Source organism: Chinchilla lanigera, unplaced genomic scaffold (genome assembly GCF_000276665.1).
Source record: "Chinchilla lanigera isolate Chin_1 unplaced genomic scaffold, ChiLan1.0 scaffold00004, whole genome shotgun sequence".
Taxonomy (NCBI): Eukaryota; Metazoa; Chordata; class Mammalia; order Rodentia; family Chinchillidae; genus Chinchilla; species Chinchilla lanigera.
In genome coordinates, this window is record NW_004955405.1 from 40,048,140 (window position 1) to 40,118,186 (window position 70,047).

At 48.2% G+C, this 70,047-nt stretch overlaps 2 long non-coding RNA genes across 2 annotated transcripts in view; both read right to left on the bottom strand.

Moving 5' to 3' along the window:
• The window catches only part of LOC106149746, an 11,303-nt gene extending 2,250 nt beyond the window's left edge, over positions 1-9,053 (bottom strand). The window contains exons 1-3 of the long non-coding RNA XR_001236105.1: positions 8,451-9,053; positions 2,349-2,409; positions 1,900-2,116 (exon numbers count right to left, since the gene is read on the bottom strand). This is a non-coding gene — a long non-coding RNA (uncharacterized LOC106149746). The remainder of the gene's footprint in view (positions 1-1,899; positions 2,117-2,348; positions 2,410-8,450) is intronic.
• A 24,219-nt stretch (positions 9,054-33,272) lies between these two features.
• Positions 33,273-52,971, bottom strand: LOC102019237. Its single transcript, XR_259450.2, has 3 exons — positions 52,119-52,971; positions 51,882-51,947; positions 33,273-33,376 (listed from the first exon to the last, which is right to left on the bottom strand). It is a non-coding gene; the product is annotated as an uncharacterized LOC102019237 (long non-coding RNA).
• Positions 52,972-70,047: the final 17,076 nt, after the last annotated feature.

Genomic DNA, 70,047 nt, shown 5'->3' on the forward strand with positions numbered 1-70,047 from the left:
TCCTATGAGCATCTAATGCCATCGATGCTCTGACAGGAGGCGGAGCTCGGCTGTAATGTGAAGGATGGAGAGTTGGTTGTCCCCTCTTCACCTCCTGCTGTGCATCTGAATAGGCCATGGACTGGTACTCCTCCCAGGCTGAGGAAGCCTACAGGATACTGGCAGTTTGCAAAGTCTCAGCAACAACATGGCAATGGAGACTGTACTAGGGTGGGCTTGGAGCTGAGCTTAAGAGGGCCATAAATGTGAAACACTGCATGTTAGTTCAGTCAGCACACATACCCTACAACTACACCAGAGGAAAGGAACAAACGCAAATAAAGACACAAGCATGGACAAGACCACTGCCTCTTCACTATTTTTAATAGGAAGTCAAGAAGCCATCCAACAGTGAGAGGTCAGAAGTGGTAGTATGGTCCTAATTCTTAGGAAAACCACAGTGAAAACAGACAAAGGGACCCAGGAAGAGAAGATAGGTGAAGGAGTTTGCTTGGCTTCATCAATAGGCTTTAAAGTTCTATTACTTTTTAAATTACAGCCATATATTTGACCTACATTTTCAAAAAGTTAAAAGCATGCCAGTAAAGAAAGACAGATTCTAAGGTGGTATTTGTAGCTTGGAAAGAAAAAATCAATTATTATAAGGCAATTTTTCCTTTGGAAAGTGAAAATAAAAACTATTATTTTGATAACAAAAGTTCCCCAAAGTAAAAATAATGTGAACTATGTATACATTTGGTCTTTGCCCCTGTTCCCTGATACCTTTGGAATCTCCAGTGTGATGCTGTCCTTGGCACACTGTGAGATGACTGATGCCTGGGGACCCTAGGTGACTTCAGGATGACAGCTGGTCACATGGAGGACTCTCCAGGCTCCTCTTCCTATTTCCCAGGTAAGAGAGCAGAGCTGAAGGCTACACAGCTCCCCAATAACAAGTAATTTAACCAATCATGCTTATGTCATGAAACTTTCAATAAAAATCCAAAAGGGCTAAGCTCAGATGAGCCTGCAGGTAGCTGACTCACGGAGGTCCCTGGACACTGGACCTCCCTTGTCACAAGCATCCCTTCTTTTCCACCGCTTCTCCTCTGCTGTTCATCTCTGCCCTTCATAGCGGTCTTTGTGATGCATGGGTGAACATAAGGCAGGTGGCTGTCCGAGTCCCGTGGGCTTCTCTAACAAACTTATCAAACCTGAAACGGAGGTCTCAGGAACCCCAATTCACAGCCAGTGTGTCGAAAGTACAGGAAACAACCTACCACTTGTGCCTGGTACCAGAAAGGAAGGTTTTGTGGGACTGAACCCTCAACCTCTGAGATCTGATTCTACCTCCAAGCAGATAGTGTCGGGGTTAAACTGAATCACAAGGACCCTCCCACTACCCATGGGTTGGTGTACAGGGAAAAAGACACCTGTACGTTTGGTGGCAGAAGTAGTGAGGTATTGTACTGAAAGGCTTTGAGTAGAATGGATGAAGAATACTTGGTATTTATGGTGTTTTGTTTTTCCGCTCTCTCCAGGAAATGGAAAATCTATTTGCTGTTAAGTAATAGACAAACATGATCCTCAATCCTGGGTTCTGCGAGGGCAGATTCACTCTCTGTTTTATTCCTCAACTAAATTTTATGAACTGCTAAATGAAAGAAAGATTGAACAAAAGCACTCACAATAAAAAAATCAACCAGGCCTGGGTATGGTGACACACGCCTGTAATCCCAGCTCTCAGCGGGGCTGAGGCAAGAGGATCAAAATTGCAAGCCCAGTCAGGACATTTTAGCAACTTAGTGAATCTTGTCTCAAAAGGAAAAATTAAAAAGAGCTGGCGATAACTCACTGCCAAGTCCCTGGGTTCAATGCCCGGTACCACAGTACGATAGAAAGAGCACCGAGCACACTTACCTCCACCACAAAGCAGCCTGAAGGCTCAGAAGTAAACTCATGTCCATTCTGCACTTGAGCTGCTCAAGCAGCCGCTTTCAAACGGGTGACCAGGTGCTCATGATGGTTCCATGGTGTCAGCAGCTTTCAGTCATGGGAAATAAAAAGTGTAGGTCCTAGAAGACGGGCAGCGTGGTTCCACCCAGCAGCAGCTGAAGGGGTCAAGGCCATTTGGAGTCTTCAAGGATGACAAAGAGTTTGTGAGGGGAAGAAACAGAAGGAAGAGCATGAAAGAGGACACAGGCCCTGGTGTGTGCCAGAGACGGTCGGACATCCCTGGAGATGGAGTGGACATGTGGGAGATGTGCCCTGGGCTGCGAGACCGGAGAGGGGGAGAGACGCTGAGGTCAGCCCATTGGGTAAGTTCTGTGTATTATCCAGAACTTAATTAGAAGTTCTTTCTGTCTTACCTTTTGGGAACTAGGGGCTTGCTTTTAAGGAAGACCATCTGGTACAGTGTGGAGGAGATACCTAGAACAAAAAAGGGGTGGGTGTGAACCAGCAGGAACAATAATAGAGCAATACTAGAACCATCAGAGAAGTTCATGCATCCTGCACAGCTTATGGTGAGCCTGGTCAGTGCCAAGTCTTTGGCCGCACGGTCACACTCCTTCCCGAATACTATGCTGAGAGGTGGGAAGTTGCATCCCAAGGCACAGACGTGGACCCTGGAAAGCAGAGGCTGGGCTCGTGTGAGGAGGCAGTTGCTCCCACCTGTGAAGTGGGCTGTCTGCCTTCACCTGGGCAGGAGCCATCTGCATGCCAACTGGCCTCGCACCAGCAAGTGTGATCACCTGGCAGAACAGGAAGTGCTGGCCAGAAACGAGGGCAGCTCCTGACAAGTGCGGAATGACGTTTGTTAGAGGAAAGTGGGGTTCATGCCCTAATATGGTTACTGAGGAGCAACTCGGCAGCGTGAAGTCAGAAGACACGTGACAAGGCTCCTGCCATCCATCCTCCCGGAGTCCTGTCCACTCCAGCCCCAGTGACTTCATCTCCCCATAAACCGCGACCAATCTCGCCTCTCCGTCAGCAAGCTTCTGCTAGTGCCCTGACACGATGCAGGGCGCACTACCTGTTCCGCCTCATTTTCTCTCTCCCACTCCCCTCTTCCTGGAACTCCATCCCCTTTTTCCACATGGCCGCTCTCTCATTCAGCGAACCCATCCCTTTCTTTCCAGCAGCGCCTTCATCCGCTTTCACTACTGGTCTCATCTGTCCAGCCGTGAACACGGGAAAAGTCTCGATGCCAGTTCTTGCTGTTCTTCTCCATGCTTGGTCACCAAGACTTTCACGACTGTAGTTCTGACGCCGTCGACTCCCCTCTCACCTCCTCTGACCACCTCCTCCGGAGACTCCCTAAGGCTAGTCATCCAGCTCCAGTCCTGCGCATGCTAAGGCAGGCCACAGCCGTTGTGACCGGTTGGATGGTGCTTGCCAAGGGTAAGGACGTCCTTTGCTATCACTGTGGCCTTACTTGGACGCCGGAAAGCAGAGGCTGGACTCGTGTGGGGAGGCGGCTGGTCTAGTTGAGACGCAGCCATGAGGATGGGCCTTAATCTAATATGACTGCATTCTTATCCCCGGATGCCAACAGCCAAGCACATCTCTGCTGTGTGCACAGGTGGGAGGAGACCCGGGTAACTCACCTGCAAGCTAAAGAAAGCCACAGATTACCACCAAGCCAGCAGAAGTCAGAGAGAGACACTGAACAAGTCCCGGAGCCCTCGGAAAGAACCGGCCCTGGTACTCTGTTAGGGGAGCCCTAGCAAACCAACCAGCTGCTAAGCTCGAAGCGCACATCCAACCACACTCATCTCTACCCCAAATCCCCGCACAGTAACACTGTTTATGGAGCACCTTCTGAGGGCCGGGAGCACCAGCTCTGCTTCTAATCCTCTCCGTATCCCTTTAAAGAAGACATTACTACTCCTTATTTACCAGCTGGGAAAAAACCTCCTCACAGGCTAAGTCACTGACCCAAGGCCATTAGGTAGTCAGCAGAAATACTAAATTTTATTCTTGGTCTCCTTGATTCGCGAAGTTGAGCTGGCACACGGTGCTTGGCGAGCTCCCTCTGTAGAGGGCCGGACAGTAACTATCTCGGGCTCCGCGGGGCCTGTGGTCTCTGTGCAGATGACTCAGCTCTGCCGTGGTCGTGCAAAAACAGCCACGGGCGGAAGGCAAATGAAGGGCGCGGACTTGTTCCACTAGACCTTTATCCAAAAAAACAGACTGCAGGTCAGATGTGTCCGTCCCTCTGGTCACGGTTCACCACCTCCGCCCTCCAGCATTATCTGTAGGATCTAAGCCATGCTCTGGGCTGTGAGAACAACTAACACAGTGAGCTCTCTTTATGTTAGGACCTGCTCATGTGCTCATTTATTGACATTCTCACTGCTATTACCCATATTTCCGAGGTCGCCATCTCACCAAGATAGCAGAAATCAGGCCCAGGTCCTTTCTTCCCCCAACATCCTGTGCTTCTCCTGCGACCTGTCTGCTCTGGGTCCGCAATGCCCACAGCCAGAGCCATGGATTTCAGCGTCCTATGCTGTCAGCAGGGATGGGAAGTGGAGATCACAGGAAAGAACTGTGACGCTCGGGAGCTTGGGGGAGGGGCGGGGGTGGCGCTCATGTTCCACCCTCTTCCAGAGAGATTACACACAGTAGAGGGGAAAACACCAACAGTGGTGCTGGCAGATCGCCTGGACTTATGTGCAGATGCTTTCATTATTCAGCACACCTGAGCTGGTACTGCAGCCGCTTGCAACAACTATGCTCTCCTTTCCGTGCACTAACAGAACAGGTGCCAGGTGGAATTGACCGCTGTGTGATGCATTCCTGACCAGGAGCATCAACAGTAGTCCATTGGGGTCCCTAGGAAGGTTCTGTTGTTCTAACACAAGTAAGCTAGCCCTTTCCTTGACTGCTTTCTCCTCCTCATCTATCTCTTCTATTTCCTCTTCCTCTTCCCCCTTCTCTTCCTCCTCCTCCTTTTTTCTTTCTGGAATGTGGCCAAAGAATTGGAACTAGAGCAGACATCTGGCATCCACAAGGATGAAAATTCTTCACCAAAATTGGTGGGGCGGGAGCACAGCAGGAGCCTAGGCCAGAGGGAGCCAGGGAGGCTCCACAACCTGCCTCAGGCCCCTGCCCCGAACTGCTGGTTGTGGGGGAAAACCATCCCCTTGGGTTAAGCCAGTGTAGTCTGGTTTTCAGATGCAAGGGGACTTAGCAGTTCTAACCAAAGGCTTGGTTAGCAACAGGACCCACCCGCCACACAAAACTCGGCTTCCAGAATGGGGCCAGCGCTCCATGCCCAGGTGACAAGTGAGCAAATGAGTCGGTGGGTGTGTTGACAACAGACGGGGCAGTGCTGTGGGGAAGCGAAGCTGCCGTGGCTGCACTCACTTGCTCAGCACCTTCTCTGTGCCCTCGTTCTCTCGGTACCCGTCAGACGTTGGGATCGTCCTTCCCAGGTCACAGGTGAGAACCTGGAGGTCCACGGGGCCCAGAGAGCAGCAGCCCATCACAGCGCGGCTAGGATCTGAAGCCCAACCTGGGTGATGTTGAAGTTTCTGTTCCTTCTTAGACCCAGCTGTCACAGTCAACCCCTCACTGGGCACTTGGACCTGGAAGTCCAAGGAAGATGGACACTGAGGTTGGACACGAGCCCCACAGCTCAGGCTCTGTGAGCTGGACAGTGCTTTCCTCGATGTCTTATTTCCTTGTTTGTGTCAAGGAGAGCAGTAGCACCTTCCTTCCAGGCTGTGTTAAAGGTCCCATGTATATATTAGGTGGTTAGCAGATGCTAGCACTGCTCAAAAATGTCATCCAGCAGAAGCCTTACCACCATCACCCCTCAAAACCCTGCAAAAATCAAAGACAGCAGTGGTTTCCCCTGAATAGAAAGCCCAGATGAGGTGCTGGGGCAAGCAGCTGCTGCAGCCTGGGGCACCAGGGACCCCACTTTGGAGACCTCGCTTGCCTTCCACTGCTGTAGCCCTTGGCACCCCTTTGGAGCACAGATGCCCGTGGGCCTCAGAAATGCCCGTGCGACTGCTCGTCCACACCTGAAGTTCCGCTAACCACTGGATTCATTGTCACTCAAGGCTGCAGGAGCAGCCCTTGGAGCCCGAGGCTGTGCCCCTTAATCCCACACAGGTGTCAGACAAAGTCCCATGGGCGGAGAACACTGTGCACGGCTCCCTGGCTCCCTGCCCGCCCCACCTCATCAGGGAGCAGCCTGGGAGTCTGAGGCGAGGTGCGGGGGTGGATTTGAATCTCAGACGCTAGCCTGCCCAGCTGAAGGTTTTGCCTCTGTCTCAGCTGGCACGGGTGCACACACACACACACACATCCCGACACACACGCACACGCATACACACAGACACATGCACACACACATACTCAGGATCAACAATACAGTCAGCTGCAGCTCCGAGCAGGTGGGGTGGGACCCTGGGGTGTAGAAGACTGGCAGGCTGGACCCCCACCCCCGGCAGGGAAGGCACATGGTGATACCCAAACCTGAGAGATCAGTCAGGTGTTGGTCTGTGCTAGGGGCAATGCTGGGCAGTGGCTGTGTTTTATGTTCGTTATTGCTCTTACTTGTGCCCCTGTGGCGTGAGGATGGGCAGGCACGGTGTTATTTTGTGATGCAAACATTTCTACTTCCTAAAGTACAGGTCTTATCACCGCTCCCTCTCCACCCAACACTGCCAAGTGATGAACAAATAGAAGTATGTGTTGGTCTCTGCTCTCAAAAGTTTTCCCCTCCAAATGGAGAAAGCATAATTTGAAAGAAAAACTACACACAAGTACAAGCAGTCTAAGTTAACTCTACCGCAAAATGCTAGCATGGGTAGCAGTGACCATAACCCTTGAGAAAACTCCAAGAACAGAAAGAGCCACGAGGAATGGAATCAACGCCTTGGGGGCTGGCTGGCCCTGTCCCAGGGACTGCGATGAGACCCCTCCGTGAGGAAGAGTAACAGGTGAGTCTTACACCTTGTTTACTACGGACCAGACACCGCCACCCAAGCACAGTACGTAGGTCTGCACTTCAACCCACACGACAATACGCGCACAAAGTTGGTTCTGTTCATCACCTGATGTTCTTATGTTTTCAGGGTGCAGTGAAGTGAAGCAATTTACCCCGAGGCACACAGCCCATAAGCGGAAGGACTAAGTTGGGAACTTAGTCTTATTCCAAAGGCTTCTGTAAACCACAGCACTGTACGTCCTGTCCGAAGGGAGGAAAGTGGACGGTGCTGGTCCAGTGTAAAGGACAGCGCATGCTAGAGCAGACAACCCCGCTTCCCGCAGCAGCACACAGTGGAGGTTACTAATGTGAGTGATCTGCAGACACCCTTCTGCGTGGCGATTCCAGGCTTTCCTATCATGGACCCCGTGGCCCTCCAGGGCCACAGAGTCCTCTTCTACATCTTACCTGGAGGGTCAATGGGTGTCTTAAGGTCACACCTGGAAGTGGAGCCCCTGGTTCCCACTCCCAGTCATTACTTAGTCACACGGCCATTCCCGAGGGGAAGGGACGCTGGGAGGGGGGTCCTGCTGGGCTCCCCGAGGACATGGATCTGGTCCAGTGACTCTCACAGCCTCTGCTAAAGATGCAAGACTCAGCCCTTTTGTCCAGACCCTCAGCTCCAAGACTGATCCCAGGTGGACAGCTGTGGATCCATGTCCAGAGAGAGACAGCAGCTTTGGTGCTGACTTCAGAAGTGTCCACAGGTCCCCACATGGTCACCTGTGCAGAAGGACACAGCGCTTGGAGCAGAGAACCCTGGACCATGACCGGTACACAAGAGCACCATACATGGAAGCTTTGCCTTCAGCCCCAAATAAAACCAAACTGGCCGTGTACAGCAAGGTCTTTGCCAGAGAGCCAGGAGCAGAGGCCCCGGGCTGGAGACTGCTGGACCCTGCCCAGGAGGTTTAACCTCAGGAAAGTTGGCCCAGACAGAAAATGCGTGAGGAGGGGAAAGAACAGTACCACCCCCCAACAGCACCTGCGCTCACCAGGGGTGGCCCCGGCATGTTGCTGCTTTCCAGGGAGCAGCCTGGAGAGGCAGGCAAGAAGGGAGGCTGGGTGGACCAGGCCACAGGCTCCTCAAACTCAGAAGATCCCAAGCCACCCTGGAGTCCCCGCCCCGGTAAAGTGCTCCACCATCTGTCACCTGCCTGAGTCAAATGCCCATGTAACCCCTGGTTCTCCACTCAGCCTCCTATGAGCTTGGTATCCTCACCCCCTCCCTGATGCCCTCCAGCCCTCACTGTGCCCCGGTGCAGCCCCCACCTGCTCACCTGAGCTAGCAGCTCTTCAGCCTGACTCCAGTCCCCCTCTTTCCGATGTTCAAGTCCTCTGGCAGATGCCTTCGAGCATTATGGTGAATGGGAGGGCACTGGCACTACCCGTGCTCTCCCTCTCCCTCTTCCTTACCAACAGGATCCCAGCTTATTTCAGAAAGTACCATGTGCCGAGAACATACCTCATCCTCCCAGGCTTCTCTGGAACAGGAGGCAACCGAAGGCAGATGCCTCTGGGCATGGTCTTTCCTTGAGTGGGAAAGGGAGGAAAGAAGGTGAGTCAGTTTCCTTGGCTTTTTCAGCTTCTAGTGGCCACCTGCGTTCCTCAGCTGTGGCCTCTTCCACCAGCTCAGAAGGGACCCAGGCTTCTGAAGTTAGCTCTTGGGGACTTGTGGCTGAGTCTTGATTGCTGAGCTCCTGTGTTCGTTTCCTCCACCGGCACCTTTTGAGCACTGTAAATGCATCGTTCTGATCTCCGCTTCCATCACCACTCACCTCCTCTCCACCTCCTTCTTTTAAGGATGCAGCAAGTGCATCCAGCCACATGAGGATACACCAGAGCCTTCGAGATAATCTCTCCACTTTAAGTTCCTTAACTAAATCCCATCTGCAAAGTCCCTTTTACCATCCAAGATAACATAATCTCCAATTACTGGGCTTAAGAGGAGGATATCTCCGAGGATCGTGATTCAGCCTAAGCAGTAGCAAACCACTTTGCAGCTGGTGCTGCCACCTGCTATGTCCTAGGCATCGTGCCTGGCACTGGAGACACTAAATATCCCTAACAAGAGCTTGTCCTGCTGTGCATGCAACTGTTTATTTGCTTCCTTGACTGTCTGGGGAAGCTGTAAACACGGGAAGGCAGGAAATGTGTAACATTCTCTTTCCTGCCATCCCAGAACCAGCCCGGGAACTCACATGTTGGAGTGTCCAAAAACGCTGACCGAGTTTGTGAAACAGAAACACAGCGTGCCTCGGCTACGGAGTCCTGCGTGCAGAAGCCTGAGTTCATTCTACATGTCAGCAAAGAGGAGAGTGGAGACTATTGAGGAACAAACCCTCTGCCCCAGGAGTCCCCCAGGGACAGCCGATGGGGTGGATACTGGATGAAAATAAAAGGGGAGGGGGTGCCATGAAACAAGGAAGATGACGAAGTCCACATGTGGCTGCTTCTTACAACTACACTCAGGAGTTCTGTAACAAACGTGGGTTGGGGTGGCCGGGGGAGGCTGACACAAACCTAGGGCAGCTTTTGCCTTTTATGCACTGGGCTCTGCAAATGCATGTTCACCTCAGGGAAAGGATCCATTTGTACTGCGTACAAATGCTTCCTTTAGAAACGTGAACCACATCCACTTCGTCACGGTCTTTAGATTAAAAACAGGGAACTGAGGACCAGAGAAGGAAAGCAGGTGCCCAAGGACACAGAGCAAAATAAAGGCATGTTTAGAGAAGACGCCGGTCTCTCGGCCCCCAATAAAACATTATTTCCGTCTCACTACACAGTTCCTAGTGTGGGTGGCACCACACCAGGATAAAGCATTTGATGTAAGATCTTCAAGAGACATGCTTGCGTTCCAAAACCCCCAAAACTGTGCATCGTTGAGGAGGGATTTTCTTCTATGGGACATAAAAATGGTGGAAAATGGGCTCTTAAAAATAAAATTGGATTATAATAAGGAGCATATTCTTTTTTTTTGTTTGTTTGTTTTGTTTTTTTGTTTTTCTTCCAGTACCAGGAATCAAACTGAAGACCTTGCACTCGCCAGGCAGGTGATGTGCCGCTGAGCTGAATCCCCAGCCCCAAGGAGCATATTCTTAAAGGAACTCCAAAAGGGCTCAGCTCAGTAAATGAAGCCCGTTTGTTGTTCCTCTGCCTGAAGGTCCCGCTGACCATCAAATGTGTTTTTGTGTGGGGGTCTCCCCCGTCCCTCAGCCCCCTGAATCCTATTAACTCTCCCTTCTCACCAGTTTTCTCTCCTTTTTCTAGCAACACCCCTAAAACCAAGGAAAGAAAAATGATTCTCAACACTGAGAAGGCAGAGGAAAACCCTGTACATAAATGTCCCCAACTACTCAGGCACGACGCACCCTAAAGAAAGTGGGTACCAGACCATCACTGGATAATCACACTCTTCTCCCCCACTATCATCCCCATCAGCACAAAGGCCTTGCTGTGACTTCAGAGTACATAGTAAAGAGAATGTGAATCTGTGTGAAGTTTAAAACCCAGAAATCCTCAGTTCACCAGTTTGAGGGTTTGTGTCAGAAAAGCTGCATGAAGTTCGAATATCAGGGCTCCCTGGGGTCCAGTACAGCACAGCCCCCTCCTGTTCCTTCCCCAAATTAAATGAAGCATAGATTGAGTGCTTGCCTCCAGGGAAGTATCTGCTCTGTGACACTGGTACTACAGCCATAATACAAATATGAGGATCTGAAGTTCAAGGTGGTGAGGTAACTGTTCAGTGTCACACAGTGAGTAAACGCTGAAGTCTAAATTCAGACCCTGATTTCAGACTCCAGTGCTCAAGTTTTCTCCATTGGGGCCTTAGCCCACAAAGCACGTAATACTAAATCACTATCTGACGTTTACAGAAGCCTTGCTATGTGCTGGGCACAGTGCAAAACTGCTGTCTTTGCAAAGGTCTTAAACACATTTCAGCAAGGAACAGGATTGGCTTTAGGATTGTTCATTCTTCCTCCATGCCACATCTACAACAAGAGAAAAAGAATTATCCATCTCCAAAACTCATAACTGAATGGGGGTAAGATCTGTGGACCCCGATAAGCAATTGAGTGGTCATCTGTACAGCCCAGCCCCTAGCATTTGGGGGAGAGGTGAGGTCCCCTTAATTCTTCAGATGTCTCGCAGTACTGTCACCTGCCAAGCTCTTGCCAGGTCACAGAAATAAAGGACAGTATCACATCTACATCACCTATCTGAATGTTGAGTGTGGACTGCACATGAGTTATTATCACCTGCTTATGGTAACTGATAGCAGCCTTTGTCCTGTTACCCACAGAAGTGGCCTGTGAGACCACGCAGGGATCATATGAAGGCCCCACAGATGTGTCCTTGGAGTTAACAGGAACCTCACGCTCCCAGCACCCAACACTGCAGCTTGAACCTAAGCCTGCGTTGGAATTGCTCACGTGCTGGCCATTTCAGAGAGCTTGTTTTCCAGTTGCAGCCCATGAGCTCAGAGTTAGGCATGAACTCCCTCTCCATCTAACAAACTAGTTTCAGGAATCAAAGATCCCCAAGACGGAAGTGTCATTTGTGTCTTGTAAGCAAGTATCTACTTAGTCACCCAGTGCCTGAGGGGAGAGGCATAACCTATGCATGGATTCCAGAAGAATTGGTTTCCCAGTGGGTGATAAATATCATAAGTTTCCAAACTGGGCATGTCAGGGCATTTGACTCACCCTCTGCTTAAGAACAAGACAAAAGATAGTGTTGTGCCGGAGAAGAGTGGTGGGGAACCTGAGAACATCCGAGGTGCTGTCCTCTAAGATATCTTTCACCCCTCCACCCCCATCTTCTACCATCATCACCGGGGACACCAGCTGCCGTTCAGAGCCCAGAGCTTTCCCAAGGTGCACGTGCCCACAGTGTGTTCCTGGCAGAGGCTCACAGGAGCCGGCACGGAGGGAAGGGGTTAACACATTCCGGCCAACTGGGACCCCTGGTGGTATCTGCATGGTTGTCCCATCAGTGACTTGTACCATGGGTGGTAGAAGCGTACAGTCATGCACGGGACAGTAGTGCCCTGGGGGTTCAGGCTGCCTGGCACTGAGAATATGAATTGTGGCCCTATTGTGAACATGGTAAACAGAGGCTGGGACAGGTAAGGAAAAGCAAAAAGTGAATCAGAGGAGCTGATGAAGAGAAGCACCTTCAGTGTTGCTCATGCCAATCCTCCTACAGAAGGTTCTATAACACCATCCCCCTCCACTGCCCTTTTACCATTCTTGAAGTTAGCAGGGGATCTCAAGTGGGCTTAAGAACACATCCTCCATACTCTCACTTGTGCTACATCCTTACTTGATGCCCCTAAAGCCACCCGTAGATCCCTGTCCCCATCACAACAGCTGTGATCTCCTACCAGTATCAGAAACAACTCCTTCCTCTTTATCCTCAGCACTTATTTCCAGAGGACCCGAGAACACCTGACACCTACATGCTAGACACTGTCTACCCTCTTACCACCATCCCATGCCCTGAATAAACCCCTGTGCCTCTACGCTAAGTGAATCCTAACCCAGAAGTTTCTGTGGTTTCCCTTATAACCCACCCCTCAGTCCTCCCATATTCATCGGCATAGTGTTTCTATTATTTCCTCCGATCACCATAGCAACCGCACACAATAGATTGTGTAAGCCTCCCCTCCCATTCTTGGGCCCAGATCAAGAGGACTCAACTGCAACCCTCCAATTCCAGCACCTCCCCTCTCATAAGATCTCAAGCCTTCCTGAGAGTTCTGCCTCCCCAAAGGACCACCTCTCCTGGGCTCAGAATTTCACCCTCCTCCAATTCCTAGGCTTCTACCACTCTTGAGCCCAACTCAGAGAACCAACTTACCGAGTAGAGGAGTGACAGCAAGGACACTTGCTTATCACTTTCATCTCCAGAGTTATCTTTATTCCTGATCCCCTGCCACATGCTGTTAGTGTCCACCATGGCCATCAAAGTCACTCCCGTGCCACAGAGTTGGCCTTCAAGAAATCATGAGCAAAGTGGCCAGGATTCTTAGAGTTCTAGGGACAGAGGCTCAAGTCAAGGTGAAAAAGCACAGAGAGTGTTTGGTCACATAACTGAAGAAATTCAAAGTAGCACAGATTCAGGACTCTCAGTATCTCTCTCCCTCTCTTGCTGTTCGGCTCACCTTTACACTACCTGCATTCCCAGAATCCTTCCTAAAGTAGGCAGATTGGCCATGGGACCCTCAGCTCCAAATTGATAGCTGCATGTAACAAGAAGAGGGAGACTACAGACACTTGGTATCCTTGGGGACTCGTTCCAAGACCCTGCATGGATACTAAAATCTGTAGATACTGGAGCCCTTCATATAAAATGCTACAGTATTTGTATATGCTTATGCTTATCCTCCTGTGCACTTTAAATCATTTCTGTAACTATAATACCTAATACAATGCAAATGCTATGCGAATCATTGCTAGACTGTATTGTTTACAGAACAATGACAAGGAGAGTCTCTACATGTTCTATACGACGGAATTTTTTCCAAATGCTTTTTATCTGTGCTTGTTGACTTCACAGGTGTGCAGGGCCAACTGTAGGAGCTTTTCCACTCACTAGCCAAGGAGCAAAACTCCTGGCAAGGTCTCTGGTTGGTTCCATGGGTGCAGCATGCTCTTCCTCCAACCCATCACTGTCATCAGAAGAACACTAACTTTAGGTCCACGCGTGAGGACAGGAGAATGTTGGTTTTGAGGAAACTAAATGGGTAATTTCCACAAAGGGAAAAAAAGATTGTTTCACAAAAATGAAAGGAAGAACTGTTTGAAATAAAAAGTAATATATTCCTAAAGAGACTTTATGCTAGGATCTTACATTTCTCTTAGCTCCTTTAGATTTGCTCCAAAACTGCACTAAAGGAGATCTGCAAGATCATCAGTGGACCTTGGTATTAAGGGCCAGACCTGGAAGGTTGTGCTAGCACAAAAGGTGCAGCTGTACATTCCAAGTCAAATTGGCCTTGGGCCAGTCCCCCTCTCTACCTGGGCATCTGGCCTTCAGTCAGGAACAGGTTGGCCTAGAACAGCATCCTTAGCTCCTGGCCTCTGTCTCACCAAACCTTCACAAGTGCCATGTGTTCTACCTCAGCACAGACTAGTAGAGATATATTTCCACGATTCCCTTTTTGAATAAGCCCATATATGAACATTTTAACAACTTAAAGGCAATGCCAATATTCTCTCTGACAGTCTTCTTGTAAAAAGTCTGGTCATCTATGTTAAAAGACACTAATCATCTGTTAGAACCAAGAAAACTGGTCTCCCTTTCAAAGAAATTTATGCGTACACAGACACGCACACTCCACAAACCTGTACAACTCCTCTAGGTTGGTCACCGTGCACAAAAGTTGTTTCCATTGAACAATATAACACCAAATCTCTTTTCTGAAAACCAATGGCTTTTTGATTCTTTCTGTTAGAAAAGGGTTTTATATTCTTTTTCTCCTCATACATTTAAGGGAAAACGGGTTTGATCATGGATGACAGATGAACACGTCAGTCTATTGAACGCCAGTTTTATGGCAGTAAAAGCATGCTACTTCCACTTCATACCCACTAGAGCAGCTGAAACTAAAAAGACAGATCATACCAAGCTCTGAGGAGGATTAGATGCACATATACTGTAGGTGGGAATGCAAAGTAGTGTAGCCACTTTGGAAAACAGCCTGGCAATCCCTCAAAATGCCAAACCCAGAATCATTGTGCCATCCTGAATTTGATACACGTGCACAGAAACTTGAACAGGAATATTCAGAGCAGCATTATTCCCAACAGCCACACGGCCTTAATGATGAGTGGGTAAATAATGTGGCCATTCCTACAAGTGAATATCACTGTGCCATGAAAAGGAACGAAGTACTGATACACACTGCAATATGTGTTCAGGGTTTCTTTTGAAAACATTGTGTCAAGTGAAAGAAACCAGTCGCAAATGCCCACTTGTATTAATTGTTCAGAGGCGGAAAACCTATAAGGAACAGATGAATGGTTTCCAGGGGTTTATGAGAAGGGGTAAATGACGCTAGTAGAATGTTGGGGGGCGGGGCTTGAGGAACGTGTTCTAACATGTTTCGGTTGATGACTGCACAAAACGTCTGTCTGTGAATGGAATCAAAACCATTCACCTTGACGCTTTCAAGGGTGAGTTGGGAACAATGTGAATCACAGCTGGAGAAAGTTGTTTTAAAGAACAGCAGGGCACCGAAGATGAGGTTGGCGAACAAATTAATGTTATCAGCTACATTTAATCACTCGGAGGTGATGTGTCGCTTGTCCTGCACAATGTCCATTTCCCTTCTGGTAAAGCAACTGCTACGTTATTGTCCCAGAAGAACCCAGGGCACACCGTTTCTCCACTTGAACGTTCGTGCCAAGCTGCCTCCCCTAACCGCAACCCTTCCACTCCAGCAAAGGAACACAGGACCAGGCTAAGCCAATCAGCACACTGCTCCCTTGGCAATAGTGATTGGTTCAGAGATAAGCACGTGAGAGCTTTGCTGATGGTGATTGGCTGGAAGATAGACACCACTGGAGCTAGACCAGCCAGAACTAGTAAGACCCAACTCTAGTGCTGAGCTCCTGGGGTCTCTAGCAGGTTTCACTAATGGCTGTGAATCTGATGGATATGTAGTGGGAACAGTTAACAACTCCTTGCAGGAAGGAGCGACCTGAGAATGAAGGAAATGCAGAATTAAGTAGAGCTGAGAGAGAGAGAAACGCCTTTCTGGCTACATATCATCTAAGTCTGGTTCCTGCCATCCTTGGCAACTAGATCTTTCCTCTGGACTGTCCTGTTATAGGAACTCTCCAGTTCCCTTTTCTACATAAATCAAAATGGATTGGATTTTCCATCTTGTAGCCAAAAAAATCCTATGTGAAAGAAATACAGAATGGCTTTTCAGAGCACTGCCTTGAGAAATGTGAGACTAGATTGGTTGCTATTGAAAGAGTGCTCAGCTGACTAAGATGACCATAAACGTCTACCCTTGGTCCAAGGCCAGAGTTGGGATGGGGAATGTTGGCATCTATGCCACAGAATTGAGGAAATAAGTCCAAATCATTGTGGCATTGAAGGTCCTGCCTTCAATATTATTGATAATTGATCATAACCTTTTCTCTATTCCCACAAGAAGAAACAGGTTCAGAAATATATCCAACTCTCATTTCCCAGAAAGATCCAGTTGACCAATTTTTTCCCAGCATATCAGGGAAGCCAGCATGGCGAGATTCCATCTCATTGGCAAAGGAGCAGGACTTGGGAACACTAATGTGCTGATCAGCTTTCGCAGAGCCAACCCCGTCTTGAGCCAAAATCAGGAGACTTGCGTGGGCTGCTATGAGTCAGCTATCTTTCTGGTGAGTATTTAGTTGCACTCCGAGGATTAATTCCTCAATACAAGGGTGAGTATTAGTAACACGTATGAATATACTTCCCTTATGAGAAGATTTATACTAGGCTAAGTACTTGAAGCATTCATGATATTGTAAAACCCAAAGTCTCCAAAAGAACAATCGAGGTTTATGTGCAGCTTGGGAAATAAAGCACTTCAAAAGCCTTCTTTGAGGATGAAGTCTTTGGGTCTGTTCAGCTTTCAATTTGGGATTTGCCTTCCCTTGGGGATTTGAGGTATTTGAGCTAAATTTGTCTCACTACCGACCCACAGCCTCTTCACCACTGATAGCTCTTGCCTAGCCCGGTTTCTAAAGTAAATCAGGAAGCCAAAAACTATTTATTCCCCTCTAGAAGAAACCTCTAAAGTTAGAAGATCTATTTCCTGGCATTCAAGCTAACCCTGGATTATTAGCCTTTAGGATATCAAATTCAAACAATAAAAGAAATGAATTAACTAAGGTAACTGAATGGCCCAGTGATGGTAGAACCTCTAGGCTAAGCTGAATTCGACACTCATATTTTGAAGCCAGGACTTGATTGTTTCTTGTCCACTTTTTAAGCTTGCTAGTCTAATTTCTTTGACCTTGCCACCATTCTCTGGTAGTTTCTCCCTTTGTGGTGTCAAAAGAACTGGAAACAGTGCTGAGAGGTACATGGTTCTTCACACCCAGCAGAAATAGGGTCTGTGTCCAGCATTTCTGGGAAGTTTCCTAAGGTTCCCTTTGATTGCACTGGCTTGGACCCATGTTCATTTCTGGGTCAGGCACTAAGGTCATGGAGAGTCCACCATGTTGGTTGGCCCAAGCCAGATCTACGCTTGGGACCACCGAGAATCTCTGTTTCAGCCACACAACATGGCTGAGGAATTTGGGGTACAGTAAGCAAAGGAAGTGGGAGTTGGTGGATGCCCCATTTTACACATGAAGCAACTAAAAACCAAACAGGTTATACCACATTCAGAATCACTGTGAGGTAAGTGGAAGGAGAAGAAACTAGACGTGCAGCCACGGTCCAAAAGAGCGTTGTTCTCTCCACTGTATAGTAAACTTCCCCCCTACCCAAACAGTACAGATGTCATCCTTTTTCTACTTCTAAGATTTCAAGAGGCAAAGGCAGAAACACTCTACAGATACATGGGGGAAGTCAGTTACCTGCCCGTGTGCTCCAGTCCTCAGGAACAGAGTCAAGGACTTTCGGAGCAAGCACCAACATAGAAAACTCACAGGAACTCAATCCGTAGACCAGTGAGGTCATCCGGGCCAAACAGAGCGACACAAGATGCTGATGCCAGGCAGAGTGAACAAAGGAGAAAGTTCCCGCCTGGGCCCTGGGGCTGCTCCAGACTTGAGGGAGAAGGCTGGGGGCCAGCACCGCTTTTCCTTTGTTCCTAAACCTCCACTAGACTATTTGCATTTCATTGTGGTCCTGTGTGATTTAAGAAGCCCAGTGAAAGCCCTTGGATGTGGTTAAGACATTCATGCTCCAGTGATAAATAATGTGACCAATGTGTACGGGCCAGAGTCCCTGGATTATCAAAGGGCTCCTTGGAAACTGGGGAAACGGTGGAGATTGCTTTCCCCTCCCTGCTGCTTCTTGGTTTGCTCACTTATTTATTTTCTAATCCACTTGATGAATTGATTTCTTATCCCTTTCCAAGTATTTAATACCATCCTAGGAACCAACATCCGTCCTGTCTTTGGAACCAAATCTTTCCAGATCTGCCTTTCCACCACAGCTTTGATCAGCAGCAGAGCTGACAGAGAGGGATGAAGGACACCAGACCATTCCCCAGCATTTTCTCTCCACCGACCTCTCCAAGCGCATTTTTCTCCCCTAAAAAAAAATCTCCTGGTTGACTTCAAAGGCAGATCTTCCCGCAGGAGAGAGAATACTCGCACAGAGTGGGGGTGGGAGAAGGAAAGGAGAGGGGAAGGGGCGGGGCCGCTGGATGGGGAGGGAAGCCGGGCCCGTGCGCAGACAGAGGCCATCACCTGGGCCGGCAGGTCCTTCTGTGGCAGCCCCTGGAGCGGGGACTCGGCCTCCCTCTGCAGGCACTGTGGCAGGAGAAAGTCAGCCGCCCAGCTGTGCTTGCTGGCAGAGAAGCCAGGTTTGGGCCAGCCGAGGGGAGTGACTTCTCGCTGCTCCTGGAGGAGCTTCTGAGAAGCCTCCGCTGCTGCCATGCTGGGTATGAGTCTGGACTTTGAAACCGGAGTCCCTGTCCCTCTGCCGTGTTCTAAGAGTGTTCTGTTGAGCAAATCTTTCCCCCCTCTCAGTTTCAGCCTTCTCCTCTCCTCTGTCAGCCAGAGGAGCAGCCCTTCCTCCCCCACTTTCATAGCAACCAGCAGGACCGGAGGGGGCGAGGAGACGCTGCAGGCCTGGCACGACTGAGAACCTCACCTTGCCGGACAGTCTGGGAGCGAGCTGGCCTCGCTCAGCACCGTGCACCCTTCCAGGTCACATGGGGTGGTGATACGGGAACCAGAGGAGGAATGGGCCACAGGGGCCGGGGCACCACAAATGCCTAGGCTGGTCATCACCCAAAGGTGCTTCCTTACGGCAGAGTAGTGCTCCATACAGAGCACAGAACACCCCTGCAGTTCCTCGGCTGCCTCCTTGCCACCCTCAGCTAGAATACTTCTGTGTGTCAGAGATAAGTCGGCCAGCATTCTGCAGTCCCCTACTGGCTTTTTACAGCCCTCGGGATCCAATAGATCCCGGGCTGTCAGAGCCCCGCAAGATGCAGGGTGCACAGTCAGAGGCTGCCACTCACATTCGCATCTCAAGCACCTCAGCTTCCTGTTTTCAGGGTGGAAAATTCAGAGCAACGCGTGTTCCAGTGTGTCCCTCCCACGCTGGCATGGTGGCTTCTCGGGCACTGCGGCTGGTAGTGTTTTCTTTTCCACTGTCCTGTCTGCACAGAACTTGGCTTTGTCACACTGGATAGCCCCCTGCCCTGGAGCGCCCAGGCAGGCCCGGTGGATGGAGTGCCTGTCCCGAAGGGCTTGTCTATCCACTGGTCCTCCAAGCTCTGTGCTGCTGGCTCCATCTACATCCGACCCTCCGAAGGAATGCTTCCCAGATGTCTCTCTAGGACACCTGCCCACTTTGTGGGCTCTGCAGTCTAAGTCACACGCCGATTTCTTCTTCCGTTTGTCACACACCTGGACCCTTTGTGTTCTCCCCCTTAGCGCTTATGCTGTGTTTCCTTGGCAGGTGCCACCTGGTTTTTGTAGGAACCCAAGGAAAATATAACTGGGAAGGGTGAGCATGTGGCCAAATCTGCCGCGCAATGGTCTGCCAAGCCAGATGGAAGTAAACTGAAGGTGTCCAGGCTGCCCTGCAATAGCAAAGATGCGTGTGACTCTCACACGTGAGAAACTGAGCTGGCAACACCATTCCAAGTACCATCAGGTGAAGAGCCAGGCCCCTTCCGAGGTGATCAAAATAGGGTGGTGCCTGCGTGAGAAGCTCCTGGGAACCAGCCAGCTCCTCTGTCCTTTCTGCCTGTCTGCCCCACCACCGGGGGACATGCAGGGATCACCCCCTCCGGAGGTGCAGTGACTGGGAGCCAAACTGGAAGCAGGGGCTGAACCTGCCAGTGCCTTGGTCCCGGACTTTCTGCCTCCACATTGTGGAAAGTGAATTTCTGCTCCTTAGGAGTGACATAGTGTCAGGAATTCCAGTGTGCCTCAGTGATGGACTCAGACGTAGCTCAGTAACCCACCCCTGGCCTCGCCTACCTGCCTCACCTCCACCTTCACCGCCTCACCCCTACTCCACCACCCCACCTCTACCTCCATCGCGCCATCTGCTGCCTCCTGGCTCCACCCCTACACCACACCTTCACTCCCATGCATTCCACAGAGACGGAACCAGAGCAAACAAGTTCCCTACATGGACAAAACTCGGGCTGGTATCAAACATCTCAACCGCATAAAGCAGAGGACCATGAATTCCAAGGAAGAAGGGGAAGCCAAGAACTGTATATGCAGAGAAGTTGTTCTTCTCATTCAAAGGCAGCACCCAAGCTAAAACACATCCCCCTAAACCATAGACTTGGTAAGAACTGCGGTAGACTTGTCTATCAAAGCCAGCCCTTGTTAAGAAATGTAGTAAACCTGTCTCTCAAATCCAGCCAAAGACATATCAGAACAAAGAAGTCAGAAATACAAATTTTAAAATGTTTCTGAAAGGATAGGTCATGAACATTCATACATCAAAGTTAAAAACTAAAGCTATTTAGCTACACTAACTGCAATTTAAAACTAGGATGGGAGCTGGATGTAGCTCAGGGGTGGGGTATAGGCTTCCCCTGCACAAGTCTCTGGGTTCAGTCCCCAGCACTAAAAATAAAATAAAATTAAAATATGGTATTAAAAAGAACCATATAATACAAATTTTAAAATAAGGTGCAGATGAAATGAAAATATTCTAATTTCCTAGGGTGCCTTATTAGGGGATTTATAAATATGCCTAAATTTAAAACTTGTGTTCTAAAGATATAGCAACCTCCACCTGTTAATTTTTATAATCTTTGTCTTTTGCCTTTGGTGAGTTCTTTAGGAACCTAATCTGTGGCTGTAAACAAATATTTACATGAGGTCCTAGTAATTCCCTCCATCTCCTTTACTTCCATGAAGTCACAGATTTTTGACACTTTCTGCTTTTAAAGACAGGCACATAATATTCTTATTTTTTCTACCTGTTCTTTGATCTTATCACAGACTTGTATGTGGAAGGAGGGGAGAAAGGATGGAGTTATGGTCACAGGGGTTAAAGACACTTACTTCCATGTGGTGAGACCAGGAATCCCTTTTAGTCTACTTCTTTGGGCTGTTTTAATTATTTTGCAAAATTTATTTGCAGGAAAATATTATTAAAGAACCTTAAAATGCTGGATTTGAACAAAGCAGGGCGCTTAGTGCCCTCTCTCTAGCTGGCCAGAAAAAAGCCCTCAGGAACCAACATGTGGGACAGGATGAGGGATGCGCTCTCTGAGCCTTATCTCCTGGATACTTCCTATCTGCACCAGAGGTGGATTTCCTAGCAACACAACTTATCACCTCTCCCTTGCAAGTACCAGGAGGGACCTGGAAACTTTAAATTCTACTGTTCTAAATTGCAGGAGACCGGCGGGAACATAGACATGGATTCGACGGTGAGGAAGCCTCACCTCCTGGGGCAAACATCAGAGAGCAAAGCAGAAGTGAAGACACAAACTTTTCAGTCCTTAGGACCTTTTCTTAAAGTTCTCATCTGTATCAGTCCTGCGCGGTGCATAAGGACGGCTCGTCATGGGAGTCGGTGCCGGTCTATAACACATCTCCATTCTCATCCGTTCCTCTCCCTCCCTCCATCTCTTGGGCCCTGTCCCATTTCCAAAGATCTCTCTCTCTCTCTCTCTGTTTCCTGTTATCTTTTATTTTGCTTTTATTCTTGAATTACCCAGAGCTTTAAGGAAAATAAAAGTTCTGGGCGAAATTGACAAAAGTGAAAGAAAACTCCTTTTGCACAAAATCCAGTGACAGCAGAGACCTCTGGGTCTCACTGTATTGGGGATGAGAGGGAAGGGCTCAGCATCTGCTTCTAGGGTGACCTACTGAATGCACCAGGTGCCCGGATGATGCGGGCAATGAGGAGGACGCAGACTCAGGTGTGGGGGGAGGGGAGGAGAGGATCGGTGCAGAATTTCTTCAAACCCTCGCCTGTCTCCAAGGCAAGGAAAACAGCTATTTTACATACACACTGACACTTCACATCCCTCCCATCCAAATCATCTTCACAGCATCCTCCCGATGTCAGTACTGCTTTTATCTCCATTTTAGAGACAGGGAAACTGAGGCTCAGACAATGGAAGTGTCTAGCCAAGGTCCTATAGCTGTGTTCAGCGAACCTGGGCTTTAAACGCAGGCCTTTAGGAGAGGCAGGACAGCAGGGCCAACAAAACTGAGTCTAAGAGGAGCCGAAGAGTTCTCAGTCAGCTCACACAAGTCTGATCTGGGCCTGGGGGTCCCAGAATCCGGGGTTTTGGAAGGTGGCAGGCACAGGAAAGCCCATTTCTGCATGCACTGCCCCTTGTGACGGCACCTTAGAGCTCTGAACCCCGATGCAGCCCCGCAGGTGGGCGGACAGACACCGAAGCCAGGATGCTCACTGACCAGAGCAGCATCTTGGGCCTCCAGGAGACCCAGCCCCTCTGTGGGATTCAACAGCCCTGCCTAATGTAGAATTAAGCCTCACACCAATGGCATGAATCAAAGGTGGCCAGATGGGTTGTGAGGGCGGCACTGGTGTCTCAGGGTCGACCAGGAGGTGCAGCTTTCAAAGCTGCATGTTATGGTTGATACATTGTGTCAACTTGGGGAGTCTAGAGGTTTGGCTAAGTGACTCAGCAGGAAGCCAGAGTGCTTACTTTGTATTCATCCTGAGCCTGTGGAAGAGGAGGGCAAAGATTATGTGAGAGCTACACGCCCCTTAGGTGGGGGTAGCCTGTTTACAAAGTAAGGCAGGGAAAGAAGCTGCTTGCCGCCATTCCTCCGTTTGCTCTGGCTGCATTGCTGTTCGGCTGCCATTCCCCCCTTTGCTCTTGTTGCTTTGCTACCTTCTGCGTCGGAGCCAGCCAAGTATGGACTGAAACCTCCACAAACTGTAAGCTAAATAAACCTTTCCTTCCTTCATTTTGGGCGTTGGATATTTTGTCTCAGCAACGAGAGAAAAGTAACTAAGACACTGCATTACCCCAAGGTGTGTGCCGCCCGCTTGCTGTGGCTGCTGTATGTCCGTGGGGGCAGCCCCAAGCACCTCTACTGTCTGTAGCCGGGCATGGGGAGATCAGCAGTCTCCCCCCACCCCCAAGAAGAGGCTCGCCCCTCCCAGGCTGTGTGCATCACCCTGTTGGCTGGGACCTTACAACTCCAGGAAGAGTTGGCCACAGCCTACACATGAGCAGTGTTCCTCAGAGCTGTGTGGCACGGGGGCTGGGCCTTGCTGCCTTGTCCAGCAATGGGGCAGGTGTGCTGTGACCCCCCTCACCATCCGTGGGGCTCAGGGACCTACCACGTGCCCCTCCCAGCATTCTGACAAGCAGATCCTGAACTCCCCCCACTCCCAGCCGAGGCTCCGTGGTCCTTTCCTGTGGACCATGACAAACCCGAGTGGAGTGGTTTGCACTACAGAAGTTCATTCTGCCACTCCCAGGGGCCCAAATATCTGAGGCGAGGTGTCAGCAAAGCGGTTCCTCTTCAGGCTTACAGGGGAAACCACCCAAGCCTCTCTCCAAGCTTTCGGGCCATCCTCAGCTTGCAGGGGCGTCACACCCAAGCAGCCTGCATCTTCACAGCTGCCTCCTCTGTGTCTTCAGGTGTCCTCTCCTGTCCAGATGAGGACACAGCCATTGCATTAAGGAGCCATCCTAGACTGGGATGATTTCATAATTAAGTTGATACCCAAACAAGATCATGTCCTGAGGCTCTGGGGGCCATGAATTCTGGAAGGACAGTCAACCCACCAGAAGCCCCTAGGGCTCACCAGGACACTGGAACCCAGGACCTCAGGTCGTTGTGCAGCAAGGGCTCTGTCCCTCAGACACAAGGCCCCTCCCTCCCAGCCCTCCTCCACCTCCTGCTAAGGGATTCAGCAGGGGTGGTTCCTACTTCCGGTGCGGGTCCACCGAATCCAGAGAGGAAAGTCTCAGCCCTTCAGATGATGTAGGTTTGTCCTTTGAAGAGGTGCTTCCCCCCACCAGCTCCTCTGCTCTTCCCTCCTCAGTGAGCTTGAGAAGGGACACTCCCAGCTCGTAGCCAACCCAAAAGTTGACTATGCCTGTCAACCAAGAGACGGCGCTTAGCAGTGACATACCAAGCCCACGAAGCGCTCGCTCTGCCTTTGTCTCTGGATCTGGCAGCCAGCGCTGGTCATGTCCTCGGGTACCTTCAGATTACGTCTACTTCACTTAGAAGAAAATAGAACAGCAACGTTGTCTGCAGAAAAACCTGCAGGCTATGGTTGGTTGGAAGGACATAATTTCTGGGTGATGCAATGGAAATTTCAAGACGGCCCCAAAAGAGTTTTCCACAAACAAGACCTTGGCAAGAATCATGAACTTGGATGAAGCTGGTTGCTGAGATAGTACCTTAGCCTTCGGTGGTGACAAGTCTGAACACCCTGAAATTGAAGTAATTCTTTGGTTTCTGTGTCCTTACTACACTTTGGTTTTTACAGCCAATAACTCTCTGTTTCTTGACACCCACTTTACTCCAGGAAAACCTATTCCCCCCATGGGTCCATGAGACCTTTAGAAACACAACCATAGATTACAATAATATCACAAGTTTTGGCATCAGACAGACCCAGGTTTGAGTCCAAGCTCTGCCGTTAAGAATACTATGACCAATGCAAATTACACTGAGCTAATAATTGTACATCATCTAATGGGGTTGTTATAAATTAAATAACAACTCATACAAGATACTTGTCAAAATAGGAGTGCATAGCACAAACTCAAATGTTAGTTGTCATTACCAGATTATTACTGCTTTTATTCACAGCATCATACAGACAATATAGTCACACACCCAAAAAATCAGCTTTTCCTGGTACAGTTAAAGAACAGCTGATATTCTCTCACTTCTGATTATCTTTGCCCGGCCTTTCTCAGGCTGAACTGAAAATAATACTAGCTGCTAACACCTTCTGAGGGCTTTCTGCATGCCAGGTGCTGTTCTAAATGCTGCACTTCAACCAACTCCAGGAGGCAGAAACTGTTCATCACTGCTCTTCTTGCCACTTTGCAGGAAAAGGAAGTAGAACTTAGAGCCATTATGCATTGTCAGAGGTTGCAAATCTAATGGTGGGGCTAGGGTGGGATCCAAGGTAGTCTGCCTCAAGACTGTGCAAGCTCACCCACCACCCTCCTACCCTGCTGATGGAGGTTGGCCTCTAACTTCAGCCTGGAGACTCCCACTTCCAAAGACTTCAAAGAATTTGCAGTAAGAACTTTCAACTAACAATCTGATCTGACCAAATCAACCTGACTCATTAATTGATCTGTTTTATCTAGTCTCAGATGTGCACAGGGGTCTCCTGACATCTCACAGCTCACTGAGCTGGACTCTGAGAGAGCCCCAGGAAGCCCCAGAGGCCAGGTTTCCTTCCAAACTCAACAGAATGGAAAAGCTCAGACAGAAGTGGGTTTTTTGAATGCCCATGGTCTGCATGTTAATTAATCCAATGATAAATTACCAGGCCCCAAATTAATCTATGTAGGATTAACCTACTGGGAAACTCTGCAGCCTCAGGGCTGAGACCTGCTGTTGTTCCTGGAAGAGGAATGAAAAGAGTTAGAGACTGAGGCAGGATCTCAGGACACCAGGATGAATATTCTTGGACTAAGAACAAAAACTGTTCCCATTGCCCAGGAATACCCTACTATGGTCAAGACTTTCACCCCAGCAAGGGAGAGAGGAGATGTGTGGATTCCACTCTGGGGTGGAAAAACAGTGTACAAGAGCACACGGAGCCGAACCACACAAACCTTCTCTGACCTTGGCCCAGTAGGAACCTCTTAAAGTTCCCTTAGAAGAAAAGAGTATTAGCTGAAGGAGAAAACACAGACTGATCTGTAGGAAGCTAGCAAAAGAGCTGTATCCCCAGGGCCAGGCAGAGTGGGGGCAGAGAACCTCTTCCATTCTAGCGACTGTTGCCAGTTTACCACCAACAGAAATAGTGGTCACTGAGGGTCTGAAGCAATAGCAGCCAACATTGGCAACAGCCAGAGGAACATGAGCTACCTCACCTCACTGCAAAACCCCACCAGAGGTGGAGGAAAATTTGAGGGGACTGGAGCATCAGTACCACAGCTGACAGAGTCTCCAGGCCCTAAGATAAAACTAGGGAGGAAGAATAGTCTCTCTTGGGGTCTTCTCCACAATTCTGTCTTCATCATGTTCTCATCACTGAGACACAGTACCTGACAGTTTAAAGGAGGGGAGATTTATTTTGGTTCACAGTTTGTGGAGGTTTTAGTCCATAGTTGGCTGACTCCAAGTCTGGACAGTATGACAGTGGGGCCTAGCAGAACACAACTGCTCACAGCATGGCAGACAGGAAGTAGAGAGTGAAGGGAGGAACCAGGGAAAAAAGCCCTTCTGGGCCACACCCCCAGGGACCTCCCTCTTCCCACTAGACCCCACCTCCAGCCAGCAAGTCAGCTCTAAGCCCTCGGAATCCAACCACGGTCCAAAAGTCCCATCTATGAGTGCATGATGCTTTGGGGGACGTCCGGATATAAACCAGAACAAATATCAAAAGACAATCACTCTCACAGGTGAGGAAACCTGAACAGAAAGGATATGTGGAAGCTCCCTGGCTTTCTGCCATGAGTACACAGCAAGCAGCCTTCTCAGAAGGCCTGGGAAGGAGCTTGCACCTGTCCTGCTACCTTTCATTTCCTCCCTGAAGATGTCGTGTCCAATGAGGAAAAAACCCTTTTTCTTTCTGTAGTCACACATCTCTTTATCATTGTTGATACTTCACTTCTGACCCCAGGTGTGTAGGTCAACTACTCCCCAGTTCTCCGAGGACACAACTGGTATCTTACAGCTTAGCTCCGTTCTGACACCATCTACCTGGAGACAGTGTCATATCCCACAGGGACCAGTCCCATGAGACGGCCCCACCCCACAGTCTGAAGTCCCAAGCGCCCGTACATGTTATCACCTGTATTTCTGATTGGCTACAAATTGGAGGCTCCCACAAGCCCCTCCTCGTGGAAGATTATCACCTGCTGGAACACTCCAAGTACTCAGGTAGACACACTACTTGTTAGATCACTCATTTGTTATAAAAGGGGCAACTCAGGAAGCATCATATGGAAGAGATGGATGAGACAAGGCACTGGAAGAGATGGAGGCCTTCCTTGTCCTTTCTGGGGGTGCCAACCTCCTAGTCCTTCCTCTGAGCTACCCTAACCCTGTCCTAGTGATTTTTATGGTGGTTTCATTGTGTGCACGTGATTGATTAAATCATCGGCCACCAGTGATTAACTCAGCCTTCGGTCTCTTTCCCTTTGCAGGGGTTGGGAGGTGGGGCTTCAGCCTCTCACCACAGAATGGGTTCCCCTGACAACCAGCCCCCATCCAAGGCTATCTAAGAGCCTCCAGCCACTCACCTCATTAGCATGCAAAAGCACTACCACTTCCACAGGCGTTTTAGAAGCTGCTGTCCCATGAAACAGGATGGAGATCAAATGTATATTTCTCAGTGTAAACCCCAGTGTTGCAGTGTCTAATTATGGAGACTGAGAAAAGCTCAGAGCACACGAACTTCGTTCCGTCCCAGCTCGGGACTTTTTCCAGAGTATCCTGGCCCGCTGCCCCCCTACCCCACTAAAGAGCCTAAATTCTCTACTCTTCTATGGAATAAGCCAACTACAGCCACAGGAAGAAGGAAGCCTTCGGCTCTCTACTGCTTTGAACACCTCAGATTTACTCCACAGGTGGAGCTGGACGTCTGCAGGTCCCATCAAGCTTTCTTAGTAATAAAGAGGGTCAGTGAACGCCTGCTATTGAAATGGTTCCAGCTTCTTGGAGGGAGGAAGGCTTGGCGCTTCAGAGAGCCCCAGAGTAGCTTCCCAGTGACGGCTTGCCCCACGTCAAAGGGCGAGGATGCGAGTAGATTCAAGATCTGAAATGGGGCAGGCTCATTCCAAAGGCTGAGATTTTAGCTTTGCGTTGCCAGTTAAGAAGACAGTGAGAGGACGAGCCAGGGCTCACATCTCGCAGAGCCTCTCGGGACATGGAGAGAGTTTGGATTTCATCACAAGGAGCCACACGAGTGTTTCAGATAAGGAAAGTAGACATGACCATCTGGACCAGCCTTGTACCAGACGCCCCCGGTTAAGACTTTGTGTTAGAATTTTCTTCCAAAAGAAAAGACATCTGAGTGGACAGTGTTGTTACCATCTTAGAAAGCTCCTCGAGACACGTGAGGCTGGGGAATGAGAGGGTTATTATTGTTGCTTATCCTAAAGGAGAAAGAAACATGTTGGGGTGAGCAGGTTGCTTTGCCTTCGTTTTGCTTCTCCATTCTCAAGAGGTCGGGCCAGGTCTCGTGACAGCCAGGGAACAAATGTGTGTGGGGCCCACCTTGGCCCCTCAAATGACCCTGCCCAGCCAGACTTCGCTCCTCCCCGCTGCCCTCTGCCCTCTGCCCTCTGCCCACTAAACGCAGTCACGCCTGAGCACCCAGCGTGGTTATTGTTCCATTGTGATCATTGTTCTTCGCCATGGTCAACAGTTACCCCTCCTGTCCAGGACAGCTGTTTCCAAGCTCTCTGAACTCCAGCCTCATCCATCAGCCTGGAAGGCTCTCATCAGGGGCCTGGAGGAGATGCTACTTTATGTCCATTTTACAGATGAGGACAGTCAGTGCAGGGGGTTTAATATGGTCTAGGAGGAACAAGTAGAAAGTAGCAGGGCAGGAATTCAAGCCTCGGTTTGACCCTGCGGGCTCTTCGGCGCACGGCCACACTTTGCCACACAGGAGGTGCCAGTAGGTGGTGCGGTAGCAGCAGAGGCAATCCGCTGTGAGATGTTGGGGGTGTGACTGGGGAGGGCAGTGGCTTTGCAAGGAGGAACCTGTCTTACTGGGTCAAGTGTCTTAAGTGTAGAATACAAGGAGAAAAATCCCCCAAGTGCCCATCACTCCAAGCAGTTTCACATAGTGATAACAAAGGTTCTCAATGAACTTCATGTCCTAGCTCACTCTGAATAATTCGGAGACAAGCAGAATGTAAGGAAAGACACTCTGGAGAGGAAGATTTCTTGACAAGCACAGGTATGGGTGGAGCGGGGAAAGTACGGGTCTGTACAAAGACCTATGAGAAACTGATTAGTTCTGGGAAGTACAGGACAGAGAAGAACCTGTGTAAGACTCTATTCAACATGCAGAAATCAACTGGAGGACTCCAGAGTCTAGAGCTTTAGAGACATGAAGGCTCTTTTATTCTGGAAACAGAATTTCCAAAACAATACAGTGAGCCCTGAACAGCAAAGACTCTGCACACCTTTACTTACCCCAGAGGCAGCTGACCACACGCCACGCCCTCGGCCACCCAAGCATCTCGGCCCTGGGCTCAGACTTCCTGGGAGCCCCGGACAGGACTTCCACTGTGCTTCTCATTTCTCCCAGTCCAGAGGCTAGCACAGCAGTTCCAGCCCCCTCTGCTGCTCTGGAACAGGAAAGATCTTTGCAGGCCTGTGTTTTTAAAAGGACTACAAATGAAAGAGTGGCTAAGAGATGCAAGTCTGTGTGTGAGGCCACCCTCTAGCTGGATAAAGTCCCTTTGGAAGGGGTGATCATTTGGGGTCTGGGCTTACGTGACTTAGACGAGCTTCCTTTGCACGTGCGAGATCCCAAGATGCTCTCACTAGCCCGGGAGAAAAAGCGAAGTGCAAGCACTGGTGGCTGCATTTCCTGGGCTTTGTGGTGTTTCTCCTCTCTTGGCCCCAGCGTAGGATTCAGTCAAATTACATAAAGAGCCCACGGGTCTCCTGGGAACAAAGGTCTTGAGTCTGCACCTATTTTCCGTGAAATGCAAGGCCAGGTGCTGTATTTGTTAGAGTGGTCATCACCAAGGGAGGCTGAAAGGGCAAAGAGACCCAGACCCCTCAAGGCCTGTCAGGAACCTGACCATTCCTGCCCCTCTGCCAGGACTACTGTATCTTGGTCTAATGCCAGCGTCTCCCCTGAGTCATTGCTGTTGCTGTTTTGTTGCCTTTTCGTACTCCTGCTCAGCCCCTGGACCTCAGCACTCACCTCAAGACTGCCGGAAGAGCAATGCTTTGGGGCCGGGGATGTAGTTCAGTGGCGCAGCACCTCCCTGGCAAGTGTGAGCTTCTGAGTTCTATCGGTAGTCCCCCCCCCCCCAAAAGAGTAATGTTTCTATAAATTTAACACCCAAATCAGTTCTAGCCACTGTTCTGCTCACAACTTGATGATTTCCTCCCTGGTCATGCAGAGAAAGGGGAGGGGTCCTTATCAGGCCTGGGACGTCCTGTGTGCGCTGGGCTCCTTCTCCCAATGGTGTCACTCCCACGTCTCCTCCTTCTCCCCCTGTGTTTGTCTGGGTCGCCAGAGAAGTGAAACGACAGAAATAGATCCCTAACTTATAATGTTTTGGCTTAGGATTTCGGAACTTTTGGTTTTCACATTCAGTGAAGTATACAATAAATGACATGAGCCAATACTTTATTATGAAAGAGGTTTTGCAATAGATGATTTTACTCAACTGTAGGCTGAGTTTTGTTTTGTTTTGTATTGTAGTGCTGGGGATTGAACTCAGGACCCTGTGAATGCTAGGCTCTGTACCACTGAGCTATACCCTCAGCCCTCATGTAAGTTTTCAAGCATGTTTTGCTGGGCTAGACTAAGCTACGATTTCCAGTGGGTTTGACACATTAAATGCATTTTTGTTTATGAAATAACTCAACTTACAATTGGTTGAGACATAACCTCACTGTAAGTCAAGGATCGTGTGTGTGCGCGCACACGCACATATGTGACAAGAGACAGCAGTTGATTTATTACAAGGTATTGGCTCACACAGTTCTGAAAGCTGAGAAGTCTCACAACCCACACTCAGCAAGCAGAGACCAGAAGAACCAACGGTTCTGTTCCAGTCTGAGTCCAAAGGCCTGGGAACCAGGAAATCAACAGTGAAAGCCCCAGTCTGTCTGATACCAAGGCAGGAAAAGACTGCTATTCCAGCTCACACACAATCAGGCAGGGAGGGAATTCTCCCTTACCACACCTCTTTGTTCTATCCAGGCATTCAGCTGCTAGAATGAGGCCCACACACATTGACAAGGGCAGTCCACCCTCTGCAACACACCCAGCACACTTAGCCAAATATCTGGGGGTCCTGTGGCCCAGTCATATTAATACATAGAACAACGATTGTGTGTCCACCCCCTGCCAATTCAGCACCTGCGTGCATCACTACACCAGATTTAAGCCCCAAATAAAGACAATAACGAGCTCATGATTCTGCCCCACTTGATACAACTATTCTGTGTACAGCTGAAAGTATGCAACTGCCCTCCAGAAGCGGAAGTAAAGTCCTAGAATGAAGTCTACTCCTCCCCCTTGATATCTCGTCATTTAAATACTATGTCAACTGAATAATACTTAAACACTATGATAAATCAATACACTTTAAATTACATGACACAGGAATGTGAAAGGGAGGAAAACAAAGGCAATTGCTAATAAATACACACAGACATATAACAAGCAAGGATAAAACGCTTATGCAATCAGTCTTCATTCCTGTGTCTGGTCATTTGGTCATAGGTGGCATTGATAAGGACCTTCTGCCACTATTCATTCTGTACAGTGTTCTCTGCCATCAGCAAGCTCCTCCACCGGCCATGGGGCTTTACCTGGTGAAGTAGCCTAATCCTTCACTGGTGAAGGCTCAGGGCCTCTAGTACTCCTGCCTGGGCTGGGTTGTTGTTATTTTCTAATAACCTTGTGTCCTACTGATAATAAGGCATAGTACGCAGAGATGCCCCAAGGGCTCTCTTGTGCTCCAGACATGCTCTTCCTCGTCTTCACTGGGAAGCAGCAGTCCTTTCCCTGGTAGGAGAACCAGTGACTCCAGCTGGTGCAGTGAGTTCCTGCTTCCTTACTGGCTTCGAGACATGAGTGGCCATGAGAGTCCAGAGTGGCCACGCAGCAGTCTTCACCTCCGGTCCATGGAATTACTGCTGTGCCTCTGGTGGAAGCATTTCTTCCTCCAGAATTAAGATCTCCAGGCCAGGGAGCTAAAGGACACGGGGACAGGGGTAATCATGTGTGGCATCATTCTCCTCTCCACCTATTGATTCGTGGCTATGTATATTGGATGCTAATCCACAGCATGCAGAGCCTGCTGGAGAACCTTGCCCTGTCCTGTAAGGTACTGTCGTCACCTTGCTAGTGCTGCAACTGTGTGTAAGAAGGTTATTCCATCATCTCCTCCGCCAGCTTTTTCAGGATGGTGGGAAACATGGCGAGACCAGTGAATCCCATGTGCATGTGCCTGTGGCCACACTTCTTTGCTGAGAAGTGAATTCCTCATGCAGGCCGTGATGGCATAGGAGGTATTCTTTAGATCTTCACATGGTGATCTAGGCAGAAGCATTGAGTGCAGGGATGGCAAATCTGCATCCAGATTGTCTATTACAGTCAGAACAAAATACCACCCCTTCCATGATGGAAGTTTCCAATGCAATCAGTCTGTCACCAGGGCTAGTTCACCACAAACGGAATAGTTTTGTTGGGGTCAGTGTTGGGCTTGGCGGCTGGCAGATTGTGTAGTCAGCAGTCACCACAGCCAGGCCAGCCTAGTGAGTGAAAGTCCATGTTTCTGAGCCCATGCAAAAGCTCTGTCCCTGCAGCCCCACTCAATCTGTTCACAAGCCCAGTGACAGGGAGGCTGCAGTCTTTGCTGGCTGGTGTCACAGAGGAGGTTGCTGTATGCACTTGTTCATAAAAATCCTCCTCCCTAGAGGTCACCTTTTGCTGAGCATTCACATTGCTTACAAATATCTTCAGGTTCGCTTCCTGCCCAGAGAGGGTGGTCCGCACACCTTTTTCCTTCATTTAGCGTCACCAGTTTCTCAGTTGGGTTCCTCCCAAGTTCCTGGCCATGCAGCCAAACGGTTGTTGACAGCCCGTGAATCGGTCTATAATCACACATCTGACTATTTCGCTTTCAAAGTATGTGCACTGCCTGAAGCTCTGCCCACAGGGAAGATTTCCCTTCACCCTGCCCATCAGGGATGCCCCAGACAGCTGTAGTTGTCCACTTTCAAGGGGTGCCTGTGTACAGTGCAGTCTTCTGTACCCCAGGCCCAAGTCTTCTCTTCCTCTGTCGACCAATTATACGGAACTCCCAGAAGACATAGGTGCAGGCTGGAAGAGAGAACACAGTGTCACAGGAGTAGGAGCCATGGGCATTTTGACCCTTTGCCCTTAACCTGCTTATCCCTTCAGGACATGCCCAGATCTATCATGTCTAAGCTATCTTTATTTGGAGGTGGATGGCTGCTGTGCACCAACCTTACAGCTCGGTACATCAAATAACACCCTCAGTACAGCTATCTAAAGCCACGTCAGACAGCTCAGGTCCCAGGACACGTCCCGGCCCATAGCTAAGCATTAAATTTCTACTCAAGTCCAGCAGCAGGTGGAAACCTATTTCCCCAAAGGGAATAGTTTGCTTGCAGGTGGTGATAGGGCCTTGTTTCAAATTCCGCCGAGGGGCCTGAACCTCTAGGAGCCTACTACAGCCCCTAACGACACCCCTAGATACCAAGGCCTGATGGAGACCACTATGTAGCAGTTCTGAGCAGGACTTAATATTAACCAATTGGCTTTCCGTGTTTATTTGTGAGTCACTGGTCCCTACTGAGGGCTGTAATTGTGAGTGAAGCCATGAGCCTCAAAGGACAAGACAAGGTCACAGCTGAGGACTTTTGGCTCCAACCCCAATTAACTAAAAGGAGACAGCAGCTGCAGGCATCACACTCCTGTGGTGAAGGCTTTCCGGGAGATAACATAGTTCTCCTAAATTAACATACAGTATTATTTGGAGTTCTTAAAGGGATTCCCAAGTTCTGCACAGATTCCTGCATTTTCTTCAGTATCCCTCTTCTTTGTTTGAAATATGGGCCGCCAAGGGAAGTCAGGGTCTTAACCCAGAGAATCTCGAATTCTGTAAGAGAGGTGGACCCTCCTGGAGCCCTAAACTCATTTCAGTTGTTTCATTTATTTAAGCCTTCGCCGTCCACTCATTTGGGAGACTGCGGGCCTGATCAGCCCACAATAACTAAGGATTATTAACCTGATAAGGGCCTTTTCAAGGACCAATGGACTGCTGACCATATGGCCTAAGTGACAGCAGCCTGCACAGCAACCTTGGCCTGTCACAGAGCTTTGTGTCTTTCTGGGGTCAAGTAAGCAGCTTTTCAGGTCATGTGTAACTGGCTGGAACAAAACCCAAACAAGGAATACGTTTTCTCTAAAATCTAAAGAGGACCGAGAAAAACTGGACCCCACCAACTCTTCAACAGTGGGACCTCCGTTCATGAGCTTAATTCTTTCTGCAATTTTGTCACAAACAGAGCTGGACAAGAACCTGATCAAATTCAATGGTTAGGTTCAACATGGATCTAATGAGCAGAGTAGGCCCCCTTATCCAGGGGAAATACAATCCAAGCCCCGACCCAGCGAATGCCTAAAACCACAGATACTACTGAACCTTATCTATACATATATATATGACAAATTTTCACCTTTTCACCTGTGGGTTCCTTTTGTCATATCTGAATTGCTAGTGTCACGACCCTTGTGCTTTGGGCCATTATTAAGGTAAGGGCCACTTGTGCACATGCTCTTAGATAAAGTTGAAGAAGTCTGCTAAGTGACCAACGGGCAGGTAGCACACAGTGTAGATGTGCTGGACAGAGAAAGGATTCGCATCCAAGGTGAGATGGAATGGGACAGCACAAGAGTTCATCATACTACTCAGAATGGTGCACAATTTAAAAAGTGAGCCATTCCTGGAATTTTCCATTTAACATTTTCATACCATAGACTACAGGTAACTGAAACTGTAGGACCACTGTGCTCAGCTCACAGTGAGGTTATGAGAATGAAGTGAAGACACTTAAGGTGTTTAGAATCATGCCTACCATGGGAGGAGGGCTTGAGAGCATTATTATGATCACCATTATACTTATATTCAGGTACTTTTCATAACAGAACCTATCACCTCCTGGACTTCTACCTTGCATTAAGTATTATTTTCATAAACATCTAAAACTCTAGCTCTCAATATTTCTTTATGTTCATAAATGTAAAAGTCTTCAACCAATACGACAGATTTAACCCAGCAAGGTAATAAAAGGACACTGTAAGGATTCATAGCTACGTGGGGTTTATTCTGGAAATGCAAGGCTGATTCAACAATTCAAAATCAGTCAATGTAATTAACATGTTAATAAAGTGAAATGCATGATTATTTCAGAAGACTTGGGAAAGACATTTTTAACAATACAATATCTATTTGTGATTTTTAAAATATCTCTCAGTAAACTAGGAATAGAAGGAAACCTCCTTACTCTGATAAGGAGCATCTACAAAAGCACAGCAGCTAACATCAGATTCATGATAGAAGACTCGATTCTTCCCGCTAAAACTAGGGAAGGGTGAGGCCAGCAATGCCCTCTCCTCACAACCTCTTTTATCATATTGGAATTTGTGGTTGGTGCAAGGAACCAAAAGCTCTGAGGCTTACAGACAGGTGACATGCAACCACCCCTGCTTTCAGGCAGCACAGTCAGTCAAGGAAGTCCCAGGAAGGCAACACAGATGTTGCTGAAAATAAGAACTGATTTAGTAAGGCTGCAGGATACAGAGTCAGCAACCCTCAAAGCCTTATTTCTGACCACTGGTAACAAGCAGCTAGGCATTGATACTAAGTAAGCCACACCATTTTTGTAATAACACCAAAAATGATGAGCTGCTTAGGTATAACTAACAAAATTCTGCAAGCCTGTACATGGAACATTAAAGTACACTGATGAGCGAAATCAAGAGACCTCAGTTATGAGAGCTATGTTGTGTCCGCGGCTCAGCATGCTCACTGTTACTAGCACAGCGATTCTCTCCATAGTCCTGATTAAAACCCTAGCAGGCTTTTTTTTAATATCAACAAATTGCTGCCAGAAATCTCTATAGAAAGGCAAAGAGGGGCTGGGGATTTAGCTCAGCGGCAAAAGCGCCTGCCTGGCAAGCGCACGGTCGTGAGTTCGGTTCCCGGTACCGGAGAAAAACCAAAAAAAAAAAAAAAAGAAAGGCAAAGAAACTAGAATAGCCACAATAATTTTGAAAAAGAGCAAAATACAACCACCCGTAATATCAGAGTTCAAGATTTACTAATAAAACTACTACATCAAAACATTGTACAGTAAGTTCCCAACTTACAAATGAGTTCTGTTCCAGGAGGAAGTTGGTAAGTTGCATTTGTTTCTAAGTCTGATGAAGTGAGTCTCATACACCTTTGACACAAAGCATAAAAAACCAACACACACAAAAATATATTTAAATAAACTATTTTTACTTTTATGTTTACCTTACAATGGTGGTACAGAGAATGTTTGAATGTGAGGTCCATTCGTATTTGTGAAGGTCCACAATTTGAACATTCCTAAGTCAAGGACATATTGTATTGGCAAACAGACACATAAACCAATAAACCACAACGAAGAACCCAGAAATAGCCCTATATGAACACAGGCCACTGATTTCTGGCAAATTTCAAAGGCAGCTTAATAAAGAACAGAAGCAATGGTAAGCTGGAAAATGGGATGTTCATATGGCAAATAAAATTGATCTCGCCAGGCGTGGTGGTGCACATCTGCAATCTCAGCACTCAGGAGGCTGAGGCAGAAGGATTGCTGTGAGTTTGAGGCCAGCCTGGGCTATAAAGTGAGTTCAAGGTCAGCCTGAACTAGGGAGACCCTGTTTCAAACAGACAAAAATTAATTAATTAATTAATTTTAAAAATGAAATAAAATAGATCTGAACCTATATATCCTTTTTCTAAAAATTAATTCAAGGAGAAAATCCTTGCAACCTCAGGTTAGGCAAAGTTCTTAGAAATGACACAAAAAGCATGAGCTGGAAAAGGAAAAATTGATAAGATGGACTTCATCAAAATAAACACACTGTACAGGACACTATTAAAGAATAAAGAAGTAAGCCAAAGCTGGGGAGAGAAATACCTATAAATCATACATTTAATGGTGGACTTTGATGCAGAATATATAAGGAAACCTCAAAATTCAACAGTAAGAACACTTAATTAAAAATGGGAAAAAGATGCAGGCAGACATTGCATCAAAGATGACACACCTATATAAATAACAAGTACATTAGAAGGTAGGTGCCATGATTAGCCATTAGAGAAATGTGAATTAAAACTAGAATGAAATTCTAACACATACTGCTGTAGCCTGGATCCTGAATATCTCCAAAGGTCCATGTGCTAATGGCTTAGTCCCAGAGTGCTACAACTGAGAAGTGGAAGAATCTTTGAGAGGTGGAACCCAGGGGGAGGTCCTTAGGTAATTGGGGGTGTGCTACCTCAGGGGACTGTGGGACTCTAGGTAGCACACCCCCAATCCTCCCTTTGCTTTCTGGTCATGAGGTGAGTGATTTTGCACTTCCACATTTTCCCACCACCATGTTCTGCCTTACCATAGGTCTAAGTAATGGCACTGACCTACCATGGACTGACCTTTCCAAAACTGTGAGCTAAAATAACCCTTTTCTCTTTACAAGCTGAGTATCTTGGGCATTTGTTATAGTGATGGAAAGCTGACTGACATACATTCAAGTAGCTAATATTTAAATTTACAGAACTGGTAATCCCAAGAACTGACAACAATGCTAAGAAGCTTCCTGCCCCATTTGGTCAGAGTGTGAAATGGGATGAGCACCATGGGAAACAGTTTGGCACACACTTGTTTTATGACATAATTCCACTCCTAGTCATTTACTCAAGAAAAATGACATCTATCCACACCAAAACCTGTATGTAAGGTTTATAATGATGTTATTCATAATTGCCAGAAACTGGAAACAACTCAAAATGTCTTTCAACTTGTGAATAAGTAAACAAATCTATGTATCAGATAATAACTCAACATTGAAAAGCCGGAATTATTGATATTCACCAGCAGAGTGAGTCTCAAATGTTTTATGTTCAGGGAAGGATGTGGATGAATGATAAGTCTCTTTGATCCCATTTATATGATGATCTAAAAACCAAAGCTATAGGAATGGACAAAGGGTGGGTGGCCACCAGGGCTCAGAATTGGGGGGTTGAGTGAGAAGATTTGGGAGAAGGGACTTGGGAAGGGCTGAAACTCTTCAGTATCTTAAATGTGATTGTAGTGCCTTAGTCAAAACTTACATAACTTTTAAAAATTAAATACTAGTTTTTCTCAATTTAAATTTCCAATTTATTTTGTATCACTCACTCTTTTCCTCCTCCACCAAACTCTGTGCACACTTCACCCTTTCCATGTTACTCTTGCCCAAACACCACTTGCATCTTTATGCCTCTGATCTTCTGCTCAGATGAGCTCCTGAATTGAAATGCCTTCCTCCTTCACTGCCTCCCTAACCAATCACTAAAATCTCCAAGATGAAATTCCTACTCCTGGTCCTAATATTAGCTGTTTGCTATAGTGTTCCCTCACCCTCTGCCTTTTAGTCTGTGAGTGCTCTCTCCAAAAAAGTTAGACTCAAGTCTAATTTCTGGCACCAGTTCCATGATGGGGGGCAAGTCACTCTGTGCCTCTATTTCTCATCTTTAAAATGAAATAATAAGTGTACTATTTTGTAATGTTGTTGGGATAATGGAGATAAAACATGAAAACTACTCAGAAGAGCACAAAATGGAGTAACAAAACATGAACGTGATGATGATGGTGGTGAGGGTAATAATGGCAATGAAGGTGGTGGTTCTGGCAAGAATGGTGATGGTGATGGTGGTAAGGATGGTGATGATGGTCGTGGTGCTGGTGATGATGGTGATGGTGCGAATGGTGACAGTAATGATGGTGGTGATGATGGCGGTGATAGGGACGGTGATGGTGGTGATGATGCGTGGTGCTGGTGATGATGGTGATGGTGCGAATGGTGACAGTAATGATGGTGGTGATGATGGCGGTGATAGGGACGGTGATGGTGGTGATGATGGTGGTAATGATGACAGTGGTGATGATGGTGATGGTTGGTATGGTGATGAGAAGGTTGGTGGTGGTGGTAGTCACGATGAGAATGGAGATCACCATGGTGAAAAGAATGCCTCTACTGATGTCAGCTTTTTGGTTACTTTGGATTACATTTTGGGGAGATGCCCTTCTTCTCCTGGTGCACTTGACTCTTTGCACCACGTGTGTGTCAGCAATGCACATACAAGGAAAGCTCAGCTGATGAGTGCTGCCAAGCCTGCCTTGCTGCCTAGGTGTCCAAGACTTTAGTTTAAGGGATGGAAGAAGGAAAGAGAGAGGTGTGATGGGGCCACACACACACCAGGACTTGCAGCCATGGCAAAGAGGGAGGCAACAAGGAGCCCTGAGGAGGATGTCAATCAGGTGAACAGCATGATGGGACTGGAGCCATAGTGTGTGGAGGGATTGAAGGAGGCAGGCGTGAAAGTGAAGCCTCAGGTCAGGGTTCATGTCCATCATCCAGGTGAGGAGGGGCTCTGGGGCTGAGGTATTAGCAGCCCAGTAAAGAGGTAGAAAAACTTTGAGACACATTTGAGAGATAGATTTGATAGAGTTTGAGATGGCTGCATATTAACTGTGACAGCATGGGAGAATGATGGACAGAGGAAGCTGTCTTAGAGGAAAAGCAGACTTCAGCTCCCGGAACGTGATAGTACCTATTTCCCAGGCGGTGGAGGCTTGCAGGGGAAGTGGGTGGGAGCAGGACCGGGAGTTTGGGCTGAATGTGCTGGGTTTGTGAAGTTGGAAATGGCCATTGTGCACATCAGGTCTCCACACTGGTTTGAGTCTAAATCCCAGTTACCAAGTCCAGAGCGCTTTCTCTCAAGTGTTTATTTCCCATCCCCTTCTTCCCACAGCCGACCCCGTGTCCACAACCTGTGCCATGAGTGCAGTCTCATGGTGGAGAGCTCTCATCATCTCCGAGGCTCAGTTTTCATGTTGGCACAGAGCACCCCATACCCACTCCACACTCTAAGAGGAAACGCAGCGCTCACTTCTCTCCCTCACCCCAGAGGCTGGCAGGTGGTAGATGCTCAAGGAATGGCAGCCACGTTGTCCGAGTCTCCATTTTGGTGTCTCACTTTTAGCTGGGGACAAACGCTTAGCATAGGACCTGATACATAGCCATCACTGTATAACAATTGAGTACTGCCACCAACAACTGGTACCGTGTTATGGTTAAAAGCATGGCTGTTAGAGAACTGAGATCCCATTTCACCGCCTTCCCACTGATTAGGTATTTGGTAAGTTCCTTCATCTCTGTCTCTCAGCCTCTTCACTGGTAAAACAGATTTAATAATAATACCCACTTTCATGGTGCAGTGGGCAGAATAACAGCTAACCAAGAATTTCCATGTAATCCCCAGGACCCAGGAATATGTTAAGTTACACAGCAAAAGGAAGTTGATTATTAATCAGTTGACCTTAAAATAGGGAGCTCATCTTGATTATCTAGTGGGCCCAACATAGCGCAAGCAGAAGCAGAAGACATAACAGGAGAGCAGCGTCAGAGGGAGAGGTGAGTGCATAAGAGAGCAGTGTTACTGGCTTTAAAGATAGCTGAGTGGCCAGGAACCAAGCAAGGTTTCTTTCCTGTAAGAGCCGCGAAGCCCAAGGAATGATTCCCTTCCAGCACATCTAGAAAGAGATGCAGCCCTGATGACAGTTGGATTTTACTAAGACCCCTGCTGGAGTTTTCATCCCCAGAACTAAAAGACAATTGTATTTGTGCTGTTTTAAGCTACTAAATTGTGGTCACAACCTAATAGCTTAATAATATAAAGTTCTCAAAATCCTACTGGGCACTAGATAAGAGTTCAGTAACCTTATTGTACAGTGGTGCTGAGATTGGTGATTGCCACTTCTCCATTACCAGTTCTACTGTTCTTGTTTATTTCTGTATCAAGTCACAGACTCAAAGCTCTATCTCCAACACTCAGGATGCTGGACATTAGATACGAAATGGAAAATAATAGTCTCCAGCCCTAAGGGGCTCGCAATCCACAGGCAGAGCCAGGCTTGTAAACAGCTAATTATGCTACAAACAGGAGCTCTAACAAGAAAGTCCAAGGACTTAGCTTTTGGTGCTCCTGTCTCCTATCCCCTAGAAACACTGTGAAAGAAGGTGCGTTGGCTGAATTAGGATTAATCCCACTTGTTTTATCCAAAATATGAAGCAAAAGACAGTTTGTGTGGTTTCTGGTAAGATATTTGTTTCTCATGGGTTCTGGTGCTATGTGGGGGAGCTAGAGAGATGAAAACTCGGAGCTGAAATCCAAGCTCAGTGAGAACCTGAAACTTGTTCCAACAAGTGCTTTCCAGAGGGTCAGGGGAGCTGAGGATCTGGCAAAGTGTGTCAGGAGCCAGCAGATCTACATCCCACACTCTATTTCACATGTTTATTTTGAAGCTCCGTTGTGCCTTCTTCTCCCCAAATGAGGTATAAATACGTAAGTAAAACCAGAAGCCAGGGCTATGGACAGCAGCGGTGCAGACAGCAAAGGTTGAGAGGGAAGAGAGATAAGGTGGAAATGAGCCTCTGCTCCATGCTTGATGGTGTCTTGAGCTCTCTTTGGGTGAGCAGGATTGGCCAATGTGCACGCACGGATACCCACGCACCTATGCACAGATACTTACACACCCATGCACACATACCTACACACCCATACATTCCTCCACACACCTGGCCTCACCCTGCATCTCCTCCCATGTCTCTACTGTTTCCAGCCTAATGGGGGAGAAAAGGCAAAGCCAAAGTGGAGGATGCCTCCCAGCTATTTGTGTTCATTCATCCACTCAAGCAGCATTCATTAAGCAAGCCCCAGGTCATGGCAGGAAGAGTACTGTCCAAGCACTAGAGACAAGACCGCAGCTGCCTGGAAGAGAATTCCATGTGACCGGAAGCAAGCAAGAGAGGCACTGATCACACCCAGAGGCCAGGGCTAAGACTGCACTGAGCGCTCTGCCACAGAGAAGGATGAACTTGAGTGGTCTGTAGGAAAATGGATGTGTCTTGAGACCATAATGGGAAGTGAAATAAGTCAGACACATGGACTTAGATATCTCATGGCTTCTCTTAGATGAGAAATTCAAAGTATAAATAAATGAAAGAGCACAATAAAAGGAAAGGAAGATAATAGGAAATGGGGAGATGAATGTTTTGCAAATGGGAAGGCGACTAAGAGATGGAGGGGGCATAAAAAGAATAAAGAGGTATCGAGCACATGTACCAACTCCCTGTTACATGATGAATGTGATCATAACATACTGCAAAGATGAACTAAAAACTTAAAATTAAAAAACCAAAAAAGATTGCAGTGACACAGGAGCTCCCCAAGGACTCGACTTTGGCCCACCTTTGGAGGACGAGAGGAGCTGGTAGCTGGGTGTGCCCCTCACAAGCAGAGAAGCCCGTACCAGAAAGCAAAGCAAGGTGAAGCCCGGGGCTGACCCCCTCTGGTCCATCCCTAAACTCCACCCATGAGTTCACAGCTTCTTGTACTAATTTCCTAGACTGCGCTATGCACAACAGACCTTAATCCTAAAGCCAGCATGGGCTGCGGAGTGGATGACCTGGAAGCAGGTGAACCACAGCGGGCCAGGCTAATGCCTCCCACTGCGCGTGCGGCTGGAGGGAGGGAAGGAGCCAGGGCTCTGGAGGTGGACCAGGCTGGGCATGAGTCCCAGCTCCACCACAGAACAGCCGTGCAGCTTTGGGCCAGTTGTCTTTGCTTTCTGGGTCTCTGTTTCCTCATCTATAAAGTGGGAAACTCAGGAGCCTCGTGAACAGAAAGAAAATTATAATGGCCACAGAGGTGGTGGGAATTCTGCATTCACTTTCGGCAAATGCTAAGTAAGAACATCCATGCACCATTTAGGATCCAGAGTCACAGGGAACGGACTGATTTCAGGTTCCATTTTCACTTCCAAGGCATCTTTCTCGACTCCAGCCTCCATCGCTTTCCAGAATTGCACGAGGGGGCTACATGCTCCGGACGACCCCTTCAAAGGCCTTCACCAGCCCTTGGTAAATCCCTGTGAAAGCCAGCCTGGCTTTCCCAGAGCAGAGCTGTGGTCAGTCACGAGCCACTTTGCACCCAGTGGTGCAAAGCGTGTTGCCCAGTTGGCTCCTGTCCTAGCTCAGCCCCTGGCTAGAGATGCCATGCAGGGTTGCCCAGTGTCCTACCCGTACATAAAGAAGTCGAACTATACGGTCTCACAGCCTTCTTCCCAACCTGGAGCTCCCACCCACCACTGAAACAGGAGGAGGCAGAGGCTGGCCAGCCACAAGTCTCCTCCTCACAGAGTTCAAAGTCCGAGGGAAGATGAGAAACAAGTGCACAGGGATGAAACCACAGCACAGGGCCGAGCGTGCTCAGTGCAAAACGGAAAGGAGGCCCAAGAATGCAGTGTCTCCGCTGGGTTTAGAGAAGATCACCATGAGACAGAGTGGCCAGGGAGAGCTTCCAGCAAGAGGTGGACTCTAGATCCTATTCTGTAGATCTAAGAGAAGGGCGGTGGGGCTTTAGACACATTCCCAACAAGCAAGCTATTTTTGTTCATTCAATTAATGCACGCTGAGCACCTATTTCTGCCCCTCTTCTGGGAAAACATGAAAACCTCCACGCTGTCTGTAAGTCTTCTGAACAAACACCAGGCTTCCTGCTGAAGAGATCAAAATCTCATTCCATTATATTCCTATATTGACTTCAGTAATGTGGCCTCTTTCTCCACAACCCCTTCCCTGCCTCCCAAAATTGCTGCTTACTTCCAGTGTGATACACAGCAGTGTGTATGGAAGAAGGACCTATTTCTTGCTCTTTATTCTCAGAATCTAGCAACACACATGGGAGTCACACACTTGAGGAGAGAGCAAAAGAAAATACAACGGAGTGCACAGTGTCCTTGATCCTGCAACCCCTGCCCCAGGAAGCAAATTCAAGCTTTAGTCATTTATCATTTTCCCCTTCTTTTCTAAGAGACATTTGAATGTTTCCGTTGACTTCCTGGAAGCTATTACATCGGTCAGGATAGTCTGTTGGGTAAGGATTTATGAAATGGAGCAAAGATGTTTTCACTGGAGAGAAAGTTATTAAGAAGTCAAGGAAAGAAAAAGGCCCAACAGATGAGAAGAAGATGAAGAGTCACAGGGCTTAGAGCCTGTGACTTAGTCTTAGTCACAGAGTTTTTGGTAGAAATCTGAGCATTAGCATTCAAGCAAACAAAGGAGGGTTGAAGATAGATGTGTGAAGTTTGAGAAATTAAAAGTGATAGAAATGGTGAAAGAAAAGTTGAAGAAACATTACTGAGGCTGATAAGTTGGATCTCCTGTAATGTTCCTCAAGAGATCCCAGTAGAATTCAGTGGCTTTTACAAAGAATTTGTTGTTAAACGGTGGCTCATTCATTGTGACATGGTGCAAAGGCCAAACCACGGGGCCCCTGATGTATCTCTGGGTAACAAACGTTTAGAGTCAGTGCATGAACAAGAAACTGTCCAGTGCTCATTCCGAACTGTTAGGGAAGCAGCGTTTAAGACCAGCTACCTGCCACAGTGTCAGCAATGGCATGAACTATTGTCTACAAGCACTTAGCACAGGTCTTGATATTTAGGAAACGCTTAATCAGTGTTAGCTCTTGTTCATCTATAAGTGATTGTCCCTGTTATCCGGCCACAGTCTACATGAACACAGGGCCCTATCAGTTTCTTGAGCTTCCTGCTCACTAGTTAGCCACAACCCGGTCCCCTACACCAGTATGAAGCATTCTTCTAGGTCTGTGGCAAACCTCACTTTTTTCTAAGTATCTTAGTAAAAAAAACCAGAAAAACACATTTCATTCTAAGGCACATCACCAGGATCTGATGCTTTCTGTCAGATTTTATCCATCTTGCTTCTCCCAGAGAATGAAAACCCCTTTAACAGTGAGAGAATCACACTTCTGAGGATCACCCCCAGCCCCCCAGCAGCCCCGCTGAGCACACACTGGCCTTAGAATGCCTTTGGTCAAGTGGAATGGACAGAATTTGGGTGAGTCATTCTGTATACATTTGCCTTTCATGTTAATATCTGTCTCTTGGCTCCAGCTCATCCTCCTATCCTACAGTCAAAACCAGGAATGACGAGACTGTCTACAGAAAGTTCTGAAATGTCACTCTAAGTGCACTGCATCTAAAACATCCTTAGCTGCACACATACTAGGCCAGCTTGTCTGTGTCCTCCAGAGCACCCCAGACACGGTGACTGATGTTCCAGAAAGAGCATAGAGTTAGGAGGTGGGAGATGCTGCCTCCTCACCTCTCGTCTACTGCGTCCTGGTTGCAGTGACCGGCAGGTTGCCTGCCAGCTTGGAGACCTACTTTTCTTAGCTGCCAAATGAGAAGGATAAAAATGCCTGCCACATAGCCTTGTTGGTCAAACTAAAAGATGCAAGGTGTGGGGGAATTCTCTGAGATGGCAAATGTAGTGATTTAGCTCTTGTTCCTGTTACCGCATTCAAGAGTCTACCAGGACACTGAACCTGTGGTCGGCCTGATTACCATTCACCCGGAGAGATTCTGACACTAAAGAAATAAAAAGGATGGAGGACGAGGGGGAATCAGGTGGAAGAGGAGCAGCTGGTGATGAAGAAAGAAAAATCTAATCTTTTGCTAATACCAAGCTCCCCAGCCCCACGCTTAGGAGCACACAAGCAAACAGGGAAGAAGGTGACCGGGCACCAGCTGGGGACCTTGCGAACAAAAGAGTTAACAATGCTGCTTTCAGCTGCTCTGCAACCACCAGGGCTCAAGCCTCGGCTGCTGGGACAAAGGATCCAGGGTCCTGCTTAGAGACCCAGCCTCAAGGTCAAAGGTCAACTCATCAGTATGAAGTGAGCAGAAAGGAGCCTGCTGCTTAGGATCTTTCTTTGTTTTGAATTAATTAGTCTGTTGTTCACTCATCAGAGCAGTACAGAAATCTTTTCTGCGATTCTTTCAAAAGCCAGCTCCTCCACATAAACCCACACTAGTGAAAACAAAATAAAACCTGTGGTTCTGGCTCAGTGCCTCCCTCACATGGTCAAACAGGCCTTTGAAGGACTCTTTTTTCAAAAACAATGTGTTTATTGAGTGACTACAATTCATTCAACAAACATGTCACGGGTGTCTACTGTGCCTCTGTTCCTGTGCTTGGTGTTAGAGACACGGAGATGAATAAGCCCAGAGCTGGAATTCAAAAGTTCAGCGAGAGAGGTCAGAGGTCAACATGGACCAAGATGGCACCTGGCAGAAATGCGAATGACCGCGGAAGACATCTGGGGTGAGGGGCTCAGGCAGCCTGGAGAGGAAGAGAACAAGTCTTCAGGGCAGGCACGGGTGGGGTTTCTCACAGTGACATCATCTCATGGTGACATTATTATCTCATGTGCCTTTAAGGGCTGAACAACTTGGACATGCATTCGTGCTCATTTATTACAATAGTAGCAAAGGACTGCAGACTGTCTGGGGGTGCTGGGCACTGCCCTTAGCACCACCCCAGCTGACTCAGGTGAGAGGATGCTCAGAGCAGGCGGTCAGAGCGGGAGCTGAAGTAGGATGGGAAGGGAGAGGCAGAGACCCCAGAACAGACTCACAAAATGCGCCTGTGGTTTTTAGAGCCCGGGGAGGCGGGCAGAGCTGGAATCTGGAGAGCGTGTGCCCCATCCTTTGTGACTCTGTGTCCACGCTGCAGCCCTGCCCTCGGGTGCACTTTTGTGGCTCTGAGGGCAGGATCTGGGCTTTAGATAATAATTGCATAGATTTGCTCAGTAAACACAGGGTAACCATAGGATAATTATATGTTCTTATGGAGATGGGGTTGGTAATTACCTTCAGTGGCCCCAAAGTATTATTTAACACATATTCTGGTTTATAAGACAGAAATAATGATGAATCTGCTTGGTAATTACACAGCATTTACCCACTACATATCCTGCCAGTAGCTGGTACTTAGCCCGTCATTAGGGGCTAGCCGTTGCTTTGGTAAATAAGGAGTTCTTCTTATTATTGGCCTCTAGGCATATAAAGCATTATTAAAACACCATTAGTGACATTTTTCCAAAGGGTAAATACACACATCTGTATGAGAAGCCAACTTTCCTTCGGCTAAGTGCTTTATTTCTACCTTTCTGACAGGCACCAATCCTGACCTGAGCGTCGGCCCACTCTGAGCTCTCCTTGATGAGCAGATGAAGTGAGACCCGCCCTGGCACAGGGATAGCAGGAGTCACCACTGTTTTCAAGGTGAGGATGGTTCTTCAACTCACTAAGTGCCGTGCTCTGTGTAGCAGGGGCGCCAGGCCTGGCTCCACCACCCTGAAGTGGGCTAGGTCAGCAGATTGGGCGCCAGGGTTAGCCACAGCCTCTGGCTGGTCCTATGTGCAGCCTCCCTCAAGGTCCTCCGAGGGCAGGGCCTCAGAGCCCCACAGTGGGTCGGAGACTCTGGGATAAGGGGTATTCGGGGTACACACAGAAAGGAGCACATGCACATCAGATCCTGGATGAGGGCGAGGCAAGCACAGAACTGGCCTCTTTGTCCTTGACAAGGGGCCGCGGGAAAGCGGCCCGTTAGTCCAGAAGGCAGTAATTTGGGGGGGCACGGCTTAGCTCTAACTGCTGTTGGCTCGGCCCCTTGCATCAGAAGCAATCAACTCTTTGTAATCAATAAGGAACCCAAGGAGAGCAGCCAGCCGTTACGGCTGGTGGGCAGGACAGGGAGCGGCCGGCGGCACGGACAGAGCCCTCGTTAGCATTCCTCCCCACCTCGCCCAGCCCATTTCAATACCAAACATGAACTCATTCCAAAGCCCAGTGCCAAGGCAGAAGGCCAGTCCCAGTGGCCTGTTTCTTCTGTAATGAACTCCAGCAGTCTGACTGGCTTGAGAAACGACTTGGGTTGGATAGAAGTGAGGGGGGAGTTGTTGGGAGGAGCTCAGGGTTGAAGTCAGAAGGCCTGGGTTCAAATCCCAGCCTCTTTACCTGCCATGTGATCTTCGTAGTCACCACTGTGAGTTCTGCTCCCTCACTGGTAAAACTGTTAGCTCAGAAATTGTACCTATCTTGTCCCTGAAGTCCCTGTACCCAGCCCAATGCCTGCCACCTTCTAAGTCTCTAATCAGCATCTTAAATTAAGACGAGGGACTTTGTCATATAATTAACGTGCATGAATCCACCCATTACACATGGTGAAAAGCAGAGAGAACAAAATAATAATGTCCAATAACAATTTAAATAGTACAGAAGATTTTGCTTGATGATGCATGCAATATATTCATCTGTCCCTGGAATGATACCAAAGCTAAGGTATCCACCTGTGAAAATCTTGCAGTGACAAATGCATATACAGTTATATTTTAATACTGCATAGAAGAATACGTGCTCTCACTAAATAATGTGCAATATGTTACCATATCCATTCTAAATATATCAAAAGTAGAACTTCTTTGTTGATTTGTCTGAAAAGCTTTGATTCACTTTTGATCAGGAAAAAGGACCAATCTTTTTGCCTAATCATAAATTGGAACCTGCAGGACTATTTTAGGGACTTCATCTACTGACGACACAACGTAACATGAAGTGACCCCTGCTGTCCCCTAGGGTTGTGTGCTGAAAGAATAAATAGTCCCTGAAAGAGCCCTGACATTTCCATCTTCAAGGCAGGAAGGCGTCACAGGAGAGATAATGTTCAAGTCTGGGCGTGTTAGCGTTTGTCTAAGTGTGGCTGAACCATGTTTCATGGTATCATGTTGGTGCATTGAAAAGAAAAAGGTTTATCTCTGGATTTTAAAGAGTATTCTGGGTATATGGAAGGATTACTTTTTAAATGCCACTTTGTAAGTTATTTATAGGAGTTTCCAAGGAAATTTCCAATTTTACCCAATTTTTGGCCTTACGCTCGCCTTGAGCAGCTCGCCGTGCGGCATTTGAGCTCTTTCTCAAGGTCATTTCCGGAGAACTGGAACATAGGTGCTGCAAACCCAAAGCACTTGACAGAAATAGCTGTTATCCTGTTCAGTGCCCTTTCTGTGCAGCTACTTCTGTTGGTCAAAGCTGAGAGACTTGATTACATGCAGACCTCTCGGCTCCCAGCTCAAGTGCTGGCCTCTACATGACAGTTTAACCGGACAAAAACTTGTCAAGTAATTAGTAGGCAGCGAGCAGAGTGCTAGCCATGCTGTGTGGAGTAAGAGACGTGTAAGGCACAGCACACTGGCCACCAACACCAACAAGTGTCCTGCCAAACCAAAGTATGGTGGATCTTGATGTTCTGCCTGACATAGGTGATAAATCCCATACTCAACTGTGAAGTGCTACAAAAGTGAGAGAGAGAAGCACGATTGGGCTTCCCTGGAAAGCCTGCAAGGTCAGAGTTGTAGAATGAATTTGATCTTGAGAGCCTGATTGTGACTGTTGACATTCCCTGTCCCACGCCCACTCACCTTATCTCATAAGATTCTGATTTTCTTTGGAGAAAGACTACTTTCCCGGGGATTGCTGTGAACATGTGACCCAAGCCCAAGAAATAATGGTTGTCCACCCCTGACCCCTGTGATTAGCTTACACATGAGCTCATATGTGTTCCAAGATGGCTGATACCCAGGACCACAGACTAGGAAAGGAGCAATCTCCTTCTAGAGAAAGGATGCTAGGGCCAGCCCACCTGGTACCTGCCTGAAACTGGAGCCAACATAGAAAGAAAACAGAGTCTAGAGCTGGAGAAATAGGCTAACGCCAAGTCCCGGAAAAAGTCATTTGAACTCTTGAATCCAGCTACACCTAACTTCAAAATCAAATAGTCCTAGATTTTAAGTTACAGAGCTCAATAATTTTTAACTCAGTAGTTTCTTGCTTAAAGCCAGTTGGAGTTGAAATTCTCTCAGTTGCAGTGGGAAGAGTCCTAACAAAATAGACAGCCGTTCAAGGGTGGTGACTGAACAGACATGAAGAACGAATGGCAAAAGAAAAGACTTGGAGGCAGGAATCTGAGTCTTTAGGGTCTCAATCATAGACATCAGGAACCATGGAGAATAAGGAGGAGAGCACATTACCAAACCACCAAGAGCTAGAGAGAGGGATTTGGACTTAAACTTGAACTTCTGAGAACCGCAGTGCAGAGTTGCGAGCGGGGAAGTGCTTGTCTAGACTCCTCTAGGCATCTCCTGAACTGGCTGGTTGCTGTTCTCTGGTGCAGGGAAACCCCCATCACAGCCAGATGCTGCACATCTGTGGTCAGCATTCTTCCTGTAAAGAATCACAGGGATTCTTCTCCGGCGAGCCTCACATTCTCCTCGGCTGCGGTCAGGAGGGGTGCCACGCTCCTCCAGCGAGCTTCAGCTGACAGCCTGCTCTGGGGCACGTCTTTCAGGGAAGCTGATTCATCTCCTCTGCCGGCTGGCTTTGGGGGATGCACACCTGTGTCCCAGAATGACTTCAGAGGGAGAGGAGACAAAGACTGTGTCAGGCACCAGCTGCCTCTGCAGACCGCAGGGCTGACACAGGGCTGCCATGCCTGATGGGCAGTTGGCCCCTGGGAACCCTAGCAGGGGGCTCTTCCTCGGAGTTCTGTCCCAACAGACAGCTTGGGTTGGGGGAGTCTGACATCTGGGCCCGACTGTATCCCTTACTTCTCCCCTGCGCTGTCCACACACTGCATTCCTCAAGCACTGCCAAATGCAAGCTGCACAAAGATGCTTTGATGGGAAAGGAGCAAAGAGGGTGGAGGTGCAGACACATCATGCCCACATGTGATGGGTGAGAATTCACCTCTGCGTGCTCAGCGGGAGGAAGCAAGAATAAGTAAAGGAAGGGAAAGATGAAAAGTGAGCAAAGACTTGACCCCCCACCCCACTAAGGGCAGATGCCCAGGACAGCATGTAAGAAGGTGCCCATGAGTCTGTGCTTCGCGCATGTCCATGATCCCGCGGCCTCTCGTGCTGCGCAGCTCACCTTGCTGAGCATGTGGGTTAGAACGACAGAGCTGGCTGCAGGAGCAAACAATGCCAGCATTCAAGTGGAACAGCACACAACAGGCTGATTATTTGCTCAGCGTCACAACGTGACATGAATCCGGAGGCTCTCCTTGGTGGCCATCCTCTAAGCAGTAACCCAAGAACCAATGTCTTCAATTTGTGACCCTGCAGAAGTAGCATCCCCAGCTACTTGGGTGTATTCAGAGCCTTACCGCCTGTGCGAGAGGGGGAAGCAGGGCTCAGTGCATCCCCAAGCAAAGATCTCTGCAAACTCCCTGGAACCGGGGGGCTGGGGGGCTGGCAGAGCTGTCCTGAGTTTCCAGGCAGGTGGATTCCACAGGAGTGACAGTGCTACCACATACACAGATCACTTAGCTATTGTCACACATAAGGCCCCAGTAGACGGCAAAGGTTTCCAATTCTTCATTAAGAATAAATATGTAGTATGGGTGATCAGAGTCCTGCCATGGGGGCTTGACACAAGTTGCTGCATCTGCCTGACCTTGATTACATCTTCTACAAGAATGAGCATAATCAGATGGTCCCCCAGAATGAGGGCTTGGCAGGAGCAAGAGTTTCTGTGACTCTTATAATTAAAAGTAAACACAAAATGATAGTAATGCTTACCTGACGGGGTTGTTAGGAGAAAAAAGTTCATGTCAACAAAAATGGGTTGAGGCAGCATGACAGGTTCTGGAGAGACAAACATGAATACGATACTGTATTACTTATCTGATGTCCCAGAGCTGGGAGCCTTAAGACAACAACAATTTTATTTTCCGCAGTGCTGTGGTTTGCCCAGGTGGTTCTGCTGGTTTTGCCCGGGCTCCCTCACACAGCTGCGTGGTTGTGGACCAGACTCACCTGGGACAGCTGGGAAGCTGTGTTCCATGAGAGCAAGCCGCAGGGCACAAACACTCACGGAAGCTCAGTGCACCCTGTTTCCAAAGTCCCATGGGCCAAAGCATGTCTCATGACCAAGTCCAGAGTCCATATGGAAGGAGCTCACAGAAGATGACGAATACCAGGAGGAGGGTTCCTTGGGAGCCATCATTAGAACAACTGGTCACAAGATCTTACTTATCCTGTAGGAGGCTTCTGTGAAACGTTCACCTTGCTCCACTGGACTGTCCACCCCCCAGAGCTACCTTCCTTGGTACATCCTGAGGAACCATTTCTAGAACTTCCTGGTGAGCTCAGACTGTACTGTGTAGGTCTGACTTTCCACTCTGAGGACCAGGAATCATTAGATCCATCTAACGTTAGATCATTCCTATCCACATTCCATTGTCCAGAATCCAGTCATGTGGCCAAAGTACAGCTGTAAAGGAGGTTGCTAAACACAATCTTCCAGCAAAACCTGGAAGTGGGGAGGGGCCCAGTCCTCATAGACTCTTGATGATATTTCTGCCTCCTCAGTGGTCCTGGTGCTCTAGGAAGTTCCCAGAAGGCTGCTGCTTTGCCTTTTGGTATGGCCATGTAGTAACCATGGAAATGGTGGGGAGTCTCGGGTGGGCCCACTGGCCAGGCTGGAATAAAGCAAGTTCAGGAGCAGCCAGACATTGTACCAAGGTCTCAAAGTCCTGGACATGTGCCATTCAAATGAACACGTACGGTCCCAGCCAGCAGGCACACTTCCACTCACCTTCTGGGAGGACAATATGGAGAACAATCGTTGTTGCTATCTTAATGCTTTAAAGTATTAGAACATAAAGCCTTTCCATTCTTTCATAGATTCCCTAGAAGAAATAGAATGTGGATAACATTAAGGGGTTTGACCCAGCTGGCCAGGGATAATGAGAGATCAAACAAATAGCAGAGTCAAGTGCTTTTTAAAAGACAGCCAGGGAAGACTTCCTGGGAGAGGTGAGCCTCATGAGATGGGCAGACACCGGGTAAGGAGCTTGGGGGCGTTTCAGGGACAGACACTTGGGCTTAATTTGTCACCTTCCTTTCTCCTTCCATGTTCTCTGTGTAGCATCATGGTTCCTTACTATGTGGCCGCTTCTCAGTAATAATCTGCCTGGGAGTCTGAATGCCCATCATTCCCCTGGTCCACAGTGACCACCCAGCCAGGCCTACCATTATCACTGCAGGCCAGGGCATGGGGGTGAGCTCATTTCATGAGAAACTATCGAGACCATTTTCAAAGGTTCCACAGCAGTGATTCATATCCCGCCTTCAGTGTGGCCACCTGGTACTTTTCCGCCGGTGTGAAAGACAGAGTCGAACATATCAGAACTCACTGTGGGAGGTAAGGGTAAAGACAGTCCTGTCAAGTTTTTGTTCCAGTCACATTTATATGACTGTGGAGCTCATAGCTCAAAACATTTAAGGTCATTGCCTTGGGATGGGCATCAGCCAGACTTTCTCCAGCTGTGTTGCCATGACTGCCTAGGTGTCCTAGATTGATTCAGAAAACTTACCTGCTATGGTCATTTTGCCTTTGGGGAAGAGCCCAAAGTCACAGAGTGCCAAATCTCACGGTACCTTTTGATCACATCATGCATAATGCTCCACTTACCTCTCTCTCCTCCTGTAGTCCTATCTTCTTTCTATCCATGTGTAGCTTATTGACACAGAGCAACAAAACTAGAAACCAACAGGCTGATGTACAGAGCTGCTGCAGAGTAAACAGGAATTTGCTGCTTGTTGACCTCAAGGTGGATCTGTCTACTGGAAGCTTGAAGGGTTTTAATGAATTCTTGAAAATTAGCAGTGACTGCCCATGGCTTTGAACTGTCTCTAAGACAGAAATTGCTCACATGGCTGTTCCGTCCATGAGCAGGTGAACCTGCATCTTGAGCTGCCACACCAAGCTTTCCAGTTCACAGGTCACGGAGAAACCAGCAAGCTAAGAGATTCTCAGGCTTCCGGCTCGTGGGCCAAGATCCTAGGAGCCAGCACCCGCCCACCCTTGGAAATCTGCAGCCTGGGACAGAGCCCAAGCTGCCCAACGATGTCTAGCAGGTCCAGCAGCCGCGCCTTAAGCTGCTCACTGTGGGAGGTCAGCTTCCTTCTTCCCTAAGAATCCAACATTTGATTTCCCTTATAAGATCCAGCTGTTTCCTGCAGGCGCCTACTGAGATGTGAGCCCCACTGGCCTTGGAGACCCCACCTCAGACCACAGTCCAAGATGTGGCTCAGGGACAAGTCTGTCCCCTTTCCTTCTACCCCTTCCAGGGCTACAGAGAGGCTCTGATGGCCCAGCTGTCCTCATCCTGTGGCCTGGGCCCTGGTGATATTTCAAGCTGCTTCTCCCAGCCGATGGAAGGTGGGGGGCCCCGGGTAGAAGCTCCCATGGAACACTGACCCAAGGGTTACCTCCGTTGTCCTTGGCCCCTGGCCCACCCGCAACTTTCCCAGCAATCTCACCACTGCCGCACCTTAAAACCACCCAGCAAGTGAAGTGGGGAGCCCTCTGGTCCTCCCCTGAAACCAGAGCTTGGGGAAGCCGACAGTGAGCCATGACTCAGTGTTTATCGGAGGCATCTCATGTGTGCATCTCATGTGTGCAACTGTGGGGGAAGGTTGATGAGCCCGGGACACTCAGGCTGGAAGGAGCTGCTCCCAAGGGAGGAGGACACAAGCGGGAGGAGGCCCTGGGCGTGAGGCAAGGACAGTCAAGGGACGCCAGCGGGCCATGCTCCAGATCCACCAGGACACTTCGGCGTTCCAAGAGGCTCTTCCCTGTGAACTCCTAGAAGCGACCACAAAAATTGCAAGGTCTCCGAGGGCCCAGTGTGTGACAGAAGCTGGACAGAGAGGGAATGCTGGCCACCCAGGATCCCACCAAACCCCCACCTGGATGCCTGGGGGCAGCCAGGGGTGACACCCACATCTTGGCCACTCCAGAGGAAGAAACATCTGCTCCTCCTCGTCAGAGCCTCTCTCCCCGCTCCAACCCCCTGGCCCCAGGCCGTGCCCTCCACCTGTACCTTCTCTCGCACGGAGCCGGGACTCAGCAAGTCATAAATAATGATGAAATAAAGACTACTCAGTGGATGCTGATCATCCAGTAAATCAGGCTAATTAGACATCCCCCTGCTCTGACCAAAGGGAGCAGTCACAGCAGGAACAGCTGTTCCCTGCTGGTCCAGCAACAGGGGCATGCGCTTGAGCAATCTCAGCCACAGACCCACCAGGACTACTGTCTCCTAGCACTCAGAGAAGTCAAGCTGTTCTTGCCCAGCTTGGCCTTTTATCTCCCAGCCTCTAATTTTCAAGCCACATCTGCCCTTATGCTTCATAGGAGGACAGGGGTGCTTGACGCTAGTCATTGAAATGTCTCTCAGGCACACGCCACTGATTCAGACTGACACGGGAGAGACAGAGTGACTCAGGCGGAGAGTCCCATCACTACGGCTCTGGCCTTGGAAGGACAGGTCTGCCTCTCTGTCACAGCAGGAGAGAAGGTCCTTGCGCGCCTTGCTTTGTGACACCACAGCTCACCCTCATCGGACATTATTGTGCACGTTTGACAGGCAAGCTCTGTTAGAAGGGAGCCCTTGACCTTCAGCGCCATGTTCTTGGGGTCAGGACAGTGCCTGGCAGATAGCAGGTGATCAGCGAGTATTTATCCGGCGGGTAGATGGGTGCTGAGTGAACCTCCGATCAGATCAGTCATGGAATGGCCAGTGGAAGGCTCACTGTAGGAACACCATGGCCACAGGCAATGTGCACACCCTCACACAGCAAATGAGTGCGTGGGGTCAGGACAGCACTCTTCCTGGTGAGAGTGACTGTGTCTTTACATGCATCTTTGCAGTTGATGCTTATCATGCCTGATCCCAGCTTTGAGATGGCAGAACTTTCACTCAGAGACTAAGGAACGTGGCCAAGTCAGGAGTTAGGTAAGGGCAGGTCAGGAACCATCTAACTACAGAGACAAGGACACTTTCTCCAAGTCATTATTCCAGTTGTGTACTCACCAAAGCACTACCATACTATTGTAACCTGACTTCTCCCAGCTATCTTATCACCGTCACTCAATTAGAACCTCTGACTGTATCATTCCATTATCACACTCCAAGCAGAACTTAGCACTAGAACTCCACACACCACATACACAATAATTATACACCTACAGACAGCGAATTGATTCATGTCGTCATAGAGAACATTGCCAATGCTGCTGCTCAGAGAAAGAAAGAACAATTAAAACAGAGGTGTCGAAGTAGCCCTATCTGGCTGGAAACCTCTTTCACAGGGTCAGGTTTTATTGCTCTTAATATTTTCAGTTGTTCACAAAGTTGTTTACACCATACTTATTGCGTGAATTAAGAAAATCAATGACTCATAACCTGGGGTCTCTTTATGTTAAGCTGAGTCATGTCAGGAGCTATTGCTATGGTTTAAATGTCCCTTTCAAAATTCATGTTGTGCGGGGCATGGTGGCACACACCTGCAATCCCAGCACTTGGGAGGCTGAGGCAGGAGTATCGTTGTGAATTCGAGACCATCCTGGGCTACACAGTGAGCTCAAGGCCAGCCTGAACTGCATAGTGAGACCCTGTCTCAAAAAGACAAAAAAAAAAATTTATGTTGTAATTTAGTAGCCACTGTGATGGTATCGGGGCTGAAAACTTCAAGAGGAGTGCACATCCCAAGGGCACTGCCTTGAGGAATGGATTGCTATGGTTATCAAGGGAGTGGGTTAGTTACTGGGACACCAGATTTCTGATTTTAGCAATGGGTGAGTTCAGAGCAGCTTGTTCTTCCTGTCTCACACATGCCCCTTGCTCTTTCTTCCTGGTAAGATAACCCACAAAAGCCCTACCACATATGTGTCCCCTGCCTTTAGACTTCCTGGCTTCCAGAGCCATGAGCTAGATAAACCCAAGTTCTTTAAAAATTACCCACCCTGTGGTGCTCCATGATAACAGCAGAAAACAGACCAAGATATTTTATCTAGACTGTTTAAAATTTTTGATGGATAAGCACCTGTGTGATGTGAACCGCAGAGAAAATACCCAAAAACTCCCTGGAATAAGTAACCCATGGTCTCATGGCAACTGGTGCAGTACCTGACAGAGAGTGGGCACTCAGGAACCAGTTGCAGAACCATGTGCTTCCATGGATTTTGCTGTCCTGAAAACAGTTTCAAGGTACTAAGTAGTTTTCATTTGTTATCTTCTTTAATCCAATATCAACTCTACAAACCAAATGTAAGTATCCGTGGTTCACCAATAAGGAAACTAAGCTTCAGAAAGTTTAGGTAACTTGCCCAAGATCCCATAGATATGAGGACTACAAACAGGAATTAATTGCTCAAGTCCACAGTTTTAGCCTCTGTGTTTGATTCTGTGGCCTGGCTCCTTCTGGCAGGGACATTCCGTCCAAGCAACAGGAGCATCCCTGGGGATCCTTGAGCCCCAGAGCAGCTCCCAGGGAAGAACTCTGGGCTCATGGCAAAGCTGCAGGTGCCATGCAGTCTCCCGACTTCTCCGAGGGGCCACAGCTGGGGTCCCCCACCTACCCCTTCCCACCAGAGATGGCGGTGAGCCTCAGGCAGGGCCACAGAAGAGCGGGGAGCTCTTGAGCCAGACAGGGTGCACATTTCCAAGCTTTATTCTTTCACTCTGTAACTCAGGTCTTCAAAGTATGTGGACACTCATCTTATTCCCATTTTACAGAGGAAGAAAAGGAGGCTTGGGGAATTTAAGACTTGTCAAAGTTCACGTAGCCAGTCCTCAGAAGAATTATGTTTTTAGCTCAGATCAACCAGCTGCCCAAGATCATAACCACTATGACTTCTCCGCTTACATTTTACAGTGACCAGAAACTCCCAGTTAAAATATTCCTGCTAGTGTAGTGATTACAGTCACAGCAGTTGGAGAGTGGTGCTTCCCGTTTTGGGGCTTTGTTCTCCTCAGTGGATCTGCCAGTGCTGTGGAGCCAGCACAGGAGTCACATTTTACTGACAAGGGAACTAAAGCTAAGAAAAAGGAAATGGCAGAGGCGAGATTTCAACTCAGGACAAGCTAACACTCCAACAGCTGGTGCCTCCAGCCCTGGTGCTCAGCACCTCAGCTCCTGGTTTTCAAGTCCTTAACCATAAACTTTCTTATATTCTTATATTTCTTATATTCTTACATTTCTAGTTTGACTTTACCTTTAAGAGTGAACTGCATATCTCTCTACTTGGTGTGTCTTCCACTATGTAGGTCTTAGAAATGAAAGATTATTGGGAATGCACAAGAATGAATGTCAGTGCTTCCAATCTCTACCTCATAGAGAAGCTATCAGCGGCAGCCCTGGTTTTCTGCCCTTTTCTACAAAATCATCATCATTACACTCTCATTAGAACTTTAAAATAAACAGACACTGTCAGGAAGCTCCTGCGCCTCTAGAAAACACTGGATTAGAGAAACCATAAGCAGGGACATCAACTCATTACCGAGCTTCATCAAGTAGGATCTGGTTGAAATCATCCCTCTAACCAGCTGCTAAACAGCAGAAAGACAAGTAAACAGATGTGCAGAGAAAGAAATGCAGATGTGAAATGGAATGCCCTTCGGCATGTAGGTTTAGACCCCCCTCAAATTATATTGCAAAACATATTTAAAAAATAGTTGGAAAATGAATAATTCAAAGAAATGGCTCTAGGTGTTTTCCAGAAATAAGTGCATGACAGTGTTATCATTCGAATTAACATTATCAGAGAGAGGCTTGCACATTAATTCAGCTGCAAAGTGCTCCCAAGTATCATTTGAGCAATTAAGGAACAGCAGCAATAACCCCTAGCGTCTGTGTGGATCTGTGGTGTGCTGCTCCTTTTGCACAGTTGTGTTCTTTATTCTGACCAAAACCCACTGAGAGCTACAGGACTTCCAAGTAGATACAAGAACACGCTAAGGTTCAGAGCCTAGATTTCATGGATTCCATTATCTCCATTATTTTCCTGTCACTGAGACACAATGCCTGACACCCACAGTTCAAAGGAGGAGAGGGTTATTTTGGCTCACAGTTTGCAGAGGGTCAGGTCATGGTTCGCTGGCTCCGAGGCAGAGTGGCATGGCAGAGGTCAGCTGCTCCCAGCATGGACGACAGGAAGCAGAGACTCCAGGTAGGAGCTGGGATCGGAGATAAACACTTCTGGGTCACACCTCAGGTGACTCGTCTCTTCTAACCAGGTCCCACCTCCTAACACTAAGTCAGCTCTGAGCCCCCAAATTTCAGTCAGCCTCCAAAAGCCCCATCTATGAGGGCATGCAGCTCCAGGGGACATGGAGATAGAAACCATAATATCCATCTATTGTTCCTTCTGTCACTGTTAAATAGTACTAATAATAACAATAATAAAAATTAAGGAAATGGCCTGGGAAAGCAGACCTAGTCCCCCTCTACAGTTCTACATGGCTCCTTGTATTTTATATGAGACGACAAAAAATTAGTTAAATGCTATGGTTCCTCCTTTTGAAGGACAGCAGTGGGATAAAGCAATAGAGCTGCCCATCTGAAGAGTAGGGCTTTACTCACTCAGTAAACAGAATGAGAAGGGTTTGCTGGCACCTAGAGACCTCGCCCTTCTGGCAAATTATAAGCTTGTCTCTCACCCTCTGAGCTGCTGCCGTCCCAGGCAAAGACACAGCTACTGACCAGGGAAGCACTGGTCGTGTTTTAGCTCCCACTCACACCTCCAGGCCAGACAGCTTTGCACAGTGCACACACTGCACAACCAGAAACAGAGACTCACACTACAGAGCAGTAGATGTGGACAGATGGATTGTTACCCACCTGAGAAATGCGCCTCAAGAGGACCAACCAGAAGGGCCATTCAAGGTCTTCCTTTCAGTAGTTCAGGTTGAATATCCCTCATCCACAAGGATGGGGACCAGAAGTGTTTCTTTGGGTGATTTTTTTTTACAATATTTGCAGATGTCTCAGGGATAGGACCCAAGTCCACTTAGGTCCCATATGTGCCTTACACTCACACTGCCCGGACGTTATTTTATATAATATTCTTATTGCACCTGTGTTTTAACTGGGACTCAGGGTCAGGTGTGGAATTTTCCACTTGTGCCCTTATGCTGGGACTCACAAAGTTCATGTTATGGAGCTTTTTAGAATTTGGTATTAGGGATTAGGTGCACTCAACATGAACTCTTGAGGTTCAAGGGCACCCTGGTCATGGTGCCCCTTTTCCCTACCTCAGAACCAATGAGAGAGAAAGTATGCAACAAGCTGCTGTTTGAGAATGGGACTTGCAGTCTGTGGGCAAGTGAGTGAGTATCTTCATCCAAAGCCCCAAAAGTTGGGCTGTCTCCCCCAACCCAGACTATTGCAGACAGCTTTGGATTGACCCTGGCTCCATCTGGGGACTGGACATTTACAGTGCAACTTTTGCAGAAGCCAAACAGAACTGTGTGTTTCTCTAGGCCAGCTGTATAAATACCCACAAGGTGCCCCAAAGACAAAAATGCCACCACCAAGTGCACAGAAGACCAGCAAAGCCTGTAACCTGCACACTTCCTGGGAGAAGCTCTGCCTCCACCACGTGGAAGGAAGTGCATGCCCTGGACACTCATTCCAGAGCTTCCAGAAGTGGTAGCCAATGCACCCACTCACTCACTCATCTCTCTTTGTGAATCCAAATCCAGAGAAAGGCATGGTCTTCACCTAGCTAACCAGAAACTGACTTCTGTGCCAGTGAGGGCCGTGGTATTCTCTTCACCCACATCAGCTTCTCCATAAATAGAACATTCTAGAAAGCACAGTATCCTCCCTCTACAGAATATTCTAGAAAGCACAGCACCCTCCATCTACAGAACATTCTAGAAAGCACAGCTCCCAGCAGAGATGTGGCATATGGGATACACAGACGCATCACAAATAAAAGGAAACAGAAGTCTGGGAGGAGTGTAAGCACAGCAGGTGTTGGGATGGGCGGAACCCCATACTGCTCTGGCTCAGCAGAGAGTGGCTGCCAAGCATCCCTAACTCTATTTTCATATTTCAGAAGTCTGGGAGGAGTGTAAGCACAGCAGGTGTTGGGATGGGCGGAACCCCATACTGCTCTGGCTCAGCAGAGAGTGGCTGCCAAGCATCCCTAACTCTATTTTCTGAGCTCTATTTTCACTGTGGCTGCCAAAGACCAGCCTCATTCACATCCAGGAGGAGCCAGCTGAGCTCCAGGCTTGCATCCCAGAGGAGGCCCCAGGGCACAGAAGGTGCAAGGGAAGATGTCACCGCAGCCCTATTTAGGGCAGCCTCCAGGCCAGGGTGGACCTTCTCTGTTGAAATCTTAATCACATCCATGGAGAGATCCCAAAGCTGAAGAGTGAGGAGCAATCTCAGGAAGACTGAAAGTAGAACAAGCTTCTGGCGATGATTTTCCATGAGAAACATCAGAGTTCAGAAGGCCGCTCTCCGCTCCATGTGGAGAATGATAACCTCATTCATCAGAGGCTACTTGGGCCTACAGCATGCTGGGCACTGCCCTGGGCACCTGGGCTCCACAGCAAAATAGCACATGAGCACTCCAGGCTGGAGGAGCTGCCTCCCTGCAGGGAGACCGCTGAGCAAGCTCCGTAGGTGAGAGAGGTGCTGAGAGAGTAAGAAGGGGTCAAGTGCACTGGAGAAAACAGACTACGGGCAGGGCCAGGAGGAGGTGAAGACAGTTTCTACATCTTGCCGGGGCGTTGAAGGCAGCCTAGACCAAGAAGTGGGGACAGATTTAACAGAAGTGAGGAAGCAGGCACGTGGATATCCAAGGAAGAAGGTGCCTGGTGCAAGGAGCAGGTAGTGGAGGGCCAAAGGTTGGGGTGTGTGGCCAGCTACTGAACCCAGGGAAGCAAGGAGTGTGGTGTTCGGGTAGAGTGAGTGAGCGAGAGTGAGCAGGACATGAGGACCGCGGGGTGAGGAGACCCTGCACCACGGAGCCAGCAGTCCCAGTGAAGCTTCCGACATTCTTCAGTACGAAACAGAAGATCCCAGGGTATGGTGAGATGAGCAGCATGGTCCCACTGGCTTTTGCTTTTTGTTTTAATACTTACATTCATGAACTCATTGAATTTGCACAGCAAACATATGAGTCCATTCTGCGAATGTTGTTGTTCTGGCAGTGCTGGGGATCAAACCCACAGCCCCTAGTTGTGTTCTGAGCTCAGTTGTGTTCTGAGATTCCCTTGAACCAGCCTGGGTGGGAACCATCTGCGGTGCCTCTAGAGCTGGGAGCCCCTCAGCAACTGGGCTGAAGGATGGCGTAGAACCCAAGTGAGCCTCAGACTCATTTTCACTCATTGACTGGGATTTACACTCCAGAGAGCTGCTGTTTTCTCTAAGAAATTTTAGATTTATTGCCCCAAATGGGAATAACATCATTGTTTTGTAGTTATATGTTGCAACTTACTTTGAGAATTAATATTTTATAAAACATCAGTTATTCAAAATACGACTTTAAAAGGTTTATGTCACTTTTTTCATTAAAAATTTCAATGAATGGAAACCATATATTCAAGGGGTACGACTGATGATTTGATATACGTACACACTGTGATGATCACTACCAGCGAACACCTTGTTAGCGGTCTAGTGCTCTACCACTGAGCGACCTCCCTAGCCCCATAAAGAGTTAGACTGCTTGTTTTCTTCTTTTGGTGCCAGGTACTGGTTAAACTCAGGCCCGGCAAATGCTGAGGGCACTCTGCCACTGAACCACACCCCCTGTCCCAGGGTTGTGTGTCAAAGATTTGAGCTCAAGGAGTGGCAAGGGGAGTGGTGGTTAGAGGATATGAACTTCCATTTATAAGATGAATACACTCCAGCGCTCAACTGTACATCCCCATGCCTGTAACTAAAAATATCATATTGCACGCTTGAAATTTGATGAGAGCAGAGTCGAACTGCTCCTGTTACACACACACGCTAACAATGTGTTCGCTGGTAGTGATCATCACAGTGTGTACGTATACCAAATCATCAGTCGTACCCCTTGAATATATAGTTTCCATTCACTGACATTTTTAATGAAAAAAGTGACATAAACCTTTTAAAGTCGTATTTTGAGTAACTGATGTTTTATAAAATATTAATTCTCAAAGCAAGTTGCAACATATAACTACAAAACAATGATATTATTCCCATTTGGGGCAATAAATCTAAAATTTCTTAGAGAAAACAGCAGCTCTCTGGAGTGTAAATCCCAGTCAATGAGTGAAAATGAGTCTGAGGTTCACTTGGGTTCTACGCCATCCTTCAGCCCAGTTGCTGAGGGGCTCCCAGCTCTAGAGGCACCGCAGATGGTTCCCACCCAGGCTGGTTCAAGGGAATCTCAGAACACAGCTGAGCTCAAATGCAACTTTCCTCCATCACACTTCGGTTCCCCTGAACTTACTCGTACACAGTGGCTTTTAGAAATGAAAGGGCAGACCTGAACTAGACGCAAATCAGAGGTAATTGTTTGAAACCCAAAAAGCAAACTCGTGTACTGAAGACCAGCTCTGAGTGAGCCTGCAAATTCCATGAAGAAATTAAATGAGAACTACCGAATAGAAATTTATGCATTTATAGGACCTTCTAGTTGAGGTTAAAAGGGTCAGTTTCCTGCTTAATAAAGTTTACTGTTGAGATTTTTGGTACAACAAACACAACAATGTGCAATGGACTATAGTCCCAACAAGCCCACTGTGAACTGAAAGTGCATTTCAGGCTCCTAACATTCGGAGCACCATAGCTTAGCCTAGCCCACCTCAAACGTTCCCCCAATGCCTACACCAGTTGGGCACAGTTGGGCAAGGTCAACCAGCACAAGGCCTCTGTGATACATGTTAAGGATGAAATGCATGGAAGCTCATGGCCTCTCCCCAGCATCCTGAGAGCCTAGCACATTGCAAACAACCAAACTGGGAAAAGAACAAAGTAAAACACTCAAAAGATCGTTTCTAGTAAATGCATATGACTTGGCACCGTTGTAAAGATGAAAAATCATAACTCGACCCATTAAAAGTTGGGACCCATCTTTACGGATGGCAGGACAGGTCTCTAGCTCAGATCTCCGTGATTCTTTGGAAGGGTCCCTCTGGATGCTGTCTTGTGATTATGCTAGGTGTCAAGCATGGAAGCAGGAACTGATCACAGTAGACTACCACGGCAAGGCCAGTGAAAGAAGACAGCACTGTGCCTCAGGACAAGAATAGCAGGATGGAGAGAAGCAAATAGGATTCCTGACAGAGTGCTCATGGGGTGTGAGAAAAGTCAAGGGTGATTCCAAAGATTTTGGCCTAAGCAATCAGAAGATGGAATTACTATCACTGGGCTATGTCTGAGACAACTTGGGAGCAATCATGGGATGGAAATTCAACTTTCAACATGCTGAGTTTGAAGAAAATCTATGCAACACACAAATGGTGTTGAGTATGCACTCAGATATTTGAGGCTGGAGTTCAGATAAGAGGGCTGGGATGGAAATGTACATTTCAGAGTTTTCAGCATAGGGATGGAATTTATATCCAGAAGAGTGGATGGGAGAGTAATACAGAACTGATTCAGCTCCAACAGTAACAGAGAAGAAACCAGCAAAAGACACAGAAGAGGAACGTACAGAGAAGGGCGTATCCCAAGAGGGTGAGGTACCCTTACACTAAATGAGAAAGAAATCAGGGAGGAAAAAGGCCGGGTGTGCTGGCCCTTGCCTATACACCCAGAACTCTGGGAGGCTGAGGCAAGAAGATCCAATATTGTCAGCCTAAGTAATTTGGCAACTTAGAAAAACTCTGTCAAGATAAAAAAAAAATATTTTAAAGGACTTGGGATGTATTTCAGTGAGAAATAATGTGAAACAGAAGGAGAAAAAGAACAGGAAGTAGAGGAAGAGAAAAAGAGAATGAAGAAGATGAGGAAGAAAAGAAGAAGAGTAGGAGGGGAGAAGAAATAGGTAATTAGCTGTTTAATATGCAGTTGTAGACCAATAAAAACAAAGAGCTGATCCCTGGATATGGTCTCAGGTAGGCCCTGACTGGGGGCTGGGAGGCAAGACTTTCAGTGGAAAGACAAGGCAGAAGTCTGAACGGAGTGGCCTTAGAGGGAGCAGGAAGACAGGAAATGCAGAGAACACAGACAGCTCTTGCGAAGAACTTTGCTGCAGAAGAAAGCAAAGAATAGAGTCTTCCGGAGAAGCAGCACCACAAGGTCATTGGTTCAAGCAGAAGGGATAAGAGCATGTGTGTCTGCTAGTGCATTTCATCTGCCAAAGAGCAAACAGGGATTCCTGGAGATACCCTTGAATGGCTGGTGTTAGGATGGAGTCCAAATAGCACATTTACAGTAAGAGGGCAGGCAAGGAGAATGGGCCTGGAGAAGCTGGTTCCACAGCCATCCAGGAGACATGAGTCATCTGTGAGGCTGGTGAGTGTGAAGAAAGCCCACTGGGTAAATAAGGGTAGGTCCTGTTACTGTGTGGTGCCGTCACTGCCACCCGGGTCAGAATCACAGGGGTCCACTGAGGGCTGCAGCAGGGACACCTGTGCTCCTTCCTTGGACAAGAAACTCACAAACCTCATTGCTCCCTTCCCCAGACAGCCTCGAGCATGCACACATGCGGGCGCACTCACACACACACACACATGCACACACACACACGCACATACACACCATGCACACACACACACACACACACACACCACCCTGCCCCGCCCCTTCCCAGCTCACAAGCAGCTGTGTTCTCATGATTGGACTGATATGAGATCTGTTTATTTTGGGTTAAGAAGAAAATGTTTAGAATTCACAAAGCCAATGAATGGTCTCCTGGCAATTGCTTTATAACTGCTGTGTGCTAACACTCCTGCTCTCACTGTCTCTGACTTCCCTCTTTCATCTTCTCTCCCTAACCCCCCAGGAGTCTTCTGTCTGCTTTAAGTAACAAACAGAGTATTTTGAGGACTTGGTAAAAACTGAGAATCTTGCCCCCAAAAGGGATGGAAATACACTTACATTCACTCTCGATGCCGCGTATAAAACTCAAGGGGCCTACAGAGCCCTTGAGACCTGGGTCATGACATTGCCCTCCACCCAAGCAACCCCCGATTCATTGGTTCTCTTCCCGCTCAAGCAGGGAGAAGAGCGATGATGGGGTGGCGGTTCGTCCTGCAAAAATTTGATGAACTCAGCTCATTTCCATCCACCTCCTCCACTCTTCCTGACGTGACACATTCTAACCCCAAGGCAACCGCACTCCTGCCCGGCAGGAGCTGATTTGGCCGCCACCTCTCTCACATTCCCACTTAGCTGGAACTCAGGAAATACAAACACTCTTGAAGGGGAAGCCTGAAAAATGCCATGAAGACTTAAGGTGCCCCAAAGCCTTCCAAAGCCCAACACCAATGGCCTGGGCTGCACTCGTAGATCGAGCCACCATCTGGGGGTGCCAGGGAGCCCCCCGCGGGCCCCCAGCAGAGGCTGAGTCCTGTCCTTCCCAGGTCCTCCACACAGCCCGAGTTGACTTTGTGGGTCCGGAGTCCCAAGGCCTCTGGAACGGCAGCTGGGCAGAGTGGCTTTGCATTCCCCAGTGCTTCAACCTCTGGCTGAAACTCTCCCGAGCAGATCACTCGCAGAAGGAGACGCTATGGAATAAAAGAGGTGCTGACAACACCCCCCGCGTTTGCTGTGTGCCAGGCCTTGGCTTCGGGGCTTGTCTGAGTGCTCTTCTCTGGACTTCGTGAAGTGTGAGCTCCGAGGTGTTGGTGTGGCGATTAAACAGACAACTTGAGAGAGTCACGGACGGGAAGCCCAGCCCTTCCGGCTGCCAGCCATGGGACGGGAGCACTCTGTGCAGCCTCTCTGTGCCTCCCCCTCTTCACCTGTAAATGGAAAAATGCTGTAAAACACCGCCATACAAGGTGGCCAGGAGGGTGTGACGGGCACCACGGGGAAGGCGTCAAGGCTCTGGCAATAGCGAGTGTGCAGCACACGAGAGCCGCTGATGCTCGGGTCAGCGCACAGGTCAGGAATGGAGCGTGGAGGCGGCACGGCCTTCCCAGGTCACGGCCCTGCCCTGGTCTCCGGTGAGCCATCCGACAGCCCGGGGTCAGGACCACTCCGGGACGCCTCCAAGCATTCTTGAGTGTTAAACTCTTTGAAACGATCATCTTTTTAAAATCAGTCCTTAAGATGCAGTACTTTCTTGCTATGTTCCTTCCCAAAAGGCAAACCCCGGTCTAACCGTGGTCATGCACCTCACACAGACATCTCCTTTGGTGAAAAATTGTCCATTTATAGGACAGAGGTCCTACAAGGCTATAAGGAAACCAAAAAATTCCCATCGCTGAATGACATCCGCATGCATGAATTCTGGTTTATGACTTTACTATAATTTTTACCATGACTTTAGAGCATCCACCTTCTATTTAATAAAAAGTGACAGAGCTGCAGGCAAGTATGTCAGGAGGTATCTGCAGACCACCTTGCTATCATGGGGAGGGACAGACAGCTGCCTGCATCTTGCTGTCCCAGAACACCCCCAGAGGGACAACATGGGGAAGGGAAAGCCGGTGACACTGAGGAGCCTGACTCTATGTAGACTCAGGCTCATGTGTGTGCCTGTTCCTTAGCTTATCACAACAATGACAGAAATTAAGTTCTTGAAAAAGTTAATGTAAAACAGCTCTACTCCACAGCCTAGGTAGGCTCAGCCGTGCTGTTCACACAATGGTAAAGTCACCTTACAGAGCATGTCTCAGAACATAGTTTGATCTCACCAATAGCTTAATCCACTAATAGGTTCCTAATTGCATAGATTATTGGGAGCTGGTGGAAACTGTAAGAGGTAGAGCCTATTTGGGGGAAGGAGGTCACTAGGGGTATCTCCTTGAAGTGACTACAGCCTCTCCTCTTCCTGTCTCCTGTCTGCCATGAGGTGAGCCGCTTCACTGCACAACATGTGCTCCACCATGATGTTCCGCCACTCCACAGGTCCAGAAGCCATGAAGCCCATTACTATGGACTGAACCTTTGACACCATGAACCTTTTTTTCTTTAAATTGGTTTTCTCAGGTATTTTGTCATGGCAATTACAAAGTTAACGTACCTCTACTCTTTGAAAACTTCCAAGCCCTGAAGAAAAAGCCCAAGGATGGTTTCCTAAGAAAAGGAACTGAAGAGATAAAACAACAAAGTTCAACACACAATTCTGAATTGGCTCCCAAATCTGGAAAATGTTTTACCCTGTTTATTCAACCAATTGATGAAATTTGAATAATGTCTGTCAATCAAATAATAATATTATGTCAAAATAAACTGCATGATTTTGATTACTGTGAGGGAATATCTTGATTCTCAGGGAAATCCATGCAGAATACTTCTGAAGTAAAGTCACATTAGCTCTGCAACTTCCTTGCAAGCAATGGTAACACGCATGGAGAGAGAATCATAAAGTAGCTGTGGTAAAGTGGCACCTGCAAGAAATCTATGTGAGGGCTATTGGGGAATTCTCTGGACTGTTCTTGGAATTTTCCTATAAACCTGGAACTATCTCAAAATTAAAAAGCCTTAAGAAAGGAAACACAAAGTCTCTGTCCTGATGCTATCCAGGAACTCCCGAGCATGCAGGCTGCCGAGCAGAATTCCTCCCTGGTTCCACCTACACAACCCTGCCTAGCTCCAGAGAAGGCTCCCTGGTTGACGTCAGCACAGCGGAAGTTGCTTCTTCATGAGAGAAAACCCTCCTGAGCCATCAGTTGGCCCTTTATAGAGAGAGAGAGGCTCTTTAAAATCAGAAGACACTGCACCCTCTTGTCCGAGCGGCCACAGTGATTCCTCACCCCTTCCACACCCCTAAAAGAAATGTCCATCCAGGGTTACATGCAGCACTGACACCCACTCACAAGCCTCTGTTTTGTCTGCCAGATCTGCACAAGCTTCTAAAGAATGTGGTGAATTTGCTGTTGCTGAATGTGGTTCATTTGCACAAAATTCCTCACCCCCCTTCTCCTCCACATTTTCATCATCTGTGCCCTTTTCTCCAATAGGCCTTTTGACAACGGGCCCAGAGAAGGACAGAGGTGAGGACAGGGCTGCGGCCCATCTCATTAGCAGGCCTTCATAAAGTGAGCACCTACTACATGCCGCCAGCTGGGCCAGAGGAGCAGCAGGGAAGGAGGCGAGCTTCACTCTGCTCTCACAGAGCCTGCAGGAAAGGGCAGGTGGGGTGTCCCAGAGTGGGAGCTGGGGACAAGTGCAGGGCAAGCCAGTGTACTCCACGGGGTCCAGGAAAATCCTAACCTGGACGATGATCTCATCAGAGTTAGGTCAAAAAAAGTTGGAGAGGGAGAGGGAAAAGAATGCTTTTCACTCATAAGAATAAACACCCACATTTTCTTGAAAAATAAACAGAAAAAAATAAAACTGCACTGTTGATGGGATTGCAAAACAGTCCAACTGCTACAGAAAATAATATAGACGTTCCTCAAAAAATTAAAAATAGAGCTAAAGTATGATGCGGCAATCCTGCTCCCGGGTGCAGATCCAAGGAGCTGAGAGCAGCTTCTCAGAGAGAATTTTCCTACCTGTGTTCTGTTCACGGTAGCAGAGAGGTGGAAGCAGCCCAGGGTCCTTCACAGAGGACAGGGAAGGAAGAAACGGTTTACAAGCACGAGGAAACACTGGTCAGCATTCACAAGGAGGGAAGCCCCGGGCATGCCACAGTCTGAGGAATCCTGGCGAAGTTAGGCCAGGTACCAAGGTTAGTCAAGGAAAGACAAATGTGTGTTCAGCTCGTGTGAGACACTGGGACTGGTCCCTGAGAGGACTGGAGTGTAGAATGGTGGTTTCCAGGGAGCAGGAGGGCGGGGGGTGGGGT